The 72,089-nt window shown below is 35.4% G+C and overlaps 2 protein-coding genes across 2 annotated transcripts; both read right to left on the bottom strand.

The window, feature by feature from the left end:
- Positions 1-27,150: 27,150 nt before the first annotated feature.
- Positions 27,151-29,094, bottom strand: LOC149226144 (putative UDP-glucosyl transferase 73B6). Its single transcript, XM_089375222.1, has one exon. It carries the CDS (start codon positions 28,912-28,914, stop codon positions 27,421-27,423), a length of 1,494 nt encoding a protein of 497 aa, XP_089231348.1. The 5' UTR covers positions 28,915-29,094; the 3' UTR covers positions 27,151-27,420.
- Positions 29,095-51,325: 22,231 nt separating this feature from the next.
- LOC149226143 (putative UDP-glucosyl transferase 73B6) lies at positions 51,326-53,186 on the bottom strand. Its single transcript, XM_089375221.1, has one exon. The coding sequence runs from the start codon at positions 53,012-53,014 to the stop codon at positions 51,500-51,502; it is 1,515 nt and encodes a 504-aa protein (XP_089231347.1). The 5' UTR covers positions 53,015-53,186; the 3' UTR covers positions 51,326-51,499.
- Positions 53,187-72,089: the final 18,903 nt, after the last annotated feature.

Here is a 72,089-nt window from a genome sequence, read left to right as displayed (position 1 = left end):
ATATAGCATGCTCTAAGGTTAGGTGATTCTAGTGCATGGTTAAATTAACTACATTAGAACTAAGTTATTACATGCTGGTGGTGGAAACTACTTAAAAAATGTTGTGGGTTATTACATGTTAGGTCTATTTTCCTTCCACCAATTTATATCATTATGCTTAAAGAGGATGGCTGAGTAAAGTAATGATAATGATTTCATTGAGACCATGGGGCATGCAGATCAGTTTAGGTGATAATGCCTCTAATTATGGTTCAACTCAAAAACATCATGTTGGTCATAAGGAATCTAAGAATATGTTGATAAGTATAGTTGTAGAAGAAATAAATGGTCAAGAAATTTTAAAGGAACATATCACCTGTCTTAAGGGGCAAATCCTTACTGAAACAAAGTAGAAAAATTAAATTTTTAGAGCTTAGGGGTGGGTTTCCCGGGTAGTCTCAGGAAGTTTGTTACATCTTCCAACTCATAAGAGGTCATTGTTGCCTTCAACAGAGGTTCTAGGGCACTTCTCATTGAAAACAAACTGGTGGAATGAAGGACGACGCCGTGGCTAATCTTGTAAAAACAGGGTCGGTATTTTGACTCCCAGAGGATATTATGGTAAATGTGAATAGGAAAAGGTCTTGAATATTCCATTTCCATCCCATGGATGGGAAATCTGAAGTGAAACAAATATAGTCCATAATGTAGGCACTCATTTAGAATGGGGGAACAATATTAAAAAAAAAACTTCATTTTGTCCTATATTCTAGGATTTGGGTACTTAAGTTATTGAACATAATAGTTCCCCAGTCCATTACAAAGCTATGAGAGGCAACTTCAATTAGGGGTACCCATTGGTCTGAAAACTTATGGGTATTAGCATAGCCAAACAATCTACACATCATTGCAACAACATAATAATAGGGTCAAACAATAGAGGTTATAGTATACATACCCTTTTCCTCACGGTTATTCTTGTTTGTGTCTCTTCTCCATCCTCGAATGACCTCAGATTGGTCTTCATTCTCTTGCATGAACTTCTCAATGAATTGTTTATCATATTTCTTCTGAGCTGGTGTGAGATGGTACATTGCAGAGAAATCTTTTCCAGTGAAAGAGCCGATGACCATCTTTCTCTTGGTCATTAAGTTCCTGTCTGCAATGTTCATATGATCAACGACCCATATGATCATATCCATATAAGTCAATATGCTTGGCTGAGCAACAATTCTACGAAGAAACAAATTGGTGACATCACTGTATGTACTCTCTGAAACAAGAACTGAATCCTCTGTTGTGACCATTTTTAATGTGAATTTTGTCTCTTCATCTTCAAAAAACTTATACATGGCCTCCCAACTAGAGGCCCCAACATCAAGGGTGCATGTGGTGTCAGAAAAGAGTGGATGAATTTCTGTGACCTTAGGAGGAGGAACAACTGGCTGTTGTTGAACGAGACTTTTCCTTATGGGTTTATCCGCTTGAGACATTTCTGCTGAATTCTGTTTATCGAGACTAGCCTGCGAGGAAAAAACACAAGAGTGCCTAGCGACTACACTTAGAGCAAATGACCAATTATCCATGAATCCAAGACTTTTATGAGCGAAATATTCGGGAACCATTAGTATTAATGAAAGAATTTAGAATATCGAAAATTGTAAATTCACTGCATTTCGCCATTAATTCACAGAATGTGGTTCCACATGGGCTTTGATACACGTCAAATTTATCAGAGATTTTTATTGGAGAAATTAGATGGTTGTCCTACTAAAACTTGCGATACCATCTATCTCTGGAGTCGATTAATTTTATCAGAACATATTTAATATAAAATTGCATCCAGCCTTCATCAGAGCTTTTGGAATGAAACCTATGCTTAGATCTTCCAATCTCCGATTGCAATATGTCTTATGGACCCAATTTCCTTTATTATAATGGATTCAATGTAATATCGCATTTGCCATATCGCAAGTTTTGAAGCCTTGTGACATTGAAACCTCCAATTGTGATATGTGTTGTGGACCCGACTACTCCATCATAACACGCCTTAATGTAATTTCACATATGCCATGTCACAACCTTCATATTACAAGTTTTAAAGCCATGTGTTTGGTCATGGACATTAAAAGGCGCAATGGTTATGTTGTAAATAATTAAATTGAATGGATATGGTGTAAATAAAGTCGCAAGTAAGAGGTTTCAAAAGTCTACTCATGGACATTAAAACAAAAATGCAGTTGGCGAAATCTCAATATGCTATGTGGCAGTTTTGTGGGGTCAACCTCTTTATTACTATTTACATATATATGCCAGCTTTTATTATATTTAAGCCTTTAAACTTTAAAACTTATTTGGGGAAGGTTTTAATCGACATTTTAATACCTTCGTGTAGAGGTTTTAAAGTTAAACCTAAAGTTATTCATTCAAACTCTGATTTTTGAGTTTTGATTAAGAAAATGTCTCTTTTTTAATTAAGTTTTTTGGAATCTTAAAGCTAAGGTTTCCTTATTTTATTGGAAAATTTTGGATTATAACCTAAATTTTAAAACGATCCCCATTATTTATTAATTCTATTATTAACTATAATGGGGAGTTGTTGAGTAGTGCAACGCATATGTATCATTTTACACAAATGTTGGTTTTACTTGCTTCCATATTCTCCACTTCTCCTATCGGCGTTGCTTTGCACCTCTTGGTGCAAATGCTAGTTTACTTACTTATATATCTATATCTATCTATCTATCTATATATATATATATATATATATATATATATATATATATATATATATATATATATATATATATATATATATATACCTAAACTTATTCGTTCAAACTCTGATTTTTGAGTTCTGATGAAGAAAATCACTCTTTTTAATTAAGTTTTTTGGAATCTTAATGCTAATATTTCCTTATTTTATTGGAAAATTTTGGATTATAGCCTAAATTTTAAAACGATCCCCATTATTTATTAATTCTATTATTAACTGTTAGGTCCCTATACTACTAGTGTAACCCCCTATTGTTATTAGTACAATCCCCTTATTATATTGTTGTGCCCATGTGGTCCCCATATTGTTATTATTGTGCCCTTACATTATTATTGTTATGTCAGATCTGATTATATAATGACCCCTTAGATTCCTATATATAGAAAGGAGGTCTTGTCATTTGTATCATCCAAGAATTGTTCATTTGTATATTGTAAAGGAGGTTCCCCCCTCGAAGAGGCTTATTTATAAGGCGTTGATATTTATTTTCTATCTTTTTGTGAGCTGGTTTCTTAACATTTTGTATCAGAGCTTTGGATTCTAGGGTTTTGCTGCTCCAAACAGGCCATTGTTGAATTTTCACTATAACTTATTTTATGCAACGTTTCAGAAGCTAAAAAAAAAAATCCATTTGATACAAAATTGCGCTGAACCTCGGGTCCGAATTTTAGATCTTGTCTTGCTATATTTTCGGAGATATGATATGAGGAAGTTAGGGTTGTTACAAGCTCCAGAATCTCATCTAAAACAGGCCATTGTGGAATTTTCGCTATAACTTTTTCGCTACAAAGTTTCAGAAGCTAAAAAAAAAAAACCCATTAGAGAAGAAATTAGTCTGAACCTCGGGTCCGAATTTCAAATCTTGGCTCGCTATATTTTTGGATATATGATATCAGGAAGTTAGGGTTTTTGTAGACTCCCGAATTACATCCTAAATAGGTGACCTTGGGAAAATCATCATAACTTTCTCTTTCAGCATCAAATTGAAATTTATTAAGAAGTTACAGAAAGATAACGGACTGCAGTTTGCTATATATTGGTTTTAAGTCCTAATGTTGAGACAGTGACACATGGCACTTTGTACAAGTTTGCTCTACTGAACTAGTCTATAATCAGGTCATCGTGGGAGATTTGACATAACTCTTCCTTGAAGAATCCAATCGTGATCAGACTTACGGGGTTATAAAGAGGACTCAGAGCGCTATCGCAGGACACAATTTCAGAACTTGGAGATCTAAAATTATAGAGTTACAGTCACTTCAAGATCGAGATCCTAAAATCAAGAAAAATGTGATATGAGGAAGTTTGATGGCAAGGATTCGTTAAATTGGATACTATAGATGGAGCAATATTTTGATCTACATGAGGTGCAACTGTTACAAAAAGTACTTATTGCATCTTTATATTTAGAACCGAATCAATTTTTATGGTATGAAGGGCTTTGTTCTCATAAACCACTTGTCACGTGGTCAATTTTCACGGAGGAAATGATAGCACATTATGAGGATACAAAGAGAAACACCTTCTTTAGCCAATTGATAAATCTCAAACAAAAGGGTTCAATGGCAGAGCACATTGAGGACTTTCAAAAATTGAATATAAGGGTAAATGATATTCCAGAGAAGAAAATAATTGATGTGTTCATAGGGACTTTAAAGAATAACATTCAACATGAGGTTCATCTTTGGGAACCTGATTCATTGGAGAAGGCATTTAGGTTGGCAAGAAAAATTGAAAGAAAAATTATGGAAACAAGGAATCCCACCACTCACGACTATAATTATGGAAGTTTTTTTTCTCCTAGCCTTCCACAACCTACAAGGTTTACACCACAACAATTGGAAGAAAAAAGAGAAAATGGGCTTTGTTACAATTGTGATAGCAAATACACTAAAGGTCCTAAGTGTGCTGAGAAGAAATTATTTTACATAGATTATGAAGAGGAGGAAAAAAAGGATCAAGAGACATCAAAAGAAGAGGATATACACCAGGAACCAACCCCAGAGAAAGAAGAAATGAATCTGACCATATCTTGTAAAGCATTGGCAATAATTACCACTCCTCAAACTCTCAAGATAGAAGGACATATCAAGAAGAAAAAGGTTCAAGAAGTGAAAGATCACATCGAGAAAGAAGAAATGAATACGACCATATATTGTAATGCATTGGTTAGAATTACCACTCCTCAAACTATCAAGATAGAAGGACATATCAAGAAGAAAATGTTCAAGAAGTGAAAGATCACATCGAGCATCAAGAAATGAATCCGACCATATCTTGTAATGCATTGGAAGAAATTACCACTCCTCAAACTCTCAAGATAGAAGGATATATCAAGAAAAAAAGATTCAAGCAGTGAAAGATCACATCGAGCATCAACAACAAGTTCTCCAACTTTTAAAGGATAATGCCACTTTGGTGTAGAATCGAATGAAACAACAGGCAGATCAACATCACAGTGAAAGAAGTTTTGATGTAGGCGATTGGGTATTTTTATGGCTACATCTCAAGCAAGCTATCTATGAGAAGGAAATGTTGGCAATACTACATGCACTTAAGAAATTATGAACTTACCTAATGGGGAAACACTTCAAGGTAAAAATGAATCATGATAGTCTTAAATACTTTTTAGAACAAAGATTATCTTTAGAAGAACAGAAAAAATGGGTCACAAATATGTTGGGTTATGACTTTGAAATCATCTACAAAAAAGGGAAGCAAAATGTTGTTGCAGATGCACTCTCAAGAAAGGATGAGGATGTGGAAGCATTGTTTTGTGCTATTTCTATTATCCAACCAGATTGGATAAACGAAGCAAGGGATGAATGGAAGAAGGATGAAGAAGTGTGGCCACTCATTCAAAAGTTGCAGAAGATCCCAGTTCAAACAATATTTCCAGAACTTGACAAGGAAGGAAAAATCATATTGGAACCTGGAGCAGTCATAGAAACAAGAACCCGACAGCTACAAAATTGATCAATTTCAGAGTATCTCATTAGGTAGAAGAACTTACCTGCTGAAGATTCCACATGGGAGGATAAGAATTTTGTATAGAAGCATCAAGAACTACTCAAATGTTGAGGACAACACTTTTTGAAGTAGAGGGGCATGTTAGGTCCCTATACTACTAATGTAACCCCTTATTGTTATTAGTACAACCCCCTTATTATATTGTTGTGCCCGTGTAGTCCCCATATTCTTATTATTGTGCCCCATAGAAGCCCACTATTGTTATTATTGTGCCCTTACATTATTATTGTTATGTCAGATCTGATTATATAATGACCCCTTAGACTCCTATATATAGAAAGGAGGTCTTGTCATTTGTATCATCCAAGAATTGTTCATTTGTATATTGTAAAGGAGGTTTCCCCCTTGAAGAGGCTTATTTATAAGGCGTTGATATTTCTTTTCTATCTTTTTGTGAGCTGGTTTCTTAACATTAACTATAATGGGGAGTTGTTGAGTAGTGCAACACATATGTAGAATTTTACACAAATGTTGGTTTTATTTGCTTCCATATTCTCCACTTCTCCTATTGGCGTTGCTTTGCACCTCTTCGTGCAAATGCTAGTTTACTTACTTTATATATATATATATATATATATATATATATATATATATATATATAATTTAAAAGGAAAAATTTATTAAAATACCACAACTTAAGTATTTAGAAAAGTTTATTAAAATAAAACAATTTAAGTATTTCCTAGTAAGAGTAGTAAAAAAAGATGTACAATTCATTTAATTTTTAATATGAAATTAATATGCGGCATTTAAAAATATTATTAATGATAAAAAAATCAATGTGGGTTATAAATAAAATATTTCAAAAATAAGCAATATTGACATGTATTTAGAAATATATTAATAACAAAAAAATATTCTAATATAAACAATGTAGTTTATAAATTAAATATTTCAATATCAACTCTCTCTCTCTCTCTCTCTCTCTATTATAAAAAGTTATTAAAAAAACATAAATATTTTTGACCATTTTCATGTGTTTGGGTACGTGTATGTAAAAGTGTAGATAATCTAAATCACAATGTAGAGATGAATCAAATCTCTCGAGAAGCAAACCTTTTTTCAAGTTTTTCACTTGAAAAAAGGTCTGTACTTCAAAAGATTTGATCTCTCTCAGTGCAAGCTAGATACGCTACTTATTTATTTTTAAATGATGGTGAATTGATAATCACCGGAGTAATTTTGGTGAGGCTCAAGATCAAATTAACTCATCGCCATTATGCCGTTGAGGGTGGCTGGGAAGCACAAAGTTTGCTCAACTACTCCCGAATTTGATAAAAAATGGGGCCCTACTCATACATAAAATTTCTTACCAAGAACATGTTTCTAGAGTAGGTGCACATTATGAAGGGTGTGCAAGGTTCCTATCCATGTTTGTGGAAACTTGGCTACATCCTAATGGGGGCTTGCCAAAGTGGACATTGATGAACTAGCGTGCATGTGCGTGTTTGTGTGGTGCCCATTCCACATGTGTTCATGCAACTACATATTCTTGATGATATCATTACCACTTTTGAGGTGATCATTTTCCTATGCCAACACTAATGACACGACATTTCACACTCACAATTATTTTTTTACTAACATGTCACATTAATCTCTATGGCATATTACACTGTATCGAACATCACTACATCTTGGTAAAGATAAAATTTCTAAAATTTCCTTCTTACTTTACTATCACTTCATTCTTACTTTACTCAACCAATTTCAAAAATAAAACTTTTTGACCTTTTTAAGATAATTCTTATCGCTTAGTCTAAGGAGGCTTCAATTTTTCCCAAAAAATAATGGAAATTCCAGCACGATTCAAATCTTTTGGAAATCTAGGTTATTCGTATCAAACTTCAAGATTTTGGGTTCCCAAGGGGTTTTTGATGGTATTGAATCCATTTCCACCATAAAAAACATGATTCAAGCACTCCTACTATCAGATTTTTTTGAAAAAAAATTGATGGGATTTCGACAATTTTTTGCTGTATGGGAAAAATTGACGCCTTGATAGACAATGTCACTGTTATTACGGGACCCCTATGTTGATTGTAGATTCTGATAATATCCCGAAATTAGACGGTCAAGAGAAACAATTGTTTGATATCTCTCTTTTTACACCTTAGAAAACTATTACTAATTACATTAGTTATCATTATCTCTATACAATACTGCATCTAACCCATTTGATTTCTAAATCAGATCATGTTGTCCCTACACTGATATTACTATCCTTCATATATATAATAAAATAACTACACAATTGGGATGCCCGCAAGTTGCCAAAGCAGCCAATGCACCCTTTGCATTTAAGCTAGAAATTCTCTAAGTTAACTATAAAAAGTCCAAGAGAACGTTACAAAATATTGTGAAAAGAACCAACCAGAGATGAACACACAACACTTGAGGATTTCATTCCATCTATTTCAATTTATACATAGAGTCAGCTGAAGAATCTATAGTGATTTCATGGGCTCCTGCTGATTATTAATTACAAACAATCTAGAGATTGTACTACGCCAACCATTGAAGAGTCATTGTGATTATTTTGACACCTCCCCTTAATCACAACATATATGTTAACTTGCCTATTTGTTTAAGTCTCATCTAGGCTTAGAACATAACTAGGATTTTCTACAACACATAACTTACTTCTACAAATTTCAAATTTAGCCTTTCCAAGAGGCTTGGTGAATATGTCTGCCACATTTTCATCTGTATTACAATATGTTAAGTCAATTTCTTTTGATTGCACTTTTTCTCTTAAAAAATGATGTTGTGTTTCTATATGCTTTGACCTTGCATGATATACAAGATTGTTTTCCAATTTGATAGTGCTTTGATTGCCACATCTAATTACTATAGTGCTTGTTGTGTTTCTCCAACATCTTCAAGTATCCTTCTAAGCCATATTGCTTCGCAGGTAACACTAGTTAAATATTTATGCTCAACTTTAGTGGATGACAAGGAAACGATTGGGTGTTTATTACTACTCCATGATATCAATCCTAAACCTATATTGAGCATGTATCTAATAGTGTATTTCCTGTCATATGGATTTCCAGCTCAATCAAAATATGAATAACTTGCCAACTCAACATAAAATTCATTAGCACACATAATACCAAAATTAAATGTTCTTTTCAGATATCAAAGGACTTTCTTTGCTGCTTTCTAGTGGATTTCACAAGGCTAAGCTATGAAATGACTAAGTATGCTGACAAAATATGCTATATCTGGCTTGCTAGTGGCGAGGTAGTTCAGATTTCCTACCAATTGACAATACAAGGTTCCATTCACCTCTTTTGTTCCATCATCACTGTACAATTTAGCATTTTGTTCTAAAGGAGTAGACACTGTCTTGCATTCAATCATATTGAACCTTTTAAGGATTTCCCTTACATATTTTCTTTGTGTAATTAGCGTCTTACTAGATTCCCCCCAAACTTCAAGACCTAAACAATAATGCAATTCACCGAGATCCTTCATCTCAAATACTTGTGAGAACTGACTTTGATTTTCTTAAATCAACTTGGATGCATTGCCTGATATAATAAAATCATCAACATATACAAATATCAAATAAACATTCCCATATTCATCTTTTTTGATGTACAAGTTAGGACATTTTTGCTTCTCATAAAAGAAAATCAATTTTCACATACCAAGATCTTGGTGCTTGATTCAAACCATATAAAGCTTTCTTTAACCTACAGAACAAATGCTCTTGTCCCTTTTTTACATACCCTTCAGGCTGAACCAAATAAACTTATTCTTTTAAGTCACCATTCAAAAAGGTAGTTTTGACATCTAACTGATGCATTTTCCAATAATGTTTTGTAGCTACTGCAGTCATGATTCTAATTGTGTTCAACTTAGCTATAGGTGAAAAACTATCTTCATAATCAATTCCCTGTTCTTGTGAATAACCTTTTGCAAATAATATAGCTTTATACTTATCAATACTTCCATCAACATTAAACTTGGATTTATACAACCATTTGTATCTTATGGGAACTTTATTTTTAGGCAATTCTGTTAATTCTCATGCGTCATTCTTCATTATAGAGTTATATTCTTCATTCATTGTATCTGTCCATTCATTATATTCTTTAACTTCTTCATAACTTGAAGGTTCTATAACATTCATTATAAGAGACATTAATGCATAATCTTTATACCTTATAGGTGCTTGAATTTGACGTGATGACCTTCTTGGAGTTTTACTACTTTCATATTTCTTTATGCTTTGTGGAGTCTCTTCACCTCTTCTTGGAGTTTCATGACTGCTTGATGTTCCTTACTCTTGAACTTGTACCTATTCTTGTTAAACACTTGTATCTATTTTGACATAATCATCAGTATCATGCCATACACCAATATTATTCATTTTATCACCTTCATCTACATTCTCATGAAACACCACATCCCTACTTGCAAGAAATCTATGGGAACTAGGATCAAACAACTTGTATGTTTTTTTATCATCACAATAACCAATAAATGTGCACTTAATTGAATTTGCATCAAGTTTTCTTCTTTCATTTTCTGGAACATGAGCAAATGCCTTCCATCCAAAAACTCTTAAATGACTTACTTTTGGTTTATACCCATAAAATGCTTCAAAAGGTGTTTTAAGTTCTAAACTTTTGGTTGGACTCCTATTTTTTAAATAAACAACAATATTAATGGTTTCAACTCAAAAACCATTAAAAATATTTTTATCTTGAAGCATACTATGTGCACATTCTACTAGTGTTATGCTTTTCCTCCCAACAATTCCATTTTGGTGAGGTGTATGTGGCACCGTAAATTATTGTAGAATCCCATTGCTTTTACAATATTGATTAAATTCTCTTGATTTGTATTCTCCCCCCTGATTAGATCTGAGAATTTTGATGCACTTGTTGGTTTGTTTTTCCACCATATTTTTTAATTCTTTAAAGTACTCAAAAACATCACTCTTCTTTCTTATGAAATAGACCCATGTATATCTATATCTATCATAAACAAAAATAAGAAAATACCATGTTCCACCAAGGGATCTAGTTTGCATAGGTCCACATACATCAATATGAATCAATTCAAGTATTTCTCTCCGTCTTTTCTTTTTATGTACATGAAATTCTTCTCTATGTTTCTTGCCAAGTACACATGTTTCACATTCAATATAATCATTCTTCATAACATGAAGACTTTCAACGATTGTTTTCTTTTGAAGTAAGATTAAATCATTGTGATTTAAATGACCATATATTTGATGCCATAACTCTACGGTTGACATTGTTGTAGATGCCAACACTTGATGACCTATCCTCGTCACATGAAGCTTATACAACCTTCCAACTATGGTACCTATGGAACTAACCTTTTAGAGATCTTGAATATCTTTAACAACAAACTGTGATTTAACAAATTCCACCTTCAAATCTTTGTCAACAGTAGTAGAAACATAAATTAAATTCTTTTTGATACTAGGAACATATATCACATTATGGATCCGTCTCTCTTGTAAATCAGACAAATTCACACCTATTACTCCATAACCTTGAACTTTAAGTGATATGTTATCTCCTAGATAAACATATGTTCTATCAATGTTTTCATAATATTCATCAAACCAATCCTTGTTACAAGCCATATGGAGTGATAAGCTAGAATCAATGAACCAAGTATTCACATCATTAGTTTCTGTAGACAATGCAGCATAAAAAACAAATAATCTAAGATTTTTAAATTCATCATTGATTGAGGTGTCTTTGCCCACAAAATTTCCATTATGTCTTCTATTTCTTGTTTAGACTCATTATATTTTCTTTTATATCAATCTTTAGAGTGCTGCCCATGTTTGCCACAATAATAACAATAATAATTTCTCTTAACATGAATTGGAAATTTAGATTGTGCCATAGCTTTCTCTTTTGATTGAAACTTGCCTCCTTTGTTCTTTGTTAGCCAAACCTTTAATTTATGTCCACTTCACCACATAATTTAGTATTTTAATAGGATTGTAATTACTTTTACTATTTATATCTTTGAGTTCGATGAATTTACAATAATAGTTTGTTACGGGGAAACACATATTCATGTTTTATAAAATGGAATTTTAAAAATTATATTAAAATGTTAAAATTTTATTATTATTTTTGCGTCATTAGATGTGTTTATTTTAGAATAGGTGTTCTAAAATTTTAATTTAATTATTAGTAATTATGAGGTGGATGGTAGAAATTTAACCTCCATAGAATATATGAGAATATTCATAATATTATGCACAAAGGTTAAAAATTATCCCCAAGTTAGTTATGGTCTTGTAATTAATTTATCTCATATTAATTAATTAAAAAAATGTCATATCATCACATGTCATGTTGGACATGTGATATTGATAAGCCATGGTATTGGCCCATGATATTGCCACAAAAGCTATTTACAAGTTACAAATTTCCATGGTAAAGTGGGTGTGAATTTTCATTGTGCCAAGAGACGCTAACCTAGAATGATAGGGATGTTTAACATTTTGGCTCGATAAAATGAAAAAACATAAAATTAAACCAACCTAGATCCATCTTAACTTGGAATGTACCAAGTGTTGAAAAGTAAAGTTAATGTTTAACATTTTGACTCTATAAAATTAAAAAACATAAAATTAATAATTATATTTATAATTACAATTAATTATAACTAATAACTAAACGAACCTAGATCCATCTTAACTTGGAATGTACTAGGTGTCGAAAAATAAAGTTATATTTGGGTAATATGAGATGTATCATAGGTTATTTTTTCCTATGTGGTCCACAAAATATTTGTTGACCTTAAGAGAATTGAACCAATGATGTCCCAATAGAGAAGGTGCTTTAACAACCAAGACTCAACCAATTGAGCTACCCCTTAGGGCTACCATTAGTAATAGTTAAACATATATACATTTAAAAAATATTTAGTGAGATTCTTACGCATGGAGATTCAATTTTAATTTACCATGGAGATTCTTAACATGCAAATAGGTTTTGTTACAATACTATGCACCAATAACATGGCTTACTAATACCACATGCTCAAAAAACCATAACTCATGTTCATGTATCATTTATTTTAATTAATCAATTTAATTAAAAGGGTAGAAATGGAATAACTATGAAATAATTTCAACTTTTGATATGTGAATAATACTAAGAATATTCTAAAATATTCAATTTAAAATAAAATTCTGGAAGCCCTATCCCTATTTGAAAATAGAAGCATTTAATTTTTTCTAGAAACTCTATGCAAAAATAAGCAAGCCTATCTACTTAACTAAATTTAAAAAAAAATTATAACTTTGTTTTAAATTATTATTATTATTATAAAAAGAACCAATACATAAGTGAAACATATATACATTAAAAAATACCATGTAACAACAATCTTAACTATGGAGAGTCATCCCACTTTACCATGAAGATTCTTAATATGTAAATAGACTTTGTGGCAATACCATGGTTTATCACTATCACATGCCCAAAAAATTATTACTCCTTTTATATGACATTTATTTATTTATCAATTTAATTAAAACAACGAGAAAAACAAATTGCTTTGGAGATAAATCTAAGCCTTTGATTTCCCTTTTAAGGAGGGTGTCCAAGAGTGGGGAATTAAAACAACAAGAAAAACAAATTGCTTTGGAGATAAATCTAAACCTTTGATTTCCCCTTAAGGAGGGTGTCCAAGAGTGGGAGTTCCCCTGCCTTGATATGATGCCATCTCACATGAAAGAGGGCTACAACTCCCACTATACTTGGTGCATTGCATGCACTCTCTTCACTTCATTGATTATGGCACAAAGTTGACACAAGGTTAAACATCATTTGAATATTATAGGTAGCATAAGGAGGTGCAAGAGAACTCAACTGGAGTGACAATAATGACTGAGAACTAACCATTCTAGCCAAGAGATCACCCAACATCTCCTTCTCCTCGAATGAGGGTAGTGACCAGCCAACGCAAATGGATGGAGTTTCTTCCCAATAGTTTTTATGACTCATTGGTCTTTTGTTTGTAGTGATAATAATCTTTTTTGTTTTCTCATGTTGATGTATATTAAGGTTTGGCACAATCAACCTATTTTTGTGAGTTTCTATTTACAAGATTTTCTCATGTCGATGTATATTAAGGTTTGGCACAATCAACCTATTTTTGTAAGTTTCTATTTACAAGATGCTCTAGTTAGATGGGGTCTTAACAACCTCAAGACTCTGAACTTATGTTACTGGTCTAGTTTATCTTTTGACAGACTATAAAATAAATTTTTTGGTCTATGTATTCCTCCTTTGACCTAATGCAAAATGCACAACTTCAAACAAAAGAAAATCTCAACCTTTGATTTGTGAATACTACAAAAAAAAATTCTAGAATATTCCATGGAGGTTAAATCTGTGCCATCCATTTAAATTAATTAATAATGACTATTGGAGTAATAATAATTATTGATATTAAAATTAAAATTTTGGAAGCCTTATTCTAAAATAAACAAGCTTATTAATGTAATTAACTAAATTATAACTTTATTTTATATTCTTATCATTATCATTATCATTATTATTATTATATTAAGAAATGACATATAAATTAAACATATTCACATTTAAAAATACATGTAACAAGACTTTTAACTATGGATATTCACTCCCACTTTATCATGGAGATTCTTAATTTGTAAATAGGCTTTGTTACAATATAATAACAAAATACCATGGCTTATCAATAACACATGGCCAAAAAATCATAACTCATTTCATGTCGTTTGTTTATGTAACATTTTTTAATCAAACAATAAATTAATTAAAATGGTAAAAATGACATAGCTACTTTGAAGATAACTCTCAACTTTTGATTTGTGAACAAATAAACAATAATTAATTATTAAGTTGATGATAAAGATCTAACCTCCATGGAATATTTTAGAATATTTTTAGTGGTAGTCACATATCAAAGATTGAAATTTATCTCAAAAATAGTTATGGTCTTTCTATTGTTTTAATTAAATTGATTAATTAGAAGAAATGTCATATGAACATGAGTTACGCTGCTTTTGCCACACAGTGTTACTAATTTATAGTATCGTAACAAAAACTATTTAGAGATTAAGAATATCAGGTGAGGGTGAATCTCTACTATTAATATATTTAAGTCATATATTAATTATTTTTATAAATAATATTAATAATAACAAATTTAAAATAAAATTATAATTTAGTTAATATTTATTATTATTATTATTTTTTTTAAATATAAATTTATAAACGGTTTAAGTTACATATCAATATTTATATTAATTATATATATTTATATTAATTATATATATATATATATATATATATTAAAAAACAATAACAATACTAATATTAATTCTTATATATTAGTATTGTTATTATTTTATTTAATATATATATTAAAATTAAAAAAAATTAAAATAAAATGTATTTTTGATGTGAATGAGCTTTTTGAAATTAATAGGGATGAAACGTGGGATGAAACGTAAGGACGAAGTAAAGTAATAGAGAATATCAGATTAATAAAAACTAATGATTATAATTTTTTATATTTGTAATATACTAGTATTGTTATTAATTTTTTTAATACTCATATTCAAATTAAAAAAATTAATTTTTATATAATAGTATTGTTATTAATTTTTTTAATATATATATTCAAATTAAAAAATTAAAATAAAATATATTTCTGATGTGAATGAGCTTTTTGAAATTAATATGGATGAAACATAGAGACGAAGTAAAGTAATAGGGAATATCAGATTAATAAAAACTAATTATTATAATTTTTTAAAATTTCATATAATTTTTTATATTTGTTTTTTATTTTTGATAAAAAATTTGAATTTTAATTAGTTTTGATTTTTTAAAATAAATATGATGAAATTTATTAAAGTTTAAAATAAATAATTATTAAATTAAATATTTTGAAAGTTATTATTATTTTTTTTAATGTAAATTATTATTTTTTAATTGATTGATGTGGTTTTAAATTAAATTGTATAAAATTATATTAAAAAATAAAAAATCTAATAATATTTATTAAATACTATAATATAATTTGAATGACTAATGGTTAAGAGCATGCGTTTTCTCATAAAAGATTACAGGGCCTACAATACCATAGTTTATCAATACCACATGCCAAAAAACCATAACTTATTTCAAAATCATAATATTTTATTTTATAATATTTTTAAAATTTAAACTTAATACTTACAATATAACAATATTTTTAACCATGGATATTTACCCCCATTTTACTATCGATACTATTAACTTGTAAATAGACTTTGTTACAATACCATGAACTAGGTAATCAATACCACTTTCCCAAAAACCATAACTCACACAATCTCTGGGCTTTATTTATTGCTACTCTATCATATGAGCGATTAGGTTTTTTTTTTTTTAATTTAAAATAAAATTTGATAGGTATAAACTTAAATCCAACATAAAATTTGATATATATAAACTATTAATGCAATTTATGTTAATTTTTTATATTTTATTAATTTAAAATTATATATATATATATATATATATATATATATATATATATATATAATTGGTATTATTATTTAAAATTATCAATTATTTTTTGCATAAGAGATCAATACTAAATAACATCGCTACTTATTATACTTGTTAGAATATTGTTCATCTTTATTTTGAGGATGAATCACAGTGAATGGTTCAAAACGTTAACTTAAAACTAAAACTAATGATGTGATTAAATCTGAAATACATTATAAATAACAATATGTGATTGATGTGATTAAATCTGAAATACATTATAAATAACAATATGTGATTATGGTTCACGGGGACAATAATTTGGTGTTTTGTTAAGCCACTCCTTAATGTGAAGCCATCTATTCAATTCTCTCTCTCGATGAAAGTGATATATTAAACATTATAAAAGTATAGTACAGCTAATTTACCAAAATATATATATATATAATTTTAATTAAAAATTAATTACACATAAAATTAATATAAAAAACCCACTCAATTCCAACACGTCTCTACTAAATTCAAAAATTTAGAAAAAATATTAATAAAAAGATAAAACCTTCTTTTTAGAAAAAAGAGAAAGCGTACTTCGAACGGTTGAGTTATCATGCATGAATATTGGTTGTAGGTAAAAGTTGACATCAACATATGGACAAAAGCTAATGTTGTGTTGAGTAAGTGTGATTTGGATCCAGGTTGTTTCGTGTACGCTTAATTTCATGCCTTTGAATTTTTGGTCCTTTCGATTCCATTCTAGACTATCTCGGGCATCTCATCAATTGCATGCAATTAATGTGACAGCGTGATGGAAGCATCGTATTGTTGTTTCTCTTCTGAGAATTAATTAAAGTTTATTTGTATTTGATAATGTAATTTTTTTTGCAAGAATGAAAATTTATATGAAAAGAAAATCTACATTATATTAAGAAATATATTGCAGTAATATAGTTTGTTAGCTATTTTTAAGGAGTAGCTTAATTGACAATTATTGTGATAATTAATTGTTATATATCATGAGATTCAAGTTTCAATTTTTTTTGATTATTTATAGTCGCTTATTGGGGTGATGTAGTTTATTTAGGGTTATAGTGGTAGTGGTCAGATTCAACTCCATGTCACATGAGTACGAGACCGACCTAGTTATCGATTCCTCAAGTAAAAGAAAAAGAGAAAGAAAAGCATACACCTAGGGGTTATAGTGGTAGCGGCCAAAATCGACCCCATGTCACACAAGTACAAGACTGACCTAGTTACTAATTCCTCTAGTAAAAATAAAACAGAAACATAGCTTGCTTGTTGTCTTAAACAAAAAAAGACTTCTAACCAAACTATAACTATAAAATGCCAGTTATAGATGACCTCTATACTTTAAACTCTATAGACTTTAAATTCCACACTTAAAAATCTTGAGAGGAGGCCAAAACATCTTAGGTAGAGCCCATGTCGATATCCATCACCAGTTCATTTAGATTTGGGACAAGGAGCTGAGGAGAGCTGGCTAAATTATTGGTCAAAGAAGGTTTTGAACAATATTGTCCTATAACAAATTGGATATCTTCCAATTTATGATGAATGACAAAGATTTCATCCCCTGCCTTTGGTACCAGAGTATGATGTTCAATCAAAATTTCCATAGAAGATGTCAAACTAGATACCATTTGGTTGTGATTGAGCTAAAGGACAAGAATCTCTTGCATTTTTTGCAATTGATCCTACTATAGAGCATCTAGTGCTCTAGAACCAATTTCTAACTTCATGGATGTGGGGAAGATGCCAAAGGACCCTTGCTAAACTCCCTTATAGTTAAATTTACTCTATTATCAATTCCAATGGGAGCCAAATCAGCCCCCCCATCCACTGAAAAAAGAAGAAGAAGTTAGAGGCGCTATAACAGAAACCCAAACACCCTTCGTAGCGACAAACATGTTTCCTATGGAAAAATGCCAAAATGTAGAGTAACCTCCTCCAATTGCAAACAATCTTCATAATAAATTGGAAATGCCCAGTCCAAAACTAATACTAAACTATCATGTTGCATATTCCCAAGAGACCAGAACTAAATTATCATGTTGCATATTCCCAAGAGACCAGAGCATGTTGTTAGAATAATAATCACAACCTCTATTCATGTGACGACGAAGACTGTTCTATAATCGACGATGTAGGTAGGAAATATTGATAGTCGACATGATTCATTGTTGAATCTCTGGATGGCTTTATGTATAAATTGCAACAGGTGGAATGAATCGTCAAGTGTATTGTTTGGTGCGTTATTGTTTGATATGGTTTCATAGCCTGGGTTATGAAGGCTTGGTGATGTGAAGACTGGTGTGGAGCGCAGGCTGGAGTGCTGTTGTGGACAAACGTGTTGTACATGGATACACTGGTGCAAAGGTGTACAGACTGGACATACCGACTTCTCAGTGGTGCAAATGCATGGAGTCGACTGGTGTGGTGAGAAGATTCGACTTAGTGCATTGATTGTGTTGACCAAGATCTGTGAGTGGGTCTGAGGGTGAGTTTTGTGTGTGTTGGACGAGTGGTGAATGTGGATCAAACAGAGCCCGTGCTTGTCCATTTTTTTGTTGTAGTTGGGATCGTTGTATCCCTTTGAAGAGATTGACAGAGCTACAAGCAGGGAGAAGGATCGAACATTATTCAGTGAGAAGGGATATGTGTGAAAAGCGTTGCTTATCAGACTGCCCAGGACATTTAGATCGATTTGGTGGATCTGTGAATCATTTTGCAGAGGGAGAAATTGATTGCATGCTTGATGCAAAGTAGAAATTGTGGGAAACATGCTGCCAACCTATTTGAGCCACGCATGTGGAGGATGCACAAACTGCTAGTGTGAATGTTGAGGAATTGTTATGCGTGAGTCTGAAGCTGTGTGTATGTATTAAGTTTACTGGTGGTATTTTTTGCAACTTGTGTATTAGAATTATTGGACAACGATAGCCTAGGTGCGATTGGTAATGGGTGGATGTTGTTCTCGAGGTAGTTTCATTTTTGTATGTGGCTTTCCTCCATGGTATATGTCACATAAGGCGTTGCGTTGAATATAATAGCAACAATGTGTATTTGAATGCGTGGTAGCTTATTTGTATGGATGTGTGTTTAATTCGAGTGTGACTTTGTCTTGCTTACTATTCAAGTGTGACTTTGATTTGTTGGGCGCTGCGTTTCAGGGTTAGAAGAGGCGTGGAGGAGAAACTTTGAGAAGAGACAATCATAGGCTATGAGGAGAAGCGACTTGTAGAATTTGCAGCTTGTGGACAAGCGTGTGGTAAAACACGTGGATGATTGGAAAGATCGGTGATTATTTATTCAATGATGAATCACTGGTAACATGTTTAACATGAGTGTTATTGTTGTCCACCGTTTGAAAAGAAGAAATTACTAATTGTCTCGCCTTTGGGCCGAGGGTATGAGAGATGGTTGTGTAATTCTAATCAAAGAAGACTAAGTTGTAAGAAGTCTTAGAATTGAATTAAACTTTGATAGATCTGAGGAGGATTGAATTAAATATGCAAAGCTGAGTTGATTGGTAAACTATCGAAGACCACAACTAAAGCGTGGTATTGACCATAGGTGTGTCTTTCTGTTGCGGCAAGGGCGTGTTCATTTCTAAGCTTTCTAGCCTACTTCGTTAATCAGATTGTATGCAACTTGAGTCGGGGTATGCAACAACAACCTGGTTCGTGATTACTATGTCCCCTGTGGTGCGACTAAGGTTGTTGTGAAGACTGTGTTGTGGAAGCAAGTTCAACAAGCTACAACTCTACCTGTAGCAACGTTTAGTGCAATGTATTGATCTTGTATGCGGTTAGCATTTGTAACTATATGAGTTCCTTAGGTTCAACATATGCATTTGGTGTGAAATTGTTAAGTGTCTATCGACCAGATTGGCCAAGGGAGAGAGTGCACATGCACACCAGTTTGTCTAAAGGAGGAGATCCATTGCTTTTTTCCTGTGTTGAGGTTTGTTAAGAGACTACATGCTTGTGTTTGGAATGTTTGGAGAGTCGATCAGAGGAGCCATTGAAGAGATGTCCAGAATGGATTTGTTCGTGTGAACCTAACTTTCAAAATTACTGGTGCTTTAATGAGAATCACTAGTCCTGTTGGGTCTGTTATTGTTCAAGATATTCGTTGGTGCTTATCATGGGTCAACAAAGGAAAATTAAATAGTTCTAGAGAGAACCGAAACAACTAAGGAGAAATAATTAAAAGGTAGAAGCCACAGAAAAATATGAAATGTTTCTAGCAAAAGAACCCATACTTGAGCATCAGAATGTAGAACGTGACCAAATCAATGAAGAATTTGAACATATTTACCAATCAAACGAGGACTATTACCTCAAAATGGGTACTCTAGCCCAAAAACCCCAAAAAAACATGAAAAAACAAGTTGAAAATGAAAACTGTTGATGTTGGAATAAGATTTTTTTTGAGGTACATTTTGAACATTTTTTTAAAATGATAGCAAGAACCAAAATATTTTGTGCAAAAAATACCCTGAAAACGAAAAGTGTTGGTGTTGGAATAACATTTTTTTTTCAACATTTTTTAATAATGACGTTAAAAATAAAATATCATGACTCTGAAAAACTTTAAATTTCCAATGTTTTCAAGCATGACATTAAAGATAAAATATCATGTCTTTGAAAAGCATTAGAATTCCGATGCTTTTTAGGGATGACATTCAATTTAAAATATCACGTATTTGAAAAACCTTAAAATTCCAACAATTTTCAGGCATGGTGCTAAGAAAAAAAAAACTTATAACTATTTTCAACCATAGCATTAAAGATAAAATATCACGACTTAGAAAAACATTAAAATCTTTGACAATTTTTCAACCATGGAATTAAAACCAAAGTTATGACTACAAAACAATCTTAAGTTTTCAAAATATTTCAAGTATGACATTATGGAAAAATTTTAAGACTAAAAAAACTTTAAAAATGAACACATGAATGAAAGAATTATTATACCAAGAGTAATTTTTTTTTAAATGCTAAATGTATAGCAATTTTAAAATCTTAGCCTAAGACAACTTGATACATTGCAATTTAAAAAAAAAATCAACCATCAAATTGACACGCAGTGTAGGTGAACTCGACCCATTATAATGGAAATTTAAAGGCCAACCATGAAATTGACACATTGTAGGGGCAGACCCGATTCATTATAACGAGAAGTTTAAAATCAACTATCAAATTGCACATAATGAGATTGAATTGCTAGACGAGCATCGACACGAACTTTACAAAAAAAAAGAGAAAAAAGAAAAAGAAAAAGAAAAAGAATATATATATATATATATATATCTATATATATACAAAATAAAACAAAAATTCAAATATGGAGAAAAATAAAAACAATGAAAAAATCACAAAAAATAATACAAAAGAAAACAAAAAATAAAATATTGGAAAAAAATAAAAACAATAAAAAAGAACACAAAAAAATTTAAAAATTAATAACAAATAATAAAACATAAAAAAACATGACAAAAAATCAAATATAAAAAAGATACAGAAAAGACAAAAAGCTATAAAATATAAAAATATTCAAAGTTAACTTGTAAAAAAAAAAATTGAGAGTAAAAAAGGGGGAAAATTTTCAAAAATAGTCATAATTTAAGAAAAAAAAGGTTAAAGATTAAGGGAAAATAAAATAAAATAATATAGGTTAAAAAAAAAAAAATAACATGAAAACCAAATAAAAAATAAAAGAAAATAAAAAAGTTATCAAATAAAATAAAATAAAACATTAAAATAAAAAAAGTAAATAATTTAAATTATCCAAAAAAATTAAAAAAAAAATAAATATCGCTGTCCACCCGGAGGCGCAAGGGGTGGCAAGGGAATCGTGGCAAAAAAAAAAAAAAACACGAAAATTAACTTGTAAAAGTAAAAAAATTAAATAAAAAAACAAAAATAAATTTAAAAAAATATATATAATTTAAGGGAAAAGAAAAGAAAATAAAAATCCTAATAATTTTTTTTTAAGTAAAAAAATCCTCATAATAAAAAAATATAAAATAATTAGCAAAAAAAATAAATAAATAAAAGAAAAAGAAAAAAGGAATTAAAAATTAAAATTACAAAATTACGAAATAAAAATAAAAAATTAAAATTAAAAAAAATTAAAGAAAAAAATTAAAAAAAAAATTCACAGGCCACCCATCACACCCCTCCCACACCTCTCCGCCCGCCCTCCACACCCTCCCATCACACCCCTCCCACACCTCTCTGCCCACCCTCCCCACCCACACTTCCCTCCCTCCTCGCCCACCCCGCGGCCTAACCAGCCCGGGGTGGCGAGGGGCCGATTCCGGGAATCGACCCGTCGCCACTTAGGGCCAGTTGGGCTGCGATGTGGGTGGAGAGGGAAGGAGGGGTAGGCAGGAAGGTGTGGGAGGGAGGGAGGGAGGGGTGGTTTGGTTGGGGAGGGAGGCCAGGGTGAGGTGAGCCGGGTGAGATGGGCGGGGAGGGAGGGTAGCTCCGAGTGGGAGGGAGGGCAAGGAGGCAAGGGTGGGGTAGAGTGGGAGGAAGGGAGCGGTGTGGTGAGCAGGGAGGTGTGGTAGGGAAGGGTGGTTTGGGTAGGGTAGCAGGGCAGGGTGGGGTAGGTTGGGTAGGGTGGTAGGGCAGGGATTTTTTTTTTTTTTTTTTTTCAACTTTTTATTATTATTTCTTTTCCAATTTTAATTTTTTAATTTCAATTTCAGTTTTTTTAATTTTAATTTTAATTTTTTACTTTTAATTGTTTTGAATTGTTTTTTTTTTTAATATTAATTTAATTTAAATTTTTGGTAATTATTTATTTTTTACTTTTATGAGGTATTTATTTATTTATTTTTATTTTCCTTAGATTATATTTTTTTGAAAAAAAAAAATCATTTATTTATTATTTGATATTTATTTATTTATTTTTCGATATTTATTTATATATTTTTTGTTAATTTATTAATTTATTTTTTTTTAATTTATTTTTTACTGGGTAATTTTGGTTTTGTTTTTTTTGTTTTTGTTTTGGTTTTGTTTTTTTTTGTTTTTGTTTTGTTTTGCTTTTTTTACAATATGAAAATCACCAACATTTAAAAAAATTTATCCACACTTAATACATTAAAAATTTAAAGCATAAAAAATAATCCCTCTAAACAAAAGTGGTTGATGCTCATGAGCACTTTTCAAAATCAAGATGAAAATCACTAATAAAAAAAAGAGTTCATGCATATACATAACAAACTTTAAAGTGTCAAAAATAAGTGCTCTAAATTTCAAAATCAGCGTGAGAATCACTAACATTAAAAAAAATGTTCATACTTGATACATACAAAAATTTAAAGTGCCAAAAATATGCTAAAAAAAAGTGTATTCTGAATCACTATTCTCCAAAATTGAGTGATTTTTTGCTACCTCAAAAAAATGGGTACTAGGTAATTTTCTCGTTCGATCGATAACTATGTTTTTGAAGAACTAGATGAAATTTTGAAATGCTTAATGCTAATTCTACCATGTTTTTTAGGTATGAATTATGAATCTTGGACAAATGAAATGGTAGAATTACTTTGTTCAACTAATTTAGTCTGTCACGTTCAAGAAGAATTTGTTAATTTCCATGATAAGAGGAAAAGAGAAATTGCATTATATCTTATTATATCAATGATGGATGAAAATATTCTTTCAAGCATTTTAAATGAATTTGGTGAAGTAAAAAGTGCAAAAGTATTTTGGGATATTCTAGAGATGAAGTATGGTGTGAGGGGGAGCAAGATATTTGAAGAGTCACTAGAAGAAATTATAGAGAAAGTTATAGAAAAAGAGAGTGAAGGAATTGAAGAACTTAAAGTGAAATATGATAATGAACAACTTTAAAGAGAAAGTTGGTTCCAAATTTTGCAGGAAAAGAAACTCATAGATAAACTGCTCAATGGAGCAGTAACCTAGGTTGAAGATCAATTGGATGAGCAAGATGAAACTAAGTACAAAGATTGTAATGTAGAAAGAATGAAGATTTGGCAGAAGAAGACAAAGTTGGAAAGAACCCAAATTATGATGATTTTGTAAATCTCACTAATGTTTACTAGTGTGTAGGTATTGGTAGCAGCCAGGAAGAAGCAACAGAAAAAGAAGAATATAACTCAGTTGTAATGTCTATCTACAATCAAGACTTGAACTTTGTTGAAAACAACATGAATGAGTCAATTGAACAATACTTAAAAACTCTCAATGATGGAAGTGAACGTGTTGAAAAATGAGTTGAAATGAATTGGCATCATCCTAGTTGTAACAAGGAGCAATATCCAGTGTTCATGATCTGGAGTAAGAAAAAGAAAAAAAAAAAGTTGAACAGATCAAAGTTTGGAGCAACAAGTTCAAGAAAAGTTTCATCAATATATTGTAGCAAAGAAAGTCAAAATGAAATATTTGAGTCATGTTTGTAAGCCTAGCTGAGACTTAGACTAGCAGGTGAGTTAACGTATAGGTCGTGATTAAGGGGAGGTGTCAGAATAATAATCATGACCTTTGTTCATGTGACGATGAAGACTGTTCTTTAGTCGACGACGAATTGTTTGTCAACAATGTATGTAGGAAATAATGATAGTCGACATGATTCACTATTGAATATTGTAGTATGTGGAATGAATCATCAAGTGTTTTGTTTGGTGCATTATTCTCATACATGTAAGCATAGAAAGAAAAGTTAAGGGATATAGACTAGAGCATATAACCACTAAAAACATTACGCACTATGGAAGCCTAGAATACAATCAAAGAAAGTGTTCCCAAACCTTCAAAAGGCTATTGATTTGGAATTAGAATTAATCTCTTGCAATGTTTGAGATACCAATTCCAACTTTTGCCAAGACATGCTTGTCCAAAGAATATTTCCAAGGGGCGTAACTCAAGAAAGAAGGAATGAACGTGAAACCAATAATTTCCCTTATTTATCCTAGAGGGAGATAAATTCCATCTACATAGGCCCAATCCATTATTGGATTTGATAGGCCTCCACTCTGTAGGAAAGTACAAATTGAGTTCCACAAAGAACACAAGGTGTAAAGTCACTTCCAAATCTAAATCCATGTTCCCTTGCTATACTTTCTATACACATTCGACTCATAGAGAGGATCCATCGAACAAGGCCCTGACTGTAATTTCACACTCTTTTCGCACTTCATCACTTTATGCAGAGTATCCCAAATCAGTACCTTGTTCCAATCCACATAAGCATAATATAAATCTATTGTAAGCCATCTCAGAGAAGTTTATGAGAACAGGGGAGGGTGGGTATGGAAACTGTCCTTCCACTCTTCATTATCAAGTTTCCATATTAAGCCACTCTGGTATATTGGATATCCCTAGCATGGATACCCAGAGGTATCCTCCCCAGAATCCAAAATCTCTGTTGTAGGTTCCTCTGGAACGACAAGCAGGAAGGGAGAATTTTTGCTTGGGCCAAATGGGAATCGCTCACACTCCCAAAGAAATGGGGAGGTTGGGGCATAAAAAAGCTGGAAGACTTCTCCTCTGCACTGGCATCCAAGCTTGGTTGGCAATTGATCACTTCAAATAGCCTTTGGACCATGGTGGCCTCTTCAAAATACATAGCCCCTCTAAATATGAGGGACTGGCTTCTACAACCACACTAGAACAAAACAGGGATATCAGTCATTTGGAAAGCTGTTTTAAATTCAATGCCCATTATCCGGGAAGGACTCACCTAGAAAATTCAATCCGGTACATTAGTGCGCATTGACTAGACCCTTGGATTGGATGCAGTAACTTCCACATGCTCCCCGAAGATCTTAAGCACCATCTTAGCAATGCAGGTATTACTCATACCAGGGACATTGCAGATATGCAGCACACCACCTTTCTATAGAAAGCCTGGAAAATGGTCCGCAGCCTGAATATCCCTCAACACTGGCATCAACATTGGGAGGATTATACGGCAACACTAACATAATCTCATATCAGAATTGTTGAAGGGGAGGATGAAATAATCTGGGCTCATGCAAAAAATGGGATATACTCCCCCAAGGAGGGATATTTTTGTCTTGCTAATATTCATAGACCACAAGCTATCGAACACTGGTGGAAAAACTTGTGGAAACTAAAAATAAGGCTCCCACTGGTGAAAATCTAATCAAACAAGCACTGCATGGACTTTTTAATATTGCATATGTAAAAACAATACCGAATTTTAATCATTTTTTAATATTTTCTTTTAACCAAAATATATATATATATATATATAATATAACCAAAATATAAAAAATTTAAATTACAATTTTTTTCAAAATGGTGAAGAGATCATAGCATATGAAATAATTCAACCCTTTATTTATATGTTGTAGTTGAAATGAACCGTTTTCACCGCCGAAATGATCGGCGATGCACACTTTCATATTCGTGTTTCCCGTTTTCTATCTGAACTGTGTGAATTTACTCAATTTCAACCTTTTTGTCATTTTCAGAGTACTTGTGACTTGACATCGTGTTCCCCTGTGACTTGACATCGTGTTCCCTTGTAATGAAGAATTTTTATTGAATGAAGAATTTTTATTATTGAATGAAGAATTTCAACCATCTTTACTAGGGAATGAAGAATTTTTATTGATCGTTTCGCCTACTTCTTTCAACTCCAAATTCTCGTGATTTGTGATATGTGCATCACTCACACGGACAAACATGGATACAGTGGTCTTTAACAAATCAAACACTGAGGGTGCAGGGCAAAACAAATTTGTTCAAAGTTAGAAAATGGCACTGAAATTCGCTTCTAAGAAAATTTAACGAATCAAAATGAAATTAAATCATAACAAAATATTTAAAACTATATTTCCGGAATCAAAACAATTTTAAAATCAAAATAAAACCTTTATAAAAGAAGTGATCTAGAATAATCTAGATAAAATCTAAATTCTTATCTATCTGGATATCATAGTTCTAGTTCTATAGAGTAGTTGAGTAGAGAAGAATCAGCTTCTGAAAAGTCCAACAATCTCCCCCAACACGATAAAAACATACACTAAAATCCCAAGGAGATCATTTTACAATAGCTGCAGAATGCACTTTACCCTTCAAATTCCCTCGCAACACAATTCTTGCGCAGTTGTTGCATGTCTCGAACAAAAGCCTGCAAATCTGTAAATGAAGATCCCTCTTTGTTGACCGCCATTTTAGCATGCTTCCTCAGTTCCTGAGCTTTCCTTCTCATGTTTTTTCCTTCTTCCTCCGCTAGAAGCATGGTCACTGCCCTTCTTACTTCCTCTTCATCTGGCACACTGTTCACACCCACACATATCCTTATGGCCACACCCAGGTGTTCTTCCAGAAGCTTTGAGTTATATGGCTGATCTGCAATCATGGGCCAAGTGATCATGGGGATTCCCATGCTCACGCTCTCCAGTGTAGAATTCCACCCGCAGTGACTAAGGAATGCACCGATGGAGGGATGCGAGAGAACAAGGAGCTGAGGCGCCCATCCCCATATAATTAGCCCTCTATCTCGGGTCCTGTCTTCGAATCCTTCTGGCAAACCCACTTCAGTCGCTTCCAGTTTGGGCTCACTCTGAGGGCGTCTGATTGCCCACACGAAAGCTTGCCTGCTCGCCTCTAAGCCCGTAGCCAGCGCACATATTTGTTTGTCGCTCAGAATAAATTGGCTCCCCAAACACACAAACACGACGGAGTGCGGAGGCCGAGAACCCAGCCACCGCAAGCATTCCTCCTCATCGATATCCGCCGCCTTTCCTCGGCTGTTAATAATTCTTGGATCGATCACTGCATCGTCGAAAACAGCGGGAGCGAGTATAGGACCTATGCTCCACACCGGTCTCCCGGTCAAGTTCCTGAGGTGATCGATCCCCAAGGAATCGAGTTCGTAAAACGTATTAATGAGGATACCCCGACCCTCCATGCTGCTGTTAATGTCCTCCGTCAGAAAAGCCCACATGGGAAAAGAATCGGGATCCCGCTGTGTCGGGTTCATGTCCAATTTTCGCAGCTTGAGGTCGAAGTTCAGTTCAGGAACGTCAAAAAACTCGTCGTCTCCCTCCACGCTCTTCTGTGGCGTGTAGTTGAAGACGGAGTGCATGACGGACCAGGCAAACGCCCCGGCCGTGCAGAAAACCACGATGGGAATCCCGAACTTGTGGCCCGAGCGGTGAATCCATCCCGTAGTCATGTCGCCGATGATGCATGAGATTGGGGGAAAGTAATGGGGCACCTCCTCGGTATTCAGTTGCTGCTCCAGCCATTCTTCCAAAGGGCCGGCTAACTTGTGGGACGAAGCGACCAGTTTCTGGAAGACATCATGGGGAACGTTGTCGGAGCTTTCGATTTCCGGAGGCAGTCCCTCGATGGAAGGCATCGGTAGGGACACCAGCCAGATGTCCAGATTCGATCCCTGGACCTGAGGTTCGAGCCGTTTGGCGTTTCCTGGAGTCGTTATATACGAAACGGCGAGGCCCTGTGAAGCCAGAAGCTTTGCCAGTTCCATGAATGGAATGAGATGGCCCTGCGCCATGAATGGAACAGCCACCACATGTGGTTTGCTTTCTTCCATAAGCAATCCCGATGCCACAACTGAAATAATAACAGCAATTAATGCACTATCTAAATGGCAAAATTGCTCCTTGAAGATTGCAGGTCACGAATCTTTGTTTATTCATACAGACAGAAAGCAGACAACACGGACACGGGCTTAAAAAGTTTGCAGATGCCGGCAGAAAATTATTTTCTTAGGTATTTGGCGTAGACTAAAGGGCCAAAGATTTGGAATTTTCCACAACCACCGGATACTTATTCCGGCTAGTAGACTCCAACAAACGATGTGACTCCACTAGATTATGTCATAATGGGTGGGGTTGTGTATGTCTATCACTGGTTTAGGTCTTTGTTTAAATTTAGAGTTAATGGGTGTATAGGCTGGTAAATATTAGTGGTTTGTTTTATATTAGAATAATTTTAGATAAGTGTTATAGAGGTTTGTTTTATATTAGAATAATTTTAGATAAGTGTTATAGATAGAGTTGTCGTTTAATGTTTATTTCATAATTTTAAGTAATAATAATAATTTTATTGACACATAAAACATATTTTAATATAATTTAAATTAATATAATATTAAAATTTAATATAATATGATTTTTTTCATAAGTTTTTGCTAAATCATAATTTTTTTTAAAAATTGAATTAAAAATTTAGATGTATTAAATTTTATTTTGAATTTAAGTTTATATATCTAGAATTTTATTTTAAATTCAAAATAAATATAGTGAATTCACGTTTTTCTTCTTTTCTATGATTTGATTACAAACAATTTTTTTATGTGAGTATAAAAATGTTATAAAATAAAATATTTTGATTTTAAAATGAGTTATAGTTTTTGGGCAAGTGGTATTAATAAGCCATGGTATTGTAACAAAGTTTATTAAGAGGTTATTAATATCCAGAGTAAAATGAGAATACATATACATGATTAAGTTGTTATATTGTAAGTATTAAGTTTTAATTTAAAAAAATATTATAAAATTAAATTAAAATAAAATGTTTATAAAATATTTTGATTTTGAAATGAGTTATGGTTTTTGGGCACGTGGTATTGGCCAACAAGACCTAAATTATTATCACATAGCTAATATAATTTTTTTAGATTTATTTATTTATTTTTAATATAATTTTATATTAAAAAAGAGTTTTGAGGCTCCATGAAAGAGTTAAACACGTAATTTATATATTATTCGGTGAAAGAGTTCCGAGGCTCGTGAAAGAGTTCTGAGGCTCGGTGAAAGAGTTAAACATGTACTCTATATATACTTCGGCGAAAGAGTTCTGAGGCTCGGTGAAAGAGTTAAACATGTACTCTATATATACTTTGGCGAAAGAGTTATGAGGCTTGATGAAAGAGTTAAACACGTACTTTATATATTCTTCACATATATTCTTCGGTGAAAGAGTTCTGAGGCTCGGTGAAAGAGTTAAAAACGTACTCTATATATTCTTCACATAAATTCTTCGGTAAAAGAGTTCTGAGGCTCGGTGAAAGAGTTAAACACGTACTCTATATATACTTCTGTGAAAGATTTCTGAGGCTTGGTGAAAGAGATTCTTTGGTGAAAGAGTTCTGAGGCTTGGTGAAAGAGATTCTTTGGTGAAAGAGTTCTGAGGCTCGGTGAAAGAGTTAAAAATGTACTCTATATATTTTTCGGTGAAAGAGTTCCGAGGCTCGGTGAAAGAGTTAAACACGTACTCTATATATACTTCGGTGAAAGAGTTGCTCAGTGAAAGAGTTAAACACGTACTGTATATATTCTTTGCATATATTCTTCGGTGAAAGAGTTCAGAGGCTTGGTGAAAGAGTTAAAAACGTACTCTATATATTCTTCGCATATATTCTTTGCATATATTCTTCGGTCTGTGGGCCGTGGTGGGCACGGGCGATCTGCACTCAGGTTTTCTGATATCAGGTACACACATTCCTTATCTTTTTCTTTTTCTAGTACATATTTGCTCATATAATTTCAAGTATGAATATTTTACCACAGTTACCAAAAATTACCAAGGGCAGACCTAGCACAGTCACTCTACAAGGCCTTTATGAGTATATGTCTTTAGAGAAACGTAGAGAAGAAAGAGAAGCCAAGCTACAAAAAGAGTTAGGAGCCATGCTGGAAAATAAATTTTCATCTTCTAAAAACACTATCCAAAAACAAATAGAAAATAAAATAGAACTACTGGAGAATAAAATGGAGGTAATGGAGACTAGATTGCAAGTTATAGAAAAACAAAACCAAGATACTGACCAACCATCCTAGCAAGGAGATGCTAATACTTTAGAGAGTCTTAAAATGAAAGACATGATTAAAGAACTAGAAGAAAAAGTTAATAGATGCCTCACCCTAAATAATGTGGTAGATAAGTTAGATATCAAACCAATTAAAGATGAAATGAAAAAATTAATAGAATTAGATCACGAACATAACAAAAGGGCGTTGAACCTTATAATCATCGGTTTAAAAGAGGAAGTAGATGAGGATACTTTAGCCTTAGCCCGAACAGAATTACATAATAGATTATAAATTGAAACAGTGTGTCTTAGAGAAGCAACGAGGTTGGGGAAATTAACTGAGAATGAAGGAAGACTAATCCGCATAAAGGTGAGCTCCACTGATCATAAGTACGACATACTTAGTAAAACCTCAAGTCTAAAAGGAACGAGAATATTCATAAATGAAGATCTCATTCCAGAAGATCAAGCAGAATTAAGAAAGGAGGTTTAAAAGGTAAAAGAAGCTAGAAAGGAAGGAAAATGGGCAATAATAAGAAATAGAAAAGCCTTTATTCGAGATAGAAACCAAAAAGATAGTAATCAATAGCAATTAAACATGCTCCGGATCCTTTCTTGGAACTGTTGGGGCTTCCCATGGAATAAAGGCCCCAAGCTAAGTTGGATTTCAAATGATGTTGATATTATTTTGCAAGTTGAAACTTGGGAGAACGAAGAATCTAAGGTCCCTAACATAGATGGCTTTATGCTATGGTCTACCTGGAACAAGTGATCCTCCCATAGAGGCATTGGGGGAATAGCTTGTTACATTAAGAAGAACATCTCCCCCCATGCTAGGATTTATAAAAATGACCCTCACAACCAATATAGTTGGATAGAGATCAATGACATTAATAATAAAAAGTCCTACATAGCAATATGTTATTTTCCCCCATCAATTCTAACTTCTATAAGAAGAAGAATATAGATAAAACTAACCCTTACAATGGTTTAGAGAATGATATTTCTAGCCTAAGGAATGACGGTAATATCCTTTTAATAGGTGACTTTAATGCTCGAACTTCAAATAACCAAGCTATTATTCTAAGCAATCATTCCAACCCTAATCCTCTTTGGTTAGACGAAGACCCTACTCTGGCTAGTAGGTACAAAAGGAGCTTTGAAGACCTCGGGGAAAATTTGTTTGGGTCAGAGCTAGTCAAGCTCTGTAGTGCTCAGGATCTCATAATTTGCAATGGTCTAAAGAAGTGGCCCAATTACAGCAAGATGACCTGCAACCATGGACTTGGTAGCAGCGTGGTAGACTACGTTATTTCCGATTTCCCATTATACAACGAAATAATAAATTTTGACATCTTAAACAACCACGAACCTGAATCTAATCATAGGCCTTTACTTATAACTCTCAATTTTGTCATGCATAGTGTTCCCAAAGAAAATAATACTTACAGCCAAAAGAACTTAATATTTGATTGAAATAAAAATGATCTCTTTCTAAATGAATTAAAAACTAATTTGCTTCCTTTATCTAATATAGACAACATAGAAGACCTCTATCATAATTTTACTACAACCCTCTCATATTCTATTACCAAGTTCTCAATTGAAGTTTCAAATAATAAAAGGAATAGCAAAACCAATCCATGGTATGACAAAGATTGTAAAAGTGCGAGGAGAGCAATTAACGAAGCTATTGATGAATCTCTTAAAATGGACAAGATAAAAATATACAAAGCCCTAACTAAAAGGAAAAAGAGGCAGTACATTCGTCAAAGACAGGAGAATCTCTTACACCTCTCTAAGGTAGCTCCTAAGAAATTTTGGAGGCAGATTCTAACTAGGAAGACTAAAGATAATAATAAAATTGCTCTTTACGATTGAAATTCCTATCTTAAAAAGCTTTATGAATCTCCAAATGTCATGGATAATTTGGAAACCCTGCTCACAACGAAAGAAGTTTTCTCTTTAGAAGACATTAAGTTTGGGGTTAATCGCCTCGCTAATGGGAAAGCTAAGGACATTGAAGGTTACCAGGTGGAAATCTTAAAAATTGGAGGTCCTGTCCTCATCCCCCACATCCACAAGCTTTTCAATCAAGCAGTCAAGCAAGGGTTCCCTAAACCTTGGATTGAGAGCCTCATTATCCCTATTTTTAAAAGTGGGGATACAAATAACCCCTCTAATTATCGGACAATTATGATCAGCCCTCTCTTATCCAAGTTATATGGTAGTATTTTGGAAAAGAAGTTAAGCATATGGCTTGAAAGTGAATGTAAGCGGGCTAAAGGCCAAGCAGGTTTCAGAAGGCGTCACTCAACAACAGACCACCTCGTTACACTTAGGATCATTGCGGAGGAATGTCATAATGATAAATCCAGTCTATTTTGTTGCTTTGTGGACTTTAGAAAGGCTTTCGATACGGTTCTTAAATACAACCTTTGGAATAGATTAGAAGAGCTAAAGGTTCCTCTCGAGTTGAAAGCTGTCGCTATAAGGTTATACGAGAATGTAATTGCCAAGCTAAAGAGCAATGAGGGGTGGTTGAAAGATATTAAGTGTAACATCGGAGTTAAACAAGGTTGCCCCCTCTCCCCTACCCTATTTGGCATTTACATCGATAAGCTCAAAGGCTATTTAGAGGAAGCAGGATGTGATGGCACGATCTTAGCTAGGATAGTCGTCATCCTTCTTCTCTATGCTGACGATATTGTTCTTTTCGCAAGGTGCCCATCTGATCTTGATAAGCAACTCAGGCTTCTTAAGGATTTCTGCACTACCATGGGTATGACTGTTAACACTGACAAAACAAAAGTTATGATTATCAAATCCAAGGACACTTACGCTAATTTTATGTATGACAACAATAACTTGGAGGAAGTGTATTCTTACAAGTACCTAGGAATTGATATTCATCACAAGCTCAATTGGAACCATAGCATTGAGAAAAGGATTAATGGGGCGTGGAAAGCTTATTTTGGTCTTGAAAATAATTGTAAAACAACAAACCTCGTAATGTGGGATAAAAAGAAGTTCCTCTTTGAAACTTTAGTCACTCCTGTTATCTTATATGGCTGTGAGGTTTGGGGTTGCAGCATCTCCAAAGAATCATGGTGAAGGATTGAGAAAATCCAGAAGCATTTTATAACTTATAACTTGAAAATTAAAAGTAATACACCCTATCCTATTCTCCTTTTAGAAGCAGGTCTTTTCCCTATTGAGAGCCTAGCTATGATTAGGTTTTTGCTATACAAGCACAAACCCAATAACATAGACGATCATAGACTTCCTAAGCTAGCTTTAAATTCCAGCCAAAACCACCTAAGGCTCAATCGGGGGTGGCATAAAGACACAAGGGTCTGGTTAAACTATTCGGAGATCAACGAGAATGATGCATTGCAAAACATAAATAACATTAAAGATATTGTTTCTTCTAAGTTCAAAGAAAAAATGTGGTGTGAGAAAGATTTAATGGCTAAAAGAAAATTAAGTTATTATAAGAAGGTCATCAACCCCACCCTAGAAGATCAAAAGAATCTCTCTATTTTAACTAGCTCAAAGAAGAAAATTAATATAGCAAAGATTAGAGCGAATTCTCATGAGCTCCATAGTGAAACAGGTCGTTGGGTAGTTCCTAAAACGCCATGGATGGAAAGGATCTGCCATATATGTGAGAATAGGAACATCGAGGATGAAAACCACTTCCTCTTAGAGTGCCTCGCGTACAACCACATTAGATCTCAGTTTCACAATCTTTGTTACAACACTGACCTTCCTAGCCTTTTACAATGTCAAAATTATAGTGAACTCGGGAGGCTTCTCTCCAAGCTTTTTGAGCATAGGAATAAAATCTTAAATCAAAATAAATAATTTGTTTCTTTAGGTCCAATAGACCAATGTTTGGTCTCAATGGACGTTAACAATCATCATCATCATATAAAAATTTACTTTAAAACCACATAAAAATATTTATCACTCAATTAAGAAAAATAATTTTCAAAAATTAAACATTATTTTATAATTTTTAAAATATTCTGTTTATTATATAAATAAAATAATATATATATAAATATAACAAATTTCCATAAAACTTAAACTTCTATTCATAACATATATACATAAAACCCTTTCTCAACTAAATAATCCATTGAAACCAAATCATATTATAGAGTATCCTAAATGAAAACTTTCTAAAACTCTATAATGGCCATGTGATGTTTCATTTAAATCATTTAAAACCTTATAATGGCCATGTGATGTTTCATTTAAATCATTTAAAACCTTAGATATGGCACATGGGTGAAGACCCATGTCACCTCCCATGCCTACCTTTTCTACACCACAACCACGGATTGAGATTGCCTCAATATTTTTGGCTCATCAATCTTAAAACTGTTGTGAGAGGACTTCAACCTAATTGATGTCAAATCAAATCTTTGTATGTTAATTAGCTATAAAGTTGATTAGAGCAGCAATGTTAGGTGGTGAAAAAAATTCCTTTTTTTCAAAACAATGCCTTCAATATAATGTGACAACAAGTCATACCAATACCAATCCATTGTGATCATTTAAAAGAATTTGAGAATACAATAACCCCCGAATTCTTCCAAAACCTAATGAATATCTTTTAATCTCAAAATTATTGAATTTTACCAAAAAATTAAATGTTTTATATACTCCAAATTATTATAAATAACAATACATATAATATAATAATAAATATACTATATAAAATTAATAGTTATTAAATTTATATTTTCTTAATACTTAAAATTACAATTTAATGATTTATTATGAATTTGATAAATTTATTTATTTATTTTTGAAATTTATATATATATATATATATTTTATTATTTATGATTTTGTATTTAATAAATATGATATTGTAAATTTTATAGTAAATATAAAATTATATAATTTTTAACCATTATTTTTTTTAATTGAGGGTTTCGATTGATTCTCAAAATAATATGCTTAGTTGAATGTCTATCCAGTGCTATACTGTGTTAGAGAGTTTTGTTAAGTTGCATTGACTTTTAATAAATTTAAAAATATTGATGTCAAGCCCAACAATTTCCTAGAAATTTTTAAGGCATATCTAATTTTAGTCTTATATCTTAGTTGTAAAGGATAAAAATTCTTAACACTTATATTTTTTTTATCAAAACCTAAAATTCTTAATAATTAAATAAAATCAAAATTAATAAAAATATTTTTGTTGCAATAAATTTTTTTATTATATATTTATCAATAATAAATATAAATATGATTGTAATAATCATAATAATTCAATAAAAAAAAATACAAAATCAATATTTGTAAGTTACCATTAATCTTTTGAAAAACCCTTTAAAGAAACCATCCTTATAAAATAATAAATGTAACATTTTCCTTGAGGCCACCATCATTGTAATTTGTCACATATCATAGTTTATGAGGCCACCATTGTAATTCGTAACCTATCATAGTTTTTCCGGTATAAATTATTATTGCATTGGTTTATTTACCAGAAATAATAAATATATTATTTGTGGTTACTTTGCCATATAAATTTATTTTGATGATATTCAATTATTAATATAATTAATACAATCATATTGCTCCAAAAACATCAATTTCCTATTATTCCAAAAACATCAATTTCATATTATTCCAAAAAAACATCAATTTCCATTATTTATATGGTCATTATATTTTATAAATGAGGCCATCATTATTGTTATAATTTTATATTAATATTATACTCAATATTAATATTAAATTTAATATTTATTATTAACTAATAACAATAATAACAATAGTATTTTTCGACATAAACCATCTTTATTTTGATGATGAAGCACATTAGATAGTTCAAAACATCGACTAATAACTTATGATGTGATTAATCTGAAAAACATTATCAAAATAATATTTTTATTACTTCAAATTTTTAATAATATTAGTTTTTAATTTGTTTTAGTAAATAAATTTATTAACATTATTTATCGATTCCATAAACCCGGTTAATAGAGTCGTATGAGTGTAAATGGAGACACTTTTTTTTTTTTTACTCAGTACAAAAAAAGTTATATTGTATTCATTAAAATTTGAGATAATAATACATCATCAAACTGATATGGTAAACTTATAGTGGGCCCAGATATGGCATGCAAGCCTATGATGAGAGATATCATAATCTGTTTACAAAAAGAGTACAAAACCTCACAACAGAACATGATCAATAATGACCTTGGAGTCACTGAAAATATGCAGTCCCCTAATGTTTAGGTAGTCAAAAATTTTTAAGAGACCTACCAACGCCATCGCCTCTGCTTTGTTGTTTGTCCCTTTGCCTCCATGCCAAAAAATTTCGATATGCTGATTCTCCCATGGAATAATAAAGACCCCACATGCACAATATCCATTTTGTGCGGCCCCATCGAAGTATGCACGTGGAATATTTGTGGGATCCATATTGCATGCCTGCGGCTTTCGAACTCTTTGATGAATATTGGGAGGTTTGCAGGCTGAGAATAAAGAGAGAATGTATTCAAAAACAGAAAGATAATTTTCCTTGCTGTTTTGGAAGAGGGCCCGGTTCCTCCATTTCCATATAGCCCATAAGGTAAGCAGCGGAATAGGCCTCCATTCGGATTTCATATTGCACCACCATTCAAAGGCTTCCTTAAGAGAGAGAAAAGTAATCCTATTGAATCCAAAATGGTCAGCAAGGCACTTCCATATCCCCAGAGAATGTGGACAGCTTAGGAAAATGTGATAGTTGGTTTCTTCATTCGATTTGCAGATAGGACATATAGCAGGCCCGCTCCAATTCCTTTTTTGGAGGTTTTCCCACATAAGATTCTTATTGTGGAAAACAAGCCAAGCAAAGATAATTATCTTGATGGGGCAACCCGATTTCCAGAATATGTATGGGAAAATGATATCCTGACGATTGGAACATTCTTGATGGAGCTAGAGATAGATATCTTTTACAAATACAGATGACCTCTCCTTGAATCCTTCCAGATCAGTTTATCCTCCGCTTCAGATCTGTAAATACCTCTGTTTCTCATAGACCAAGTGATCAGATTCCATTGGAGAGCCAGGTCAACATTAAGGTCCAACATCGTGGCCGATTTCCATATAGGAAGAGATCCTTCCCATCTATCAATGGCTTGGTCCCAAAAGAAGATTCCTTTTTGCTGTAGGGCCCAAAGTAACTGTGGAGAAAAGGATGTTTCCTTGTCTCCACCCACTATGGGATCGAGTCCTATAATGATATTTTTTCTCGATTGAAAACTCCATACCATATTTTTTAGAAAAAAATGTTCTATTTTTCGAAAACCTCTCCAAATTGCAGATCCCTGTGGGGATCCAATTGTTCCTTTTCTATACCAGAATGATAAGTCTCTATTGTCCATATATTTTTCCTTGATGGTTTTGCTCCAAAGACTATCCCCCATGACTCCATTCCATAAAGATTTACAGAGTAGTGCTATGCGAAACATATTAAGGTCCATGATACCCCAGCCCCCCAATTTTTTTGGACGAGTCAATTTGGAGAGTTTAGTAAGGTGGAATTTTCTTTTCTCTTTGTTCCCCCCCCAAATGAAATTTGCAGTTAATCTGTTTAGTTTGTGGATAATATTTTCAGGTATGTAAAAAAGATGAGCCCAATAAACCATTAATTGAACCAAAACTGCTTGAGTTAAGATCACTCTCCCAGCCAAAGAAAGACATTTAAATTCCCAACCAGCAATTCTCATAAAAAATCGGTCATGGATCCACATCCAATAAACAGATGAGTATCCTACAGGCTTTAAGTGAAAACCCAAATATTTTAGGCCCTCATTGAGAGGTTTGGCTTTTATATTGAAAAGATTGATCAGATGGGCAATAAGATCCGCATTTACATCCTCCAGATGAAAAGACGACTTGCCGTCATTTATACATAGCCCCATGGCTTTTTGGAATTTTCCCAAAATGTCATGCAAACAGGGCCATGAGGCACAACATATCATTGCTGAGAGCAGTATGTCATCAACAAAAAAATTGTGAGAAAATAAAATATTTCGGCTGATTTCCAAAGGACAACATCTTTCTTCTCTAACTGCCCTTTTAATATGGAGGCTTAATGAATCCATGACCAAAATAAATAGGAGAGGGGATAGAGAACAACCTTGTCACAAACCCCTGGCGGCAGGAAAGAAAGTAGATGGGATACCATTAACAAGAACTGCATAGTTAACATCAATGACACAAGCCATAATCCAGTTTGAGCAATTGACATTTAGGCCAATTTTGGAGAACAGACAATTAAGAAAACCCCAATCAACACAGTCATATGCTTTCTTGAGATCTAATTTCAATAAAGCAGCTTCAACTTTTCTTGTGTGCATGAAGTGAAGGCATTCCTGTGTAATAGCGACAGCCTCAAGAATGTTCCTGCCCTTTAGGAAGCCATGCTGCTCAAGGGTCATATGGGAAGATAAGATATTTCTCATCCTTTCAGCAATAAGTTTTGAAATAATCTTATAAAGGGTATTACAAAGGGAGATGGGCCTGAAGTCCATAAAGGAGAGAGAGATCTTCTTTTTTGGAATTAAAGCGATATAAGTGGAGGATATAGAGTGGTTTATTGAGCCTTTAATCCTAGACTCCTCCACCATATTCAGAAGGTCGAACTTCAAAAGATCATAAAAGTGAATGAAAAAATCAATAGTCCAACCATCCGGACCCAGACTTTTGTCCTTTTGAAAGGATTTCATGATAGACAAAAGTTCCTCCTCAGAGACCTTTGCATAAAGAAGGTCATTCTGCTCCTCATCAAACATTGTAGGGTAGGGTTCAATGCCCCATAGAATGTCATTGAAATCACTGCCCCCATTCCTGCTGTAAGCTTTTTGAAAATAATTTACAGCTTCCTTGGTGATGTCTTCCTGTGACACCACCGAGATCCCCATCTCATTTTTTATCTCCCAGATTGTATTAAGTTCCCGCCTTTTGTTAGCATACCGATGAAAAAATTTAGTATTTCGATCACCCTCTTTAAGCCATGTGGCTCTGCTCTTCAATCTCCATGTAGTCTCTTCAATTGCAAGAAGGTCTTGCTTTTTTCTCTCAAGTTCCTTAATATGAGCCCTCATGTCCAGAGACACATTATTTGAAATAAGACATACAGATAATCTTTCAAGTTCTTCATTTATCTTCTTTAGAGCTTCCCTATTAGAGATCACCTTATCCCACTGCCAACTTTTAACACATAACCTGAGGGCCGACAAGCAATCCAAGAATGTTTTGGAGTGCCAAAACCGATCAACAAGGAAAGAAGGTTTCCAATTTTCCTGAATGAGATTATTGAACTACTCATCCTCTAGCCAGACTCTATTGAATTTGAATGGATAACCATTCATGAGACCTACCAGGTTCCATTGGATGGAGATAGGTCTATGGTCAGAGATGTAGCTCGAAATAATCTTGACAGAGGGGTTCCCCAGATGATCAATCAAGTTGGCATGAATGAGGAAACGGTCAAGTCTCTTTGCGAGGTAAGCATCATTCGATCTCCCATTATCCCAAGTTGGCCCCATCTTGGATGGATAAACATCGACAAAATTGTGTTGGAGGATAACATCTTTGATCATACCTCCCACCTGATCATTTTTCCTGCCCCTACCCCAAATCTCGTCATTGCTCATAGTGCAATTTAAATCCCCCCAAATCAACAAAGAATCAATGTCCAGGAACTCAGAGGATAGAAAGCGTTCCCAGAAAGGAAGGCATTCTTTATACGGGGCATAGACATTTAATATGTGAAACGGCCCAGGAGAGCCCCTAATATAGGCGAGAAGGAGAATGCCAGCAAAACACTTGAAAGCCATAGCCGAAATCCAAGTCGGATCCCACAAAACCACAAGTCCACCTGAGAGTCCAAAAGCACCTGTTGCAGCCATGTGCCAGGTGGGGAACATGCATCTAAAGAAAGAAATGGAATCCTGACACCCATGCATTGTCTCCTGAATGAGTATGATCTTTGATTTAGAGGACCTGAAAAGTTCCTTTAGAGCCAAGAATTTCAGGTCTGCTCCAAGACCCCTAATGTTCATTGAAAGAATGTTGATCATTTGGACGATTCCCTGGGCTGACTTGCTCTAAGCAGCCTTTTGTCTGTGAGATCGATGATAGGAATGTCAACCAAAGAAAGGTCCTGTATGTTCAATGCCTGACTACCCTTTCTGCTTCGAAAATGTTTGCTCCCCCTGTTGTGCTTCCTTCTAACTGTAATGTTGCCTGCAGAGGTAGGACTGATAGAAGGAGAGGGAGATTTTTCTGGCTTATGTATAGTCATAGGGTGAAGGTTAATGGATTCACGCTTAAGAAGAAGATCAAGATCACATTCAAAAGAGTTTACCGGAGAAGAATCGGGAGAGTTCAGGGGCGTGACAGTGGAACAAGGAGCCTTCCCTTTTAAGTCCGCAATGGCTTTGGAAGGGATGGAGGGAGGCAAGAGAGGGGGAGGGGAAACAATCCTTTGAGAAGTTGAAATGAGATTTTTAGGTGATTGAGGGGATGATGATATATAAGTGATGTGCGAAGTGGATGGGATATCCAATGAAGGATGAGGCATAGGGAGAGGAGAAGGAATAGCTTTATCCGGGCAAGGTTCAGGGGGGATAGGATTGACAGAGAAAAGCATCCGCCTTTCTGAAGGAGAAAGTTCCAAAGAAAGAGGGGACTTCGATTTGCAAGGAGAACTGAACAAATTACTATTCTCCTTTTGAGGGCAGGGATCCCTGCGAATGAACTCTAAAGATTGAGACCTCTTCAAAGATAGGCTTGATGATCTTTCCAGAGATATGCCCCGAGGGGGTGAATGACGAATATTCCCAAGTCCGGATACCTTGCCCAAATCATTATCCATATTCCGTCTTTGGTCCCAACCACCCAAACCTGATTTGGAGACTGAAGAGCGTATAAAATGATCCTTCCCCTTTTGCCTCCCACTAGGACGACGAGGGCAGGTTAATTTCAAGTGACCTATTTTATGAAAAACCGAGCATCTACATGGGACACCTCAGTAATCCAATCTATACTGGATGCATGAATCTCCCCAAGATAGATCAACATGCTCAGGGAAACCCCCTTTGTATTCTTTTTTGATTAAAATCCAAGCGACACTTTTGTCCTTGGCCCCGAGACATTTAGGATCAACGAAGATAAATCTCCCTATGGCATTGCCAATATCAGCCAAAGTCTCCTTTGTCCACAGTTCGATGGGAAGACCCGGAAGCTTCATCCAAATATAATTGTTTTGAGGGGTACTATGCAGAGGATTGAAACCAATGTACCATTTATGCAGAGCAAGGAAACTTTTATCATGAACCCAAGGAAGAGCAAATATAACTTCCAGATCATGGTCACTAAGAAAGTGGAAGCTATACTAGTTGTTCATGAGTCGGACAATAGTCGGTATGTATCCCAAAAGAGCGTTCCATTTTGAGCCAATCTAGGATCGCATTTGGTCGTCCTCCATTGCTGGAAAATGCCATCGACTGACCAACGCACGCTTCTGGAGGCTAGCAATCCTATCCAAGAGAAAGGAGCTATCCAAATTGATGGCAGAGGGGGGAGGGGAAGACTTCGCAGGGTGCTGATTCCTACAACGAGGCGGGAAATCAGAGCCGCCACCTTTTTGTTCATGCCCCGAGATCAGAGCTTGTGGAATAAGCTTATTTTCCAGAGAAGATTGCCAATCAACATTTGCGGACGACCTGCAAAATCTCTTCTCCGCTTCCATGGTGGCCCGCACCATGGCTGACGCGATAGACACATCAGAAAAAACATCCATACGGACAAAGAGTACAACCTATACTTAAATGGGGAAGAGACACAAGAGTCAAAAAAGGAAGGAGGAAAGGACAAATAAACACCCGAATAAAAGAGAAGAAGGACAGGTCAGAAGTCAGAGTAAAGCTACGACCATACTAAAAAAAAGGAAACAGAGAGTCCAAATGTGCGGGGATTAAACTCTCTAGGAAAATGAGGGAATGATGACCTACGAAAATATCTAAAGGACAGGCCAAATCTAGGAATCTTCATAAAATATCTGGACCAGAAGGAAACAGATCTTCTAGGAAGGCTCCACTACTGAGTTCCATAAAAGACAAAAAAGTCGTCCGATTAGGAAGGACAGAAATACAAATATAAGTGACGACTCCTATTTAATAGGAAAGAGAAACAAGCCCGCTCCCTCTTACGACATTGACAAAAAGGTCAACCAAAAGTGGAAACGGTCGAAAAGAAACAGGGTTCGCAGAGACCAGAATAATCGGAGGATGAAGGATCCAAATGGAGGGAGTTAAGAGTGGCTTGGCAGAATGATACAACAACAGTAACAGTGACTACACTTACACCACCATGGACCAATTTTTATACTAAAATTAGAGTAGGGCTTCGATAAAACCACATAGTGTTTCAAATTAACTATGGGATCCCAAATCCAATTAAGGAAAAGAGACCAGAGATAAGAGCCCGGCAAAAGAGAGAAAGACATGCATGTAAATTTGCCCCTAATGAGCTAACAACTGATTCAATTACCATCAAGAAGGATGATAGAATAAACAACAGAAACCCCCTGAGAGTCTATAATTAACTTAAAGTCGAAAATAGAGATGACATAGAGATGACTATTCAACCATTATCTTTCTAACTATATCATTTCCTGAACATATACTTTTTATAGGAAAACAGGCACCGGAAAATTTTCCATAATACTGCTCGGATCCGAGATACTATAGAAATGAAAGGAATATAAACTCCCTGTTCTGATAAACAATTCAAAATTTATACTAACCTTAATCCGAAGCAATCGCCAAGAGCATGAGCACCACAAAATGCCGCAAACACAAACCAACGCCGAAGCACCAGCATTATCATATGAGCTGAGCAACCATGGAACCTATACAAAAATGAAGGGGACTGTCTATCATGTAGCAAAATCGAAGAACATGATGATAACATGAAGTCCCCAAAGTTATGCCCGAGCACAGTAAGGAACCACCCACGATGCTAATGGAGACTGAGAAGACGTAAACAAAGAAATGACAACCAGAGGAAAACCCCGCGTGGGGGCGCGCGGAGGGAGAGAAAGGCAAAACCCGCTTATTGCAGAGTGGAATGACTTAAGAAGGAAATGCAAATCTGAAAGGAACGTCCATGACAATGGACAAGAGGCTTCACGGAAAACAACGTGCAAACATGCATCCCAGGTGTCGGACAGGTAGTGCTTCGCGAACGTGGATAGGTGTGGACACAGGCTTGGTCGGAACATTAAACAGCAAGTAAAACTACATCACAGATGTTGGACAGGTGGTGCTTCAAGGACGTGGCACAATGGAATTTGGTCGATGATCATGAAAGGCCTCGAACAGGGATTGGAGCAGATGCAGGCGCTAACAGAAACCGCTAGTTGGTCGCCATGAACGGTGTAGTCCCCTGGTTGGTCGCCAGCGCGGTGCTCACTCTCGCGGTATATGGAAGAATTGTCCAAAAAAAAAACACTATATACTTTCTAATCTTTTTAACATAACCATTGGTTTAAAAAAGTTGTGCATTATTTCGAGAATGTAAACTAAATGAAACTAAAAGCTGAATTATTCATCTCTCAATATGAATCTAATTAAATTTGAAGAATTAATACTCCAATTGTAGAAAAATAATTTTGAACATAAACCGCAGCTTTGAAACATATGCGATAACTTATGAAGCATTTAAACTAAAACTACCCTAGTCTTTGAATAACAAAGGCAAGAGATAAATACAAATAAATGTAAAAGAACCATTTACGCAATAAAATGGTTGATGTATATGTAATTAATAAGGTTTAGTTAAATTTTAGTTATTGCATGTGATGTGAATTTGGTTTTAGCTAGTTAACTTGAGTGCTTACATGTGGTGTGTATTTGGCTTTAGTTAGTTAATTTGAGTGCTTGCATGTGCTGCATGTGCACATTAATAGAACATAAAACACACTTAACTTCAGTTAGATTTAATTATCCATAGTTATTAAATGTACAACTAAACTTAACTTAGTTTCTTTATGTATTGATTCTCAAACCAATACCATGTAATCAAATTTATTCTCGATTCCAATTTTCTTTTTTTATTTTCTTGCAAGTTTGTGCAATTATTCTTCAGCTAGATCCGTATTTGTGCTCTAATAATTTTACATGGTATCAGAGCTACAAGGGCTTGGAGAAGGTGCATGAACAATATTTTGTAGGTTTGAAGATCAAAGAATTGGAAATTGTTCGGAGATTTGATTTGTAGATCAAAATATTGGAGAACTGTCGCAATTGTTGCTACAACTACAAGGTGAAAGAATGGAGTTCTCATCTTCAACTATTCTTACTCTGTATAACTACTTCCAATGGAAGCTAGATATTTTGCTTCACCTTAGAGGCAAAGGCTTGTATCAGATAGTTATGAATACAGAAGCTGAACCAAATTCCGCCATTGAAAAATCCAAATACTTCAACAGGATGGACAAGGCTTTTGGTCTTCTATTGTTGTCCATATCTCCAACATTGCGTTTCCATGTGGACACATGCAACACTTCGAATGAGGTCTGGACAATCTTGGAGAATTTATTTAGAAATTAGGATGAGATGGAGGCTAATATTCTCGAAAATGAGCTAAATTCCTTAGATCCAAACAACTTTGAGAACATTCAAGATTTCTTTACGAAATTCAAATCTTTGCTTCTACAATTACATGATTGTCGGATCAATAAATCCAAACAAGAAGGTCAATTTATCCTTTTTGTTTTGTCTAAATTGGGTCCTAAATATGTTGTTTTCATTTCTACATTTCATACATTTAGACTTGCAACTGAAGATTAATGGAAAATGCCCAAACTTGATGCATTTATTGAGTCTCTCATTCATGAGCAGGATAAGCTCATCAAAATGGGTTCATTAAAGTCTCCAAATGCACATGCACTTTCCATGCATGAGAAAGGAAATTCCAACTCAAAACCAAATCAACAATCCAAAGGCAAAGGAAAGGCAAGAGATTCAGATCCAAGAAAGGGAGGAAATCCAAAACCTCTAGATGATTCTTCCAGCTCCAAGGGTAAGAAGGGAAAGAAAGGAAACTCCAAGTGTCCTTATTGTAATAGAGGTTATCATCCTGAATCCTCTTGCATGTAGAAGACTATTGATATGATGGCAAAGACTCTTCAACAAAATAATCTTGGTCATCACATTCCAGAAAGTGCCAAGAAGAAGACAGAGGAAAAACCATTAGAAACAAGGGGTAGTGGTCATGCTTTGATTTCTCCACATTCTACACCACAAGAATGGATAATCGATTAAGGAGCTTCACATCATATGGATTCTTCAAAGGAATCCTTTTCTTCTCTACATGCATAATTGGGACCTCCTATTCTCATGGGGGAAATTGTATAGTTGAAGCAACTAGACAAGGAAGAGTGCAATTCGAAGATGGAAGTTTTGAGAATGTATTGCATATTCCAAGGCTTTCTGTGAATCTTCTTTCAGTGTATCAGATGACACACACAAGCACTGGAAGGAAAGTGGAATTTACCCATGATTCCATGAGCATTTATGATATGAAAACCAACTTGGAGATTGCATCTGGCATCAATCGTTTCTTTCCTTGAGTGGTTAGATTATCATTGTTATATCACCTTTCACACTCCTTTTCATCCTCGTCGTACATGCTGGGCATTGTTGCATTGTGTTGTTTTTAAACAGTTGCAAAGGTACTAAGTAAATGGTCAGTTGATGCCTATATTTATAGTCTTAGGTCGCGCATGTGGGGTCGCATGGGTTGCAGGGCCTGATATAGGTTAGTGTGCGACCTTTGTGACCCATGCAACCTATGCGACTTGTGAAACCTTTGCGACCTATGCTATCTGTGCAACCTATGCGACATTTGCGACCTTGCGACTTGTGCGACATATGCGACCTTTGCGAGTCGTGGAGTTGCATAGTCACACGAGGGACTGACGGTAAAGAAGGCAACTTTGTGACTTTGCGACTTTGTAACTTTGCAACTCGGAAGGTCGCGGGATTGCGGCGTCGCATGATAGTTGAGTAGTTGGAGGTGTGACTACACAACCTTGGGACCTATGCGACCTGTGACTTATGCGACCTGCGGCCTATGTAACCTTGCGACCTATGCGACTTGCGACCTATGCGACCTGCGTCCTATGCGACCTGCGGCCTATGCAACCTTGCGACCTTGTGACCTGTGCGATCTTTGCGACATATGAGTCATGCGACTGATGCGACCTGTGACCTATGCAACCTGCGGCCTATGCAACCTGTGACCTACGCGACCTGCGTCCATTGCGACTTATGTGACCTGCGACTTGTGTGACCTATGCAACCTTTTCAAGTCGCGGAGTCACATAGTCGCACAAGAGACTGACAGTAATGAAGGCGACTTTGCGACTTTGTGACTCAGAAGGTCACAGGGTTAGGGGCTCACATGATAGTTGAGCATTTGGAGGTGCGACTACGCGCCCTTGCGTCCTATGCGACCTGGGACTTGTGCGACCTTGCGACCTATGCGACCTGTGCAATCTTTGCGACCTATGCGGCGTGCGACCTATGCGACCTGCGACCTATGAGACCTGCGAGCTATGCAACCTACAACCTATGCGATCTGTGACCTTTGCGACCTATGTGACTTGCGACCTAGTGACTTGCGACTTATGCGACTTGTGTGGCCTTTGGGACCTGTGCATCTTTGCGACTTGTGCGACTTGGTTTGGCTTATATAAGAGACATGAGTCTTTTCTAGACCTTTTTGGGGTTTCCCGACTTCCGAATAGACTCCAAGGATGGGTGGTAGCTACGAAAAAGGTGAAGGGGCTCCAAAATTTAGAAGAGTTTGAAAATTTTGGAGGGTTTGTTGCAGTGACATCGCCCTTCTTTCACTCTGAAAGAGGTCTCAGGCAGGGTTGCCCTCTGTCCCCATTATTATTTATACTTATCATGGAAGGGCTCAGCAGACTTATAAAAGAAGAGTATAGCAAGGGAAGACTTAAAGGAATCAAGATCAATAACAGATGCATCCTAACTCATCTACTTTTTGTGGATGATGTGCTGATCTTCCTCGATGGTGGGATTGGGGATCTGACAATATTGTAGAGCACCATCTCACTATTTCAACTGGCAACATGCATGGTCATCAACAACACCAAATCCACCATTACAGCCACTGGATGCTCCCCCCATGAGATTCAGTATGCACTGCATAGATTCCCTTTTACACTTCTGCAAATGGAGGATGGCCTTAGATATCTGGGATATAGGCTGAAACCCCTAGGCTACAAGATAGCATATTGAACATGGTTAATCTCTAAGATGGAAAAACGACTCAACATCTGGTATCATAAGTACCTCTCTAGAGGAGGAAGACTAGTTCTCATCAAAGCCATTCTTGAAGCCACTTCGGTATATTGGATGTCCCTAGCATGGATACCCAGAGGTATCCTCTCTAGAATCCAAAATCTTTGTTGTAGGTTCCTTTGGAAGGGAAAGCAGGCAGGGAGAATTTTTGCCTGGGCCAAATGGGAATCGCTCACACTCCCAAAGAAATGGGGAGGCTGGGGCATAAAAAAGTTGGAAGACTTCTCCTCTGCACTGGCAGCCAAGCTTGGTTGGAAATTGATCACTTTAAATAGCATCTGGACCATGGTGGCCTCTTCAAAATACATAGCCCCTTTAAATATGATGGACTGGCTTCGACAACCACACTAGAACAAAATAGGGATATCAGTCATCTGGAAAGCTGTTTTAAATTCAATGCCCATTATCTGGGAAGGACTCACCTGGAGAATTCAATCCGGTACATCAGTGCGCATTGGACTAGACCCTTGGATCGGATGCGGTAATGCCCACATGCTGCCCAAAGATCTTAAGCACCATCTTAGCAATGCATGTATTACTCATATCAGCCACATTGCAGATATGCAACACACCACCTTTCTACAACAAGCCTGGAAAACGGCCTGCAGCTTGAATATCCCTGAGCACTGGAATCAACATTGGGAGGATTATACGGTAGCATTAACAAAATCTCATATTAGAATTGTTGAAGGGGAGGATGAGATAATCTGGGCGCATGCAAAAAATGGGATATACTCCCCCAAGGAGGGATATCTCTGTCTTGCTAATATTCGTAGGTCACAAGCTATCGAACATTGGTGGAAAAACTTGTGGAAACTAAAAGCGTCTCCCAAAACCCGTCTATTCATGTGGACAATTCTAAAAAATAAGGCTCCCACTGGTGAAAATCTAATCAAACGAGCACTGCACGGACCTTTTTGGTGCTGCTTATGCAAGAACATTACCGAATATTCAAACCATCTTTTCCTCACCAAGTCGGCCACTAAGGACCTCTGGAATGTTATTTTATCAAACATCCCCACCCAGTGCAATTGGCAGGTCCTGACTATAATGGAAGCTTGGTCCACTTGGTGGAATTCTGCTACCCGACCAAGGCTAGAAACCTACCTCTCCTCATCGATTGGGAAATATGGATAGCCCGTAATAGATACATTTTTCAGGACACCACTCATTGGCCCTCCATCACTGCCTGCCTTCTGGCAGACTATCACATCATTCCTATTGATGAGGAAAATCCTCCTCCCAAACATATTGTCCCTGAAATCATCAATCACACGCAACCCTAGGCTTATTTTGATGGTTCAGCATAGGAAGACGGGTGCGGGGGCGGAGCCATCCTATACCTTTTCAAATCCCACCACTTTCAAATCCAAAAGGGCCTGGGGCGGGGCACAAACAATTTTGCAAAACTGATTACTGCTAAATATCTCATTCAATTTGCTTTAGAAAAACAATGCACGAATCTCCAAATTTTTGGGGACTCAAAAATTGTGTGCAACTGGATAAACAAATCTTCAAACTGCTCTGCTTATTCATTGAGACCTATACTGGATGAGACTCATAAGCTCCTCACATATTTTGATTTTTTTGCATGTCGTCATATCTACAGGGAACACAACTCATTTGCCGATAAGTTATCCAAGGAAGTTGTGATCCGACCTCTTGGCACATGGCTGATCCTGGAGCAGAGGGATGGTGCACACTATCAGTTCTACCACCGACCATATATGGACATTATAGTCAACTTGGCTCAATAGGAGCCTGATTTTTGCTCATGTTAATATTAGTGAAGGCAGCGCCTCCGTGGAGTGCACTGTGCTATTTTGATTATTTTCTCACTTGATAGACACTTAGCCTCACATACAACATATACATTTCGCATCTACAATATGTAATTTTCCTTTACTAATGAAAATCACAAAGGAAAAAAAACATTATTTTATTTTTAAAGATATAATTAAATTAATTAATATTTTGATTTTTTTAATTTGAATTCGATGGTATTATTTTTTAAAATATATATTTTTAAATAAATAAATAATATAAAAGTATTTAAAATATTCATACAAATTTTATACCTCACATTTATAATTTTAATAATTTTTTTAAATTTTTTTTATACAAAATATATATAATATAACCAAAATATAAAAAATGTAAATTACAATTTTTTTCAAAATGCTGCAGAGATTATAGCATCGTCATGCATATGAAGTAATTCAACCCTTTATTTATATGTTAAATCGATATTAAACATTCTACAATAATTATTTATATTAATATTTTTATGTTGTAGTTGAAATGAACTGTTTTCATCGCCGAAACGATCGACGATGCACACTTTCATATTCGTGTTTCCAGTCTCTATCTGAACTATGTGAATTTTACTCAATTTCAACCTTTTTGTCTTTTTCAGAGTACTGGTGACTTGACATCGTGTTCCCTTGTAATGAAGAATTTTTATTATTGAATGAAGAATTTCAACCATCTTTACTATGGAATGAAGAATTTTTATTGATCGTTTACCCTACTTCTTTCAACTCCAAATTCTCATGATTTCTGATATGTGCATCATTCACAGGGACAAACATGGATGCAGTGATCTTTAACAAATCAAACACTGAGGGTGCAGGGCAAAACAAATTTGTTCAAAGTTAGAAATGGCACTGGAATTCGCTTCTAAGAAAATTTAACGAATCAAAATTAAATTAAATCATAACAAAATATTTAAAACTATATTTCCGGAATCAAAACAATTTTAAAATCAAAATAAAACCTTTATAAAAGAAGTGATCTAGAATAATCTAGATTAAATCTAAAATCTTATCTATCTGTATATCATAGTTCCAAAGAGTAGTTGAGTAGAGAAGAATCAGCTTCTGAAAAGTCCAACAATCTACCCTAACTGGATAAAAACATACACTAAAATCCCAAGATCATTTTACAATAGCTGCAGAATTCCCTTCAAATTCCCTTGCAACACAATTCTTGCGCAGTTGTTGCATGTCTCGAACAAAAGCCTGCAAATCTGTAAATGAAGATCCCTCTTTGTTGACCGCCATTTTAGCATGCTTCCTCAGTTCCTGAGCTTTCCTTCTCATGTTTTTTCCTTCTTCCTCCGCTAGAAGCATGGTCACTGCCCTTCTTACTTCCTCTTCATCTGGCACACTGTTCACACCCACACATATCCTTATGGCCACACCCAGGTGTTCTTCCAGAAGCTTTGAGTTATATGGCTGATCTGCAATCATGGGCCAAGTGATCATGGGGATTCCCATGCTCACGCTCTCCAGTGTAGAATTCCACCCGCAGTGACTAAGGAATGCACCGATGGAGGGATGCGAGAGAATAAGGAGCTGAGGCGCCCATCCCCATATAATTAGCCCTCTATCTCGGGTCCTCTCTTCGAATCCTTCTGGCAAACCCACTTCAGTCGCTTCCAGTTTGGGCTCACTCTGAGGGCGTCTGATTGCCCACACGAAAGCTTGCCTGCTCGCCTCTAAGCCCATAGCCAGCGCACATATTTGTTTGTCGTTCAGAATAAATTGGCTCCCCAAACACACAAACACGACGGATTGCGGAGGCCGAGAACCCAGCCACCGCAAGCATTCCTCCTCATCAATATCCGCCGCCTTTCCCCGGTTGTTAATAATTCTTGGATCGATCACCGTATCGTCGAAAACAGCGGGAGCGAGTATAGGACCTATGCTCCACACCGGTCTCCCGGTCAAGTGCCTGAGGTGATCGATCCCCAAGGAATCGAGTTCGTAAAACGTATTAATGAGGATACCCCGACCCTCCATGCTGCTGTTAATGTCCTCCGTCAGAAAAGCCCACATAGGAAAAGAATCGGGATCCCGCTGTGTCGGGTTCATGTCCAGTTTTCGCAGCTTGAGGTCGAAGTTCAGTTCCGGCACGTCAAAAAACTCGTCGTCTCCCTCCACGCTCTTCTGTGGCGTGTAGTTGAAGACGGAGTGCATGACGGACCAGGCAAACGCCCCGGCCGTGCAGAAAACCACGATGGGAATCCCGAACTTGTGGGCCGAGCGGTGAATCCATCCCGTAGCGATGTCGCCGATGATGCACGAGATTGGGGGAAAGTAATGGGGCACGTCCTCGGTATTCAGTTGCTGCTCCAGCCATTCTTCCAAAGACCCGGCTAACTTGTGGGACGAACCAACCAGTTTCTGGAAGACATGATGGGGAGCGTTGTCGGAGCTTTCGATTTCCGGAGGCAGTCCCTCGATGGAAGGCATCGGTAGGGACACCAGCCTGATGTCCAGATTCGATCCCTGGACCTGAGGTTCGAGCCGTTTGGCGTTCCCTGGAGTCGTTATATACGAAACGGCAAGGCCCTGTGAAGCCAGAAGCTTTGCCAGTTCCATGAATGGAATGAGATGGCCCTGCGCCATGAATGGAACAGCCACCACATGTGGTTTGCTTTCTTCCATAAGCAATCCCGATGCCACAACTGAAATAATAACAGCAATTAATGCACTATCTAAATGGCAAAATTGCTCCTTGAAGATTGCAGGTCACGAATCTTTGTTTATTCATACAGACAGAAAGCAGACAACACGGACACGGGCTTAAAAAGTTTGCAGATGCCGGCAGAAAATTATTTTCTTAGGTATTTAGCGTAGACTAAAGAGCCAAAGATTTGGAATTTTCCACAACCACCAGATACTTATTCCGGCCATAAGTAATTTCATTGGTAGTAGACTCCAACAAACGATGTGACTCCACTAGATTATGTCATAATGGGTGGGGTTGTGTATGTCTATCACTGGTTTAGGTCTTTGTTTAAATTTAGAGTTAATGGGTGTATAGGCTGGTAAATATTAGTGGTTTGTTTTATATTAGAATAATTTTAGATAAGTGTTATAGAGGTTTGTTTTATATTAGAATAATTTTAGAGAAGTGTTATAGATAGAGTTGTCGTTTAATGTTTATTTCATAATTTTAAGTAATAATAATAATTTTATTGACACATAAAACATATTTTAATATAATTTAAATTAATATAATATTAAAATTTAATATAATATGATTTTTTTCATAAGTTTTTGCTAAATCATAATTTTTATTTAAAATTGAATTAAAAATTTAAATGTATTAAATTTTATTTTGAATTTAAGTTTATATATATGGAATTTTATTTTAAATTTAAAATAAATATAGTGAATTCAGTGTTTTCTTCTTTTCCATGACTTCATTACAAACAAATTTTTCATGTGAGTATAAACACGTTATAAAATAAAATATTTTGATTTTATAATGAGTTATAGTTTTTGGGCAAGTGGTATTAATAAGCCATGGTATTGTAACAAAGTATATTAAGAGGTTATTAATATCCATAGTAAAATGAGAATACATATCCATGATTAAGTTGTTATATTGTAAGTATTAAGTTTTAATTTAAAAAAATATTATAAAATTAAGTTAAAATAAAATGTTTATAAAATATTTTGATTTTGAAATGAGTTATGGTTTTTGGGCCCGTGGTATTGGCCAACAAGACCTAAATTATTATCACATAGCTAATATAATTTTTTTAGATTTATTTATTTTTAATATAATTTTATATTAAAAAAGAGTTCTGAGGCTCCGTGAAAGAGTTAAACACGTACTTTATATATTCTTTGGTGAAAGAGTTCCGAGTCTCGGTGAAAGGGTTAAAAACGTACTCTATATATTATTCGCATATATTCTTCGATGAAAGAGTTCTGAGGCTCAGTGAAAGAGTTAAACACGTACTCTATATATACTTCGGTGAAAGAGTTCTGAGGCTCGGTGAAAGAGTTAAACATGTACTCTATATATACTTCGGCGAAAGAGTTCTGAGGCTCGGTGAAAGAGTTAAACACGTACTTTATATATTCTTCACATATATTCTTCGGTGAAAGAGTTCTGAGGCTCGGTGAAAGAGTTAAAAACGAGGCTCGGTGAAAGAGTTAAAAACGTACTCTATATATTCTTCGCATAAATTCTTCGGTGAAAGAGTTCTGAGGCTTGGTGAAAGAGTTAAACACGTACTCTATATATACTTCGGTGAAAGAGTTTTGACGCTTGGTGAAAGAGTTCTGAGGCTCGGTGAAAGAGTTAAAAATGTACTCTATATATTTTTCGGTGAAAGAGTTCTGAGGCTCGGTGAAAGAGTTAAACATGTACTCTATATATACTTCGGTGAAAGAGTTGCTCAGTGAAAGAGTTAAACACGTACTGTATATATTCTTTGCATATATTCTTCGGTCAAAGAGTTTAGAGGCTCTGTGAAAGAGTTAAAAACGTACTCTATATATTCTTCGCATATATTCTTTTCATATATTCTTCGGTCTGCGGGCCGTGGTGGGCACGGGCGATCTGCACTCAGGTTTTCTGATATCAGGTGCACACATTCCTTATCTTTTTCTTTTTCTAGTACATATTTGCTCATATAATTTCAAGTATGAATATTTTACCACAGTTACCAAAAATTACCAAGGGCAGACCTAGCACAGTCACTCTACAAGGCCTTTATGAGTATATGTCTTTAGAGAAACGTAGAGAAGAAAGAGAAGCCAAGCTACAAAAAGAGTTAGAAGCCATGCTGGAAAATAAGTTTTCATCTTCTAAAGACACTATCCAAAAACAAATAGAAAATAAAATAGAACTACTGGAGAATAAAATGGAGGTAATGGAGACTAGATTGCAAGTTATAGAAAAACAAAACCAAGATACTAACCAACCATCCCAGCAAGGAGATGTTAATACTATAGAGAGTCTTAAAATGAAAGACATGATTAAAGAACTAGAAGAAAAAGTTAATAGATGCCTCAACCTAAATAATGTGGTAGATAAGTTAGATATCAAACCAATTAAAGATGAAATGAAAAAATTAATAGAATTAGACCACGAACGTAACAAAAGGGCCTTGAACCTTATAATCATCGGTTTAAAAGAGGAAGTAGATGAGGATACTTTAGCCTTAGCCTGGACATAATTACATAATAGATTATAAATTGAAATAGTGTGTCTTACAGAAGCAACGAGGTTGGGGAAATTAACTAAGAATAAAGGAAGACTAATCCACATAAAGGTGAGCTCCACTAATCATAAGTACGACATACTTAGTAAAAGCTCAAGTCTAAAAGGAACGAGAATATTCATAAATGAAGATCTCATTCCAGAAGATCAAGCAGAATTAAGAAAGGAGGTTTAAAAGGTAAAAGAAGCTAGAAAGGAAGGAAAATGGGCAATAATAAGAAATAGAAAAGCCTTTATTCGAGATAGAAACCAAAAAGATAGTAATCAATAGCAATTAAACATGCTCCGGATCCTTTCTTGGAACTGTTGGGGCTTCCCATGGAACAAAGGCCCCAAGCTAAGTTGGATTTCAAATGATGTTGATATTATTTTGCAAGTTGAAACTTGGGAGCACGAAGAATCTAAGGTCCCTAACATAGATGGCTTTATGCTATGGTCTACATGGAACAAGTGATCCTCCCATAGAGGCATTGGGGGAATAGCTTGTTACATTAAGAAGAACATCTCCCCCCATGCTAGGATTTATAAAAATGACCCTGACAACCAATATAGTTGGATAGAGATCAATGACATTAATAATAAAAAGTTCTACATAGCAATATGTTATTTTCCCCCCATCAATTCTAACTTCTATAAGAAGAAGAATATAGATAAAACTAACCCTTACAATGGTTTAGAGAATGATATTTCTAGCCTAAGGAATGACGGTAATATCCTTTTAATAGGTGACTTTAATGCTCGAACTTCAAACAACCAAGCTATTATTCTAAGCAATCATTCCAACCCTAATCCTCTTTGGTTAGACGAAGACCCTACTCTGGCTAGCAGGTACAAAAGGAGCTTTGAAGACCTCGGGGAAAATTTGTTTGGGTCAGAGCTAGTCAAGCTCTGTAGTGCTCAGGATCTCATAATTTGCAATGGTCTAAAGACGTGGCCCAATTACAGCAAGATGACCTGCAACCATGGACTTGGTAGCAGCGTGGTAGAATATGTTATTTTTGATCTCCCATTATACAACGAAATAATAAATTTTGACATCTTAAATGACCACGAACCTGAATCTGATTATAGGCCTTTACTTATAACTCTCAATTTTGTCATGCATAGAGTTCCCAAAGAAAATAATACTTACAGCCAAAAGAACTTAATATTTGATCGAAATAAAAATGATCTCTTTCTAAATGAATTAAAAACTAATTTGCTTCCTTTATCTAATATAGACAACATAGAAGACCTCTATCATAATTTTACTACAACCCTCTCATATTCTATTAACAAGTTCTCAATTGAAGTTTCAAATAATAAAAGAAATAGCAAAACCAATCCATGGTATGACAAAGATTGTAAAAGTGTGAGGAGAGCAATTAACGAAGCTATTAATGAATCTCTTAAAATGGACAAGATAAAAATATACAAAGCCCTAACTAAAAGGAAAAAGAGGCAGTACATTCGTCAAAGACAGGAGAATCTCTTACACCTCTCTAAGGTAGCTCCTAAGAAATTTTGGAGGCAGATTCTAACTAGGAAGACTAAAGATAATAATAAAATTGCTCTTTACGATTGGAATTCCTATCTTAAAAAGCTTTATGAATCTCCAAATGTCATGGATAATTTGGAAACCCTGCTCACAACGAAAGAAGTTTTCTCTTTAGAAGACATTAAGTTTGGGGTTAATCGCCTCGCTAATGGGAAAGCTAAGGACATTGAAGGTTACCAAGTGGAAATCTTAAAAATTGGAGGTCCTGTCCTCATCCCCACATCCACAAGCTTTTCAATCAAGCAGTCAAGCAAGGGTTCCCTAAACCTTGGATTGAGAGCCTCATTATCCCTATTTTTAAAAGTGGGGATACAAATAACCCCTCTAATTATCGGACAATTATGATCAACCCTCTCTTATCCAAGTTATATGGTAGTATTTTGGAAAAGAAGTTAAGCATATGGCTTGAAAGTGAATGTAAGTGGGCTAAAGGCCAAGCAGGTTTCAGAAGGCATCACTCAACAACAGACCACCTCGTTACACTTAGGATCATTATGGAGGAATGTCATAATGATAAATCCAATTTATTTTGTTGCTTTGTGGACTTTAGAAAGGCTTTCGATACGGTTCCTAGATACAACCTTTGGAATAGATTAGAAGAGCTAAAGGTTCCTCTCGAGTTGAGAGCTGCCGCTATAAGGTTATACGAGAATGTAATTGCCAAGCTAAAGAGCAATGAGGGGTGGTCGAAAGATATTAAGTGTAACATCGGAGTTAAACAAGGTTGCCCCCTCTCCCCTACCCTATTTGGCATTTACATCGATAAGCTCAAAGGCTATTTAGAGGAAGCAAGATGTGATGGCACGATCTTAGCTAGGATAGTCGTCATCCTTCTTCTCTATGCTGACGATATTGTTCTTTTCGCAAGGTGCCCATCTGATCTTGATAAGCAACTCAGGCTTCTTAAGGATTTCTGCACTACCATGGGTATGACTGTTAACACTGACAAAACAAAAGTTATGATTATCAAATCCAAGAAGGACACTTACGCTAATTTTATGTATGACAATAATAACTTGGAGGAAGTGTATTCTTACAAGTACCTAGGAATTGATATTCATCACAAGCTCAACTGGAACCATAGCATTGAGAAAAGGATTAATGGGGGGTGGAAAGCTTATTTTGGTCTTGAAAATAATTGTAAAACAACAAACCTCGTAATGTGGGATAAAAAGAAGTTCCTCTTTGAAACTTTAGTCACTCCTGTTATCTTATATGGCTGTGAGGTTTGGGGTTGCAGCATCTCCAAAGAATCATGGAGAAGGATTGAGCAAATCCAGAAGCATTTTAATACACCCTATCCTATTCTCCTTTTAGAAGCAGGTCTTTTCCCTATTGAGAGCCTAGCTATGATTAGGTTTCTGCTGTACAAGCACAAACCCAATAACATAGACGATCATAGACTTCCTAAGCTAGCTTTAAATTCCAGCCAAAACCACCTAAGGCTCAATCGGGGGTGGCATAAAGACACAAGGGCCTGGTTAAACTATTGGGAGATCAATGAGAATGATGCATTGCAAAACATAAATAACATTAAAGATATTGTTTCTTCTAAGTTCAAAGAAAAAATGTGGTGTGAGAAAGATTTAATGGCTAAAAGAAAATTAAGTTATTATAAGAAGGTCATCAACCCCACCCTAGAATGTCAAAAGAATCTCTCTATTTTAACTAGCTCAAAGAAGAAAATTAATATAGCAAAGATTAGAGCGAATTCTCATGAGCTCCATAGTGAAACAGGTCGTTGGGTAGTTCCTAAAACGCCATGGATGGAAAGGATCTGCCATATATGTGAGAATAGGAACATCGAGGATGAAAACCACTTCCTCTTAGAGTGCCCTGCGTACAACCACATTAGATCTCAGTTTTACAATCTTTGTTACAACACTGACCTTCCTAGCCTTTTACAATGTCAAAATTATAGTGAGCTCGGGAGGCTTCTCTCCAAGCTTTTTGAGCATAGGAATAAAATCTTAAATCAAAATAAATAATTTGTTTCTTTAGGTCCAATAGACCAATGTTGGTCTCAATGGACGTTAACAATCATCATCATCATATAAAAATTTAATTTAAAACCACATAAAAATATTTATCACTCAATTAAGAAAAATAATTTTCAAAAATTAAAAATGATTTTATAATTTTTAAAATATTCAATTTAATATATATATATATAATTAATTTAAAATTTAATAATTTAAAAATTTACAACATATATAAATTAATAAAGAAATTAAATAATAACACTAGTTAATAATATATATATAAATTAAACAAATTTCCATAAAACTTAAACTTTTATTCATAACATATATACATAAAACCCTTTCTCAACTAAATAATCCATTGAAACCAAATCATATTATAGAGTATCCTAAATGAAAACTTTCTAAAACTCTATAATGGCCATGTGATGTTTCATTTAAATCATATAATGGCCATGTGATGTTTCATTTAAATCATTTAAAACCTTAGATATGGCACATGGGTGAAGACCCATGTCACCTCCCATGCCTACCTTTTCTACACCACAACCACGGATTGAGATTGCCTCAATATTTTTGGCTCATCAATCTTAAAACTGTTGTGAGAGGACTTCAACCTAATTGATGTCAAATCAAATCTTTGTATGTTAATTAGCTATAAAGTTGATTAGAGCAGCAATGTTAGGTGGTGAAAAATTCTTTTTTTTTTCAAAACAATGCCTTCAATATAATGTGACAACAAGTCATACCAATACCAATCCATTGTGATCATTTAAAAGAATTTGAGACTACAATAACCCCCGAATTCTTCCAAAACCTAATGAATATCTTTTAATCTCAAAATTATTAAATTTTACCAAAAATTAAATTTTTTATATACTCCAAATTATTATAAATAACAATACATATAATATAATAATAGATATACTATATAAAATTAATAGTTATTAAATTTATATTTTCTTAATACTTAAAATTACAATTTAATAATTTATTATGAATTTGATAAATTTATTTATTTATTTATTTATTTTTAAAATTTTTAAATTTATAAAATTTTATTTTTTATTATTTTGTATTTAATAAACATGATATTGTAAATTTTATAGTAAATATAAAATTATATAGTTTTTAACCATTATTTTTTTTTTTAATTGAGGGTTTCGATTGATTCTCAAAATAATGTGCTTAATTGAATGTCTATCGAGTGCTATACTGTGTTAGAGAGTTTTGTTAAGTTGCATTGACTTTTAATAAATTTAAAAATTTTGATGTCAAGCCCAACAATTTCCTAGAGATTTTTAAGGCATATCTAATTTTAATCTTATATCTTAATTGTAAAGGATAAAAACTTTTCAACACTTATATTTTTTTTTTTTATCAAAACCTAAAATTCTTAATAATTAAATAAAATCAAAATTAATAAAAATATTTTTGTTGCAATAATTTTTTTTGTTATATATTTATCAATAATAAATATAAATATGATTCTACTAATTATAAATAATTCAATAAAAAAAATACAAAATCAATATTTGTAAGTTACCATTAATCTTTTGAAAAACCCTTTAAAGAAACCATCCTTATAAAATAATAAATGTAACATTTTCCATGAGGCCACCATCATTGTAATTTGTCACATATCATAGTTTATGAGGCCACCATTGTAATTCATAACCTATCATAGTTTTTCCGGTATAAATTATTATTGCATTGGTTTATTTACAGAAATAATAAATATATTATTTGTGGTTACTTTGCCATATAAATTTATTTTGATGATATTTAATTATTAATATAATTAATACAATCATATTGCTCCAAAAACATCAATTTCCTATTATCCCAAAAACATCAATTTCATATTATTCCAAAAGAAAATCAATTTCCATTATTTATATGGTCATTATATTTTATAAATGAGGCCATCATTATTGTTATAATTTCATATTAATATTATACTCAATATTAATATTAAATTTAATATTTATTATTAACTAATAACAATAGTATTTTTCGACATAAACCACCTTTATTTTGATGATGAAGCACATTAGATAGTTCAAAATATCGACTAATAACTTATGATGTGATTAATCTAAAAAACATGATCAAAATAATATTTTTATTACTTCAAATTTTTAATAATATTAGTTTTTAATTTGTTTTAATCAATAAACTTATTAACATTATTTATCGATTCCATAAACCCGGTTAATAGAGTCGTATGAGTGTAAATGGAGACACTTTTTTTTTTTGTTTTTGTTTTTGTTTTTTTGTTTTTTTTTGTTTTTTTTGTTTTTTTGTTTTTTTTTATTCAGTACAAAAAAAGTTATATTGTATTCATTAAAATTTGAGATAATAATACATCATCAAACTGATATGGTAAACTTATAGTGGGCCCAGATATGGCATGCAGGCCTATGATGAGAGATATCATAATATGTTTACAAAAAGAGTACAAAACCTCACAACAGAACATGATCAATAATGACCTTGGAGTCACTGAAAATATGCAGTCCCCTAATGTTTAGGTAGTCAAAAAATTTTAAGAGACCTACCAACGCCATCGCCTCTGCTTTGTTGTTTTTCCCTTTGCCTCCATGCCAAAAAATTTCGATATGCTGATTCTCCCATGGAATAATAAAGACCCCACATGCACAATATCCATTTTCTGTGCCCCCATTGAAGTATGCACTTGGAATATTTGTGGGATCCATATTGCATGCCTGTGGCTTTCGAACTCTTTGATGAATATTGGGAGGTTTGCAGGCTGAGAATAAAGAGAGAATGTATTCAAAAACAGAAAGATAATTTTCCTTGCTATTTTGGAAGAGGGCTCAGTTCCTCCATTTCCATATAGCCCATAAGGTAAACAGCGGAATAGGCCTCCATTCGGATTTCATATTGCACCACCATTCAAAGGCTTCCTTAAGAGAGAGAAAAGTAATCCTATTGAATCCAAAATGGTCAGCAAGGCACTTCCATATCCCCAGAGAATGTGGACAGCTTAGGAAAATGTGATAGTTGGTTTCTTCATTCGATTTGCAGATAGGACATATAGCAGGCCCGCTCCAATTCCTTTTTTGGAGGTTTTCCCACGTAAGATTCTTATTGTGGAAAACAAGCCAAGCAAAGATAATTATCTTGATGGGGCAACCCGATTTCCAGAATATGTATGGGAAAATGATATCCTGACGATTGGAACATTCCTGTTGGAGCTAGAGATAGATATCTTTTACAAATACAGACGACCTCCCCCTGAATCCCTTCCAGATCAGTTTATCCTCCGCTTCAGATATGTGAATACCTTTGTTTCTCATAGACTAAGTGATCAGATTCCATTGGAGAGTCAGGTCAACATTAAGGTCCAACATTGTGGCCAATTTCCATATAGGAAGAGATCCTTCCCATCTATCAATGGCTTGGTCCCAAAAGAAGATTCCTTTTTGCTGTAGGGCCCAAAGTAACTGTGGAGAAAAGGATGTTTCCTTGTCTCCACCCGCTATGGGATCGAGTCCTATAATGATATTTTTTCTCGATTGAAAACTCCATACCAGATTTTTTAGAAAAAAATGTTCTATTTTTCGAAAACCTCTCCAAATTGTAGATCCCTATGGGGATCCAATTGTTCCTTTTCTATACCAGAATGATAAGTCTCTATTGTCCATATATTTTGCCTTGATGGTTTTGCTCCAAAGACTATCCCCCATGACTCCATTCCATAAAGATTTACAGAGTAGTGCAATGCGAAACATATTAAGGTCCATGATACCCCAGCCCCCCAATTTTTTTGGACGGGTCAATTTGGAGAGTTTTGTAAGGTGGAATTTTCTTTTCTCTTTGTTCCCCCCCCAAATGAAATTTGTAGTTAATCTGTTTAGTTTATGGATAATATTTTCAAGTATGTAAAAAAGATGAGCCCAATAAACCATTAATTGAACCAAAACTGCTTGAGTTAAGATCACTCTCCCAGCCAAAGAAAGACATTTAAATTCCCAACCAGCAATTCTCATAAAAAATCGGTCATGGATCCACATCCAATCAACAGATGAGTATCCCACAGGCTTTAAGTGAAAACCCAAATATTTTAGGCCCTCATTGAGAGGTTTGGCTTTTATATTGAAAAGATTGATCAGATGGGCAATAAGATCTGCATTTACATCCTCTAGATGAAAAGACGACTTGCCGTCATTTATACATAGCCCCGTGGCTTTTTGGAATTTTCCCAAAATGTCATGCAAACAGGTCCAGGAGGCACAACATAGCATTGCTGAGAGCAGTATGTCATCAACAAACAAATTGTGAGAAAATGAAATATTCCGGCTGATTTCCAAAGGACGACATCTTTCTTCTCTAACTGCCCTTTTAATGTGGAGGCTTAATGAATCCATGACCAAAATAAATAGGAGAGGGGATAGAGAACAACCCTGTCGCAAACCCCTGGCGGCAGGAAAGAAAGTAGATGGGATACCATTAACAAGAACTGCATAGTTAACATCAACAACACAAGCCATAATCCAGTTTGAGCAATTGACATTTAGGCCAATTTTGGAGAGCAGACAATTAAGGAAACCCCAATCAACACAGTCATATGCTTTCTTGAGATCTAATTTCAATAAAGCAGCTTCAACTTTTCTTGTGTGCATGGAGTGAAGGCATTCCTGTGTAATAGCGACAGCCTCAAGAATGTTCCTGCCCTTTAGGAAGCCATGCTGCTCAAGGGTCATATGGGAAGATAAGATATTTCTCATCCTTTCAGCAATAAGTTTTGAAATAATCTTATAAAGGGTATTACAAAGGGAGATGGGCCTGAAGTCCATAAAGGAGAGAGAGATCTTCTTTTTTGGAATTAAAGCGATATAAGTGGAGGATATAGAGTGGTTTATTGAGCCTTTAATCCTAGACTCCTCCACCATATTCAGAAGGTCGAACTTCAACAGATCATAAAAGTGAATGAAAAAATCAATAGTCCAACCATTCGGACCCAGACTTTTGTCCTTTTGAAAGGATTTCATGGTAGGCAAAAGTTCCTCCTCAAAGACCTTTGCATAAAGAAGGTCATTCTGCTCCTCATCAAACATTGTAGGGTAGGGTTCAATGCCCCATAGAATGTCATTGAAATCACTGCCCCCATTCCTGCTGTAAGCTTTTTGAAAATAATTTACAGCTTCCTTGGTGATGTCTTCCTGTGACACCACCGAGATCCCCATCTCATTTTTTATCTCCCAGATTGTGTTAAGTTCCCGCTTTTTGTTAGCATATCGATGAAAAAATTTAGTATTTCGATCAGAGGCAGGCTCGACTGTTAAGGATGCGTAAGCAGGCTCGACTGTTAAGGAGAGGATGCGGAAGTAGGCCCTTTTTTTTACTTATTTGAGAGGGGCCACCCAATAAGTAAATTGAACCTTTAGGTGCTCGACCAAAAGGTGCCGCCCTCTTTAAGCCATGTGGCTCTGCTCTTCAATCTCCATGTAGTCTCTTCAATTGCAAGAAGGTCTTGCTTTTTTCTCTCAAGTTCCTAAATATGAGCCCTCATGTCTAGAGACACATTATTTGAAATAATACATACAGATAACCTTTCAAGTTCTTCATTTATCTTCTTTAGAGCTTCCCTATTAGAGATCACCTTATCCCGCTACCATCTTTTAACACATAACCTGAGGGCCGATAAGCGATCCAAGAATGTTTTGGAATGCCAAAGCCGATCAACAAGGAAAGAAGGTTTCCAATTTTCCCGAATGAGATTATTGAACTACTCATCCTCCAGCCAGACTCTATTGAATTTGAATGGATAACCCTTCCTGAGACCTACCAGGTTCCATTGGATGGAGATAGGTCTATGGTCAGAGATGTAGCTCGGAATAATATTAACAGAGGGGTTCCCCAGATGATCAATCAAGTTGGCATGAATGAAGAAACGGTTAAGTCTCTTTGCGAGGTAAGCATCATTCGATCTCCCATTATCCCAAGTTGGCCCCTTCTTGGATGGATAAACATTGACAAAATTGTGTTGGAGGATAGCATCTTTGATCATACCTCCCACCTGATCATTTTTCCTGCCCCTACCCCAAATCTCGTCATTGCTCAAAGTGCAATTTAAATCCCCCCCAATCAACAGAGAATCAATGTCCAGGAACTCAGAGGATAGAAAGCGTTCCCAGAAAGGAAGACATTCTTTATACGGGGCATAGACATTTAATGTGTGAAACGGACCAAGAGAGCCCTTAATATAGGCGAGAAGGAGAATTCCAGCAAAACACTTGAAAGCCATAGCCGAAATCCAAGTCGGATCCCACAAAACCACAAGTCCACCTGAGAGTCCAGAAGCACCCATTGCAGCCATGTGCCAGGTGGGGAACATGCATCTAAAGTAAGAAATGGAATCCTGGCACCCATGCATTGTCTCTTGAATGAGTATGATCTTTGATTTAGAGGACCTGAAAAGTTCCTTTAGAGCCAAGAATTTCAGGTCCGCTCCAAGACCCCTAATGTTCATTGAAAGAATGTTGATCATTTGGACGATTCCCCAGGCTGACTTGCTCTAAGCAACCTTTTGTCTGTGAGATCGATGATAGGAATGTCAACCAAAGAAAGGTCCCGTATGTTCAATGCCTGACTACCCTTTCTGCCCCGAAAATGTCTGCTCCCCTTGTTGTGCTTCCTTCTAACTGTAATGTTGCCTGCAGAGGTAGGACTGATAGAAGGAGAGGGAGATTTTTCTGGCTTGTGTATAGTCAGAGGGTGAAGGTTAAGGGATTCACGCTTAAGAAGAAGATCAAGATCACATTCAAAAGAGTTTACCGGAGAAGAGTCGGGAGAGTTCAGGGGCGTGACAGTGGAACAAGGAGCATTCCCTTTTAAGTCCATAACGGCTTTGGAAGGGATGGAGGGAGGAAAGAGAGGGGGAGGGGAAACAATCCTTTGAGAAGTTGATATGAGATTTTTAGGTGATTGAGGGGATGATGATATATAAGTGATGTGTGAAGTGGATGGGATATCCAATGAAGGATGAGGCATAGGGAGAGGAGAAGGAATAGCTTTATCCGGGCAAGGTTCATGGGGGATAGGATTGACAGAGAAAAGCATCTGCCTTTTTGAAGGAGAAAGTTCCAAAGAAAGAGGGGACTTCGATTTGCAAGGAGAACTGAACAAATTACTATTCTCCTTTTGAGGGCAGGGATCCCTGCGAATGAATTCTAAAGATTGAGACCTCTTCAAAGATAGGCTTGATGATCTTTCTAGAGATATGCCCTGAGGGGGTGAATGATGAATATTCCCAAGTCTGGATACCTTGCCCAAATCATTATCCATATTCCGTCTTTGGTCCCAACCACCCAAACCTGATTTGGAGACTGAAGAGCGTCTAAAATGATCCTTCCCCTTTTGTCTCCCACCAGGATGACGAGGACAGGTCAATTTCAAGTGACCTGTTTTATGACAAACCGAGCATCTAAATGGGACTCCCCAGTAATCCAATCTCTACTGGATGCATGAATCTCCCCAAGATAGATCAATATGCTCAGGGAAACCCCCTCTGTATTCTTTTTTTATTAAAATCCAAGCGACCCTTTTGTCCTTGGCCCCGAGACATTTGGGGTCAACGAAGATAAATCTCCCTATGGCGTTGCCAATATCAGCCAAAGTCTCCTTTGTCCACAGTTCGATGGGGAGACCCGGAAGCTTCACCCAAATATAATTGTTTTGAGGGGTACTACGCAGAGGATTGAAACCAATGTACCATTTATGCAGAGCAAGGAAACTTTTATCATGAACCCAAGGAAGAGAAAATATAACTTCCAGATCATGGTCACTAAGAAAGTGGAAGCTGTACCAGTTGTTCATGAGTCGGACAATAGTCGGTATGTATCCCAAAAGAGCGTTCCATTTTGAGCCAATCCAGGATCTCATCTGGCCGTCCTCCATTGCTGGAAAGTGCCATCGACCGACCAACGCATGCTTCTGGAGGCTAGCGATCCTATCCAAGAGAAAGGAGCTATCCAAATTGATGGCAGAGGGGGGAGGGGAAGACTTCGCAGGGCGCTGATTCCTACTACGAGGCGGGAAATCAGAGCCGCCACCTTTTTGTTCATGCCCCGAGATCAGAGCTTGTGGAATAAGCTTATTTGCCAGAGAAGATTGCCAATCAACATTGGCGGACGACCCGCCAAATCTCTTCTCCGCTTCCATGGTGGCCCGCACCATGGCTGACGCGACAGACACATCAGAAAAAACATCCATACGGACAAAGAGTACAACCTATACTTAAATGGGGAAGAGACACAAGAGTCAAAAAAGGAAGGAGGAAAGGACAAATAAACCCCCGAACAAAAGAGAAGAAGGACAGGTCAGAAGTCAGAGTAAAGCTATGACCATACTAAAAAAAAGGAAACAGAGAGTCCAAATGTGCGGGGATTAAACTCTCTAGGAAAATGAGGGAATGACGACCTACGAAAAGATCTAAAGGACAGGCCAAATCTAGGAATTCTTCATAAAATATCCGGACCAGCAGGAAACAGATCTTCTAGGAAGGCTCCACTACTGACTTCCATAAAAGAGAAAAGACATCCGATTAGGAAGGACAGAAATACAAACATAAGTGACGGCTCCTATTTAATAGGAAAGAGAACAAACCCGCTCCCTCTTACGACATTGACAAAGCGGTCAACCAAAAGTGGAAACGGTCGAAAAGAACAGGGAACAGAGAGACCAGAATAATCGGAGGATGAAGGATCCAAACGGAGGGAGTTAAGAGTGGCTTGGCAGAATGATACAACAGCAGTAACAGTGACTACACTTACACCACCATGGACCAATTTTTATACTAAAATCAGAGTAGGGCTTCAATAAAACCACATAGTGTTTTAAATTAACTAGGGGATCCCAAATCCAATTAAGGAAAAGAGACCAGAGATAAGAGCCCGACAAAAGAGAGAAATACATGCATGTAAATTTGCCCCTAATGAGCTAACAACTGATTCAATTACCATCAAGAAGGATGATAGAATAAACAACAGAAACCCCCTGAGAGTCTATAATTAACTTAAAGCCGAAAATAGAGATGACACAGAGATGACTATTCAACCATTATCTTTCTAACTATATCATTTCCTGAAGAGATACTTTTTATAGGAAAACAAGCACCGAAAATTTTTCCATAAAACTACTCGGATCCGAGATACTATAGAAATGAAAGGAATATAAACTGCCTGTTCTGATAAACAATTCAAAATTTATACTAACCTTAATCCGAAGCAATCGCCAAGAGCATGAGCACCACAAAACGCCGCAAACACAGACCAACACCGAAGCACCAGCATTATCATATGAACTGAGTAACCATGGAACCTATACAAAAATGAAGGGGACTGTCTATCATGTAGCAAAATCGAAGAACAAGATGATAACATGAAGTCCCCAAGGTTATGCCCGAGCACAGTAAGGAACCACCCACGATGCTAATGGAGACTGAGAAGACGTAAACAAAGAAATGACAACTAGAGGAAAACCCCGCGCAGGGGCGCGCGGAGGGAGAGAAAGGAAAAACCCGCTTATTGCAGAGTGGAACGACTTAAGAAGGAAACACAAATCCGAAAGGAACGTCCATGACAATGGACAGGAGGCTTCACGGAAAACAACATGCAAACATGCATCCCGGGTGCCGTACAGGTGGTGCTTCGCGAACGTGGATAGGTGTGGACACAGGCTCGGTCAGAACATTAAACAGCAAGTAAAACTACATCACAGATGTTGGACAGGTGGTGCTTCAAGGACGTGGCACAATGGAATTTGGTCGATGATCACGAAAGGCCTCGAACAGGGATTGGAGCAGAAGCAGGCGCTAACAGAAACCGCTGGTTGGTCACCATGAACGGTGTAGTCCCCTGGTTGGTCGCCAGCGCGGTGCTCACTCTCGCGGTATATGGAAGAATTGTCCAAAAAAAAAACACTATATACTTTCTAATCTTTTTAACATAACCATTGGTTTAAAAAAGTTGTGCATTATTTCGAGAATGTAAACTAAATGAAACTAAAAGCTGAATTATTCATCTCTCAATATGAATCTAATTAAATTTGAAGAATTAATACTCCAATTGTAGAAAAATAATTTTGAACATAAACCGCAGCTTTGAAACGTATGTGATAACTTATGAAGCATTTAAACTAAAACTACCCTAGTCTTTGAATAACAAAGGCAAGAGATAAATACAAATAAATGTAAAAGAACCATTTACGCAAGAAAATGGTTGATGTATATGTAATTAATAAGGTTTAGTTAAATTTTAGTTATTGCATGTGATGTGAATTTGGTTTTAGCTAGTTAACTTGAGTGCTTACATGTGGTGTGTATTTGGCTTTAGTTAGTTAATTTGAGTGGTTGCATGTGCTACATGTGCACATTAACAGAACATAAAACACACTTAACTTCAGTTAGCTTTAATTATCCATAGTTATTAAATGTACAACTAAACTTAACTTAGTTTCTTTATGTATTGATTCTCAAACCAATACCATGTAATCAAATTTATTCTTGATTCCAATTTTCTTTTTTTATTTTCTTGCAAGCTTGTGCAATTATTCTTCAGCTAGATCCGTATTTGTGCTCTAATAATTTTACATGGTAGCAGAGCTACAAGGGCTTGGAGAAGGTGCATAAACAATATTTTGCAGGTTTGAAGATCAAAGAATTGGAAATTGTTCGGAGATTTGATTTGTATATCAAAATATTGGAGAACTATCGCAATTGTTGCTACAACTACAAGGTGAAAGAATGGAGTTCTCATATTCAACTATTCTTACTCTGTATAACTACTTCCAATGGAAGCTAGATATTTTGCTTCACCTTAGAGGCAAAAGCTTGTATTAGATAGTTATGAATACAGAAGCTGGACCAAATTCCGCCATTGAAAAATCCAAATACTTCCACAGGATGGACGAGGCTTTTGGTTTTTCGTTGTTATCCATATCTCCAACATTGCGTTTCCATGTGGACACATGCAACACTTCGAATGAGGTCTGGACAATCTTGGAGAATTTATTTAGAAATTAGGATGAGATGCAGGCTCATATTCTCGAAAATGAGCTAAATTCCTTAGATCCAAACAACTTTGAGAACATTCAAGATTTCTTTACGAAATTCAAATCTTTGCTTCTACAATTACATGATTGTGGGATCAATAAATCCAAACAGGAAGGTCAATTTATCCTTTTTGTTTTGTCTAAATTGGGTCCTAAATATGTTGTTTTCGTTTCTACATTTCATACAGTTAGACTTACAACTGGAGATAAATGGAAAATGCCCAAACTTGATGCATTTATTGAGTCTCTCATTCATGATCAGGATAAGCTCATCAAAATGGGTTCATTAAAGTCTCCAAATGCACATGCACTTTCCATGCATGAGAAAGGAAAGTCCAACTCAAAACCAAATCAACAATCCAAAGGAAAAGGAAAGGCAAGAGATCCAGATCCAAGAAAGGGAGGAAATCCAAAACCTCTAGATGATTCTTCCAGCTCCAAGGGTAAGAAGGGAAAGAAAGGAAACTCCAAGTGTCCTTATTGTAATAGAGGTTATCATCCTGAATCCTCTTGCATGTAGAAGACTATTGATCTGATGGCAAAGACTCTTCAACAAAATAACCTTGGTCATCACATTCCAGAAAGTGCCAAGAAGAAGACAGAGGAAAAACCATTAGAAACAAGGGGTAATGGTCATGCTTTGATTTCCCTTCATTCTACACCGCAAGAATGGATCATCGATTCAGGAGCTTCACATCATATGGATTCTTCAAAGGAATCCTTTTCTTCTCTACATGCATACTTGGGACCTCCTATTCTCATGGGGGACAATTCTATAGTTGAAGCAACTAGACAAGGAAGAGTGCAATTCGAAGATGGAAGTTTTGAGAATGTCTTGCATATTCCAAGGCTTTCTGTGAATCTTCTTTCAGTGTATCAGATGACACACACAAGCACTGGAAGGAAAGTGGAATTTACCCCTGATTCCATGAGCATTTATGATATGAAAACCAACTTGAAGATTGCATCTGGCATCAATCGTTTCTTTCCTTGAGTGGTTAGATTATCATTGTTATATCACCTTTCACACTCCTTTTCATCCTCGTCTTACATGCTGGGCATTGTTGCATTGTGTTGTTTTTAAACAGTTGCAAAGGTACTAAGTAAATGGTCAGTTGAGGCCTATATTTATAGTCTTAGGTCGCGCATGTGGGGTTGCATGGGTTGCAAGGCCTGATATAGGTTAGTGTGCGACCTTTGTGACCCATGCAACCTATGCGACTTGTGAAACCTTTGCGACCTATGCTATCTGTGCAACCTATGCGACATTTGCGACCTGTGCAACCTTGCGACTTGTGCGACATATGCGACCTTTGCGAGTCGTGGAGTCACGTAGTCACATAAGGGACTGATGGTAATGAAGGCAACTTTGTGACTTTGCGACTTTGTAACTTTGCAACTCGGAAGGTCGCGGGATTGCGGCATCGCATGATAGTTGAGTAATTGGAGGTGTGACTACACAACCTTGGGACCTATGCGACCTGTGACTTATGCGACCTACGGCCTATGTAACCTTGCGACCTATGTAACCTGCGACCTATGCGACCTGCGGCCTATGCAACCTTGCGACCTTGTGACCTGTGCGATCTTTGCGACCTATGAGACATGCGACCGATGCGACTTGTGACCTATGTGACCTGCGACCTATGCAACCTGTGACCTACGTGACCTGCGTCCATTGCAACCTATGCGACTTGTGACTTGTGCGACCTATGCGACCTTTTTGAGTCGCGGAGTCGCATAGTCGCACAAGGGACTGACAATAATGAAGGCGACTTGGTGACTTTGCGATTCGGAAGGTCGCCGGGTTAGGGGGTCGCATGATAGTTGAGCATTTGGAGGTGTGACTGCGCGACCTTGCGTCCTATGCGACCTGCGACTTGTGCGACCTTGTGACCTATG

The sequence above is a fragment of the Pinus tabuliformis genome, chromosome J (assembly GCF_031772625.1).
Source record: "Pinus tabuliformis cultivar Carrire ecotype Pingquan chromosome J, CPIR1, whole genome shotgun sequence".
In the NCBI taxonomy this organism is placed as follows: domain Eukaryota; kingdom Viridiplantae; phylum Streptophyta; class Pinopsida; order Pinales; family Pinaceae; genus Pinus; species Pinus tabuliformis.
Note: the sequence above shows the minus strand (reverse complement) of the source record. Positions and strands in the feature narration are given on the sequence as shown.

What these genes read in the sequence shown, in the direction of transcription:
- LOC149226144 (XM_089375222.1), bottom strand. Translation starts at nt 28,914, where the DNA reads ATGGAAGAAAGCAAACCACATGTGGTGGCTGTTCCATTCATGGCGCAG.
- LOC149226143 (XM_089375221.1), bottom strand. Translation starts at nt 53,014, where the DNA reads ATGGAAGAAAGCAAACCACATGTGGTGGCTGTTCCATTCATGGCGCAG.